At 36.6% G+C, this 72089-nt stretch overlaps 1 protein-coding gene and 2 pseudogenes across 1 annotated transcript; all 3 read right to left on the reverse strand.

The window, feature by feature from the left end:
- Nucleotides 1-10029: 10029 nt before the first annotated feature.
- LOC111763909 (U6 spliceosomal RNA) lies at nt 10030-10126 on the reverse strand (annotated as a pseudogene).
- A 1429-nt stretch (nt 10127-11555) lies between these two features.
- On the reverse strand, nt 11556-22085 carry LOC131280198 (olfactory receptor 4C13-like; annotated as a pseudogene).
- A 10684-nt stretch (nt 22086-32769) lies between these two features.
- On the reverse strand, nt 32770-33699 carry LOC101424952 (olfactory receptor 4C12). The gene has a single exon (XM_004447409.1). It carries the CDS (start codon nt 33697-33699, stop codon nt 32770-32772), a length of 930 nt encoding a protein of 309 aa, XP_004447466.1.
- Nucleotides 33700-72089: the final 38390 nt, after the last annotated feature.

Below are 72089 nucleotides of genomic sequence, written 5' to 3' on the forward strand. Positions count from 1 at the left end.
ATTTTGTTTTAACAGTTTATAATAATTAAAAAAGATTTAACATACTGCTGCATAGTAACTAAATATATAATAGTGTAAATTGCCATATCAAAAGATTAAAGATATAAAATGATATGTTCATCTTAAATGATACAAAAAATTATTTGACAAAATTCAAACTTATACCTATGATAATAGCTCTTGGTATATTAATAATATAAGAAAAATTCCTCAATATGATCAAAGGCATCTCCAAAAATTTACAGCTAATATCAAAGGAAAATATACTGTTTAATTCAATTTTCACAACATTCAAGAAAATGCAAGTATATAGGGACAAAAACAGATCAGGTTTAGCAAGGGCCTCGGAGCAGGAAGAGGGTTGAATTCAAAAGGACATAGGAGACTATTTTCAGGTAATGAAATATTCTATATCTAGATTATGGTTTTGTGTTTGTGAACATTACACCTTATTGACATTTTAAAAATCATATATATTACATATGTTCAAACAACAGACCCTATGATAATTAATAGAAAGCAAAATACCATTCACAATAGCAACGGAAACAACAAAATCCATAAAACTAAATTTGTCAAGAAACGTGCTAGATCTGTATGAAAAAAAGTAAAGCATTATTGAAGAGTATAAAAGAAGCCTCAAATAAAATCTGTTATATTCATGATAGAAATTCTCAATTCTCTAAATATATGAATTCTTTGTAAATTGATCTTCCTAAATCAAATCTGATTGAAAACACTAACTGAACTTTGTTTAGTGACTAAATTCAGTATGAAACAAATATGCAAGAGTTGGCATAATTAAGAAAAAAAAAGTAACGAGGTTGTACTTTTTATCAAATACCAAACCATTATAATCTTAATGCAATTATATATAACATGTATTAAGTTGCCATGAGTAAAGTGGTCAATGAAACAGAATAGAATACTGAAATCAATCCAAACACATGAGAAATTTTAAAATGCAATGTGGTTGTGATTTAAAAAATGGTGAAAAGATAATAATAATAAGCATCTATATGAACAATCATCTAGGAAACAGCTAAAATTCATTATCTATTAAACATGTTAATTTCAAAATAAATTCCAAATAGATGAAAAAAATTTAAATGTGAAATATAAAAAAATACTAAAGATTAATTGTTAAAAATGTGGAAGAATATTTTGGTGAAAGTAAAGCCAGGAAATACTGTCTAAGCAAAAAATACAAACCAGAGAATTTTGCTTGTGCTGACTAGGTAAATATATTTTAAAAAAAAACAAAAAAAACTTCTACTAGTTAAAAACAAAAACATCAAAAGCAAATCACAAGGTGCCAAAATTACAATGATATATATATATATATGTATGTATAACAGGCATATTATCTTAGTATATAATTAGCTCATAAAAATCAGTATGAAAAAACAATAATAAAATAGGTAAAAGTGATTTTAGACAATTCACAAAGAAATACAAAAATAACAAAATGTAATGCTCAAAACTCAATTACATTTAAAGAATTTAAATTAAAGTATACAAATAAAATACATCTCTAATTATATTGTCAAATACCAAAAAAGGTTATCAAACACTTATTGTTTAGAATGTACAAGCAGGTGTTCTCACAGTATGCTCCCTCCTTGGGCAGGAGTATAGTTCGTACAACCACTTGGATGGCCTTTTGGTCATAACTAAGAATATCATCCTTTTAAATACATACACATTTTGACCTGGGAATAAATACTTGCACATACACAAAAAGACCTATAAGTACTAAAGAATTATTTGTCATAGAAAAGATTGGAAACCGTGAGAAAAGAACGGGCTATATTAATATTTGGACATTTTTATGAAGGATTTTTATGAAGATTTATATAGACTAGTATGAAGAGATCATTGATATCAAGTAATAAAATGTAAACTTTTATTAACAAGGAAAGAAACATGTATGAATATACACTATATAAATATACTTGTGTTTACAAAGATTATTACTTGAAGAATCTTAAGAAACAAAGTGTTGTGAGCACATCTAGTCACAAGAAATTGAGTACTCTGGTGAGCAATAGATTTATAGATCACAATATCATTTTGCCTAAGTGATTTATTATTTCTTTTATTTTAAAAGCTAAAAAAAATCACATGTAAATCTAAAGAAATTGAAAAGGAGGACATTCTATATTGCATTTAATATTTTACTATTTAATAAAAAAATAAACATAAATGATGGAATTATAATCAAAACTAAGGCTAAAAGGAAAATTAATAAAGATAATGAAGAAATTAATTTAAAACAGTATAACCTATAAAAATCCTTCATTAATTTATTACATAAGCTGTATTGGCATCATAATATATATTTGATACAACTCTCTAGAAGCAGTGACACACGTGACATTATAAAGCTTTCATTTTGTTCAGAGAAAATGTTATTAATTTCCAGCCATATTGATAATTCTTTAATTACAATTATGATAAATGCTTTGTAGAACAGGGAAGGGTGCTAAGAATATAACTTGTCTTCTGAGTTATTAGGAGTTGTGTCCTAAAGGCAAATGATTCTGTGTATAGTGAATGATGTGCTTATATACTACCTGATGTAAGCTATCTGATATGATTTTTCTTCTCCAGAGCTTCAAAATCTTAGCACTTGCCATCTCAGAATTTCTCAGAATGTATATTAAGTGGTTTCACATGGGAAGACTGAAAAACAGGACGAATGATTTGTCATTGGGATGGTCTCAGGAGTTTTTGAACACCAGAAAACTTAGGGAATGAAGAAGCAGACAACTACAGTGATGTAGGAACCATAGGAGGAGAGGCCTTCCCATATTTCTTCCTGATTAAGGATCTTTAGGGAGTCAAGATAACTCAAAAAAAGGTTAATATGAGCAAAAATGCAATACCGCAGCTCAGTCTTCCATTAGCCATCACTAAGAGGCCAATAACATAGGTGTCAGTAGAGACAAGTTTCAATATGGGGTATATATCACAGATAAAGTAGTCATGGACTTTAGGGCCACAGAAAGGGAGACCATAAAGAGAGTTAGGTTTTCTTGCTGAAGGCAGAAAACCACCAATCCAGGACTCTATTACCAGCATGACACAAACCCATTACCTCAAGATAATCAGAAAATGCAAAGGATTACAGATAGTCACGTAGGGAGGTCCAGGAGGACAAAGAAAGTCACATTGTCTCTTAATTCCATCTTTCCTTACATAAGCGCTAATTTCAGATTTTAGAAATGGTTTATAAAACCGTGAAACTATACTTAAATGTATTAGAATCTTAATCTTTTATTTATACATTATACAAAATGAAAAATATTTCTATGAAATCTGTCATACAAATTTGAATATATAGTTTTCTGTCATACATAATTTTATATGTAATAACACCGTCATATAAACAGAAAAAAAAAGCAATAAATGGTACTATAAATTCATTTGATTTTAGGTGAGTATAAGAGCATTTAAATCAAATCGGGATCAGAGAAAGCTTCACAAAGAAAGTAATGTTTTATTTGAGTTTTAAAGAAGTGAGAAAGGATTAGAACAAAAGAGGATGGGAAGGGATTTCCATGAAAAAGCTCAAAATGTTAAAATGTCACAGAAGTATAAACACAGAGACCCATTTAAGGTAGCCTAAATATTCAATGTTGGCAGAACTAATAATGAGTGGAAGTCCATAGACCACAAGTCACCATCCTGGATTTCATCCCAACTCACTGAAACCACCTTTTTGGCAGCTTTGTGTGAATCTTCCTCCTTTTCCTTTACCAATAAATGCTGAAGCAGATCAAATTTTTATTTATATGCCTTACCTCTCCACTAAAGGGGAAGCTCATCTATTGCAACTACCTAATGGATATGACTAACTGGATATCAAATTAGTATTTGTAAAACTGTTTTTTTTTTTATTTTTTATTTTCCATACAAAACCTATTCTTCCCTAATTGTTGCCCATTCCATTGCATTAAATGATACCATCTTCCATGTTACTGTTCACACAAATATTGCATAGTGTCCTTCACTCCTTAAATGTTCTTACATGCCTTATTCTTCCATTCACAAATCCTGTTGAATCTACCTTCAATATCATGTATTGAATTATCTTCATTAGCTTCCTGGTACCTCCTTAACCCACTGCAATAGTCTCTTGCCAGTCTCTGCTTTCATTCTTGCCTTCAGCAATATGTTCTCCTTTTGAAATCTGATTCAGATCATGTCATTATCCTGCCCTAAACTCCTACAGACTATCCCTTATTCCCTATCAGTAAAATACAGTCTTTCGATCTTGAACTATCTTGGACTAAAACAACCTAGATGACCATGTTTAAGATTACTTCCCCAAATCATTACTCACTATTCTCTTTCTGCTCCAGACATAATGTTATACCTCAGATATACAAATACCTTTTCATTTCTTTAGTTATATGCATTTTTTATAGATGTTAATTTTAGAGATCAGGAGCAGTTTTCTTATAAAATAATGATAAATATTTGAATAAGTTGTTTTGTAAACAATCTTTTATATATTCATTCATTTGACACACTTTTATAGAACAGCTATATTGCATCAAGACTTTCAAACATGTTATACTCCCAGGAGTCACTGAAATACCACTCACTCATGCAGACTCAGGTCTACTCCATGTCTATTTTTCTAATAATAATTTCTCAGTGCTACTGAACGTCCCTTGATGAAATCACTGATCAGCTACTTGACAATTACATATGCTTAAATGTCTCCCTCCTCACTCAATAACCTTATTTTATATTCTATGGTATCCCAGAAGCCTTATTTTACTAGAGTGTTCATAAACCATACCATTAGTATGCATGAAGAATCCATTTTACCTTACTGAATGTTTCTATAGTATTCATGTTATAGAAGATAAAAGTATATAGAGAAAGATCATATCTTATGCTAAAGGATATTTCTAAAACAATAGAATTATATTTTTCTAAAACTAGAATGGTACCTTAAATAAGTGATATTCAAAAAGTCTGAATCTTACTTCATACATTTTTAGCATTGAATAATAATATCTACTCATTGAGCTTTTATGACTCTAATTTATCTATGGTATATGATAACATAAGTGACAAAGGCTTAGGCCAACATGGATAATAAACTTTTTTTAAATAAAATATCTGAAGTTCAAATTACTACATATAAACATTCTTGATAAATTAGAAAGAAAACTCATTTTTTCATTTAACTGATTCCATTAAAAAAGAGAAAAAATTTAGTGAAAGAAAATAATAACTTTACAAGAATATACATTACATTCTATATACATATAATTTTCATGTATCACATATAACCCTTACAAGAACAAGTATTGTTGTCCCCATTTTACACCCGAAGAAAATGAGAGTAGAATATTTATAGTATTTGCCCAAGGATACACATTTTAAATAACTATAATGGACATGGAATCTAATCGTAGTTAATGTCAAAAATGTATACATGATGTTTTTTCCAAGTGTTTTTATGGCACAACCTAGTTGTGCTTTAGATTTTGTAGTTATTATTGTGCTCTTCTTGTATCATTCTTTAAGTGTAGTGAATCGTCTTCTGAGAAAGTTATAGTGATTTTTGAAAAGAACATATTCTCCCCAGTAGGGACAAAGAGTGTTGGCCATTTTAAACCTTCTAACTACAACATTTAATACTGAACCCTAGAACTGTAGTGTATCCAAGACTGCTTCTTGCTTCATTAAATTCACTGGGATTTTCCACAAAATTTTGAAAAGATATGGCTTCAGAACCATTTGAGATCTTTCTTTGTCTTTAGCTAAGAAAAATAGCTGATGCCAAAATAATGTTTCAATATGTGTCCATCAATTGTAACAAATGTACAAAACTAATGAAAGATGTTAATGTGGGAGGGGCAGGGAGAGGGGCATATGGGAACCTCCTTTATTTTTTTATGTGACATTTATATAATCTAAGTATCTTTTTAAAAATTAAAACAACAACAAATAAACAAACAAAAAGAAACAAACTGATTTCTATGGTCCAGGCACTGGACTAAGCACTTAACACATATTAACCCATAATATTGGCCCAACAGTTTCATGAGGTTAGCATCTTTAATACCATTTTGCAGATGAAGAAAATGTTGGGCAGAAAAGTTTAAAAACGTGTCCTCTTCACATTCAAATCCAGTATATTAGACTCCAGTTTGCTCTTAAACAATGCATACTACCTCCTCTGAATGAACATCTTTGATTTTAAGTCTATTCATAACCTATTTACATGCTGTGTTGACTTTACATGCATAACAGATAATATTGAACCTTCAAACAAGGATTGTCTAGAGGAAAAAAAAAAAGACTTGTTTCTAAATATTTATCCAGCCTTGTATATCCAGATAAACTTTAATTGGTCATGATATATAATTTTGATCAAAAGGATTAGTTCTGAGACTTGGATGAATGGGACTAATGGCAATTGAAAAATCAGAAAAGAGAGTTTTAGGAAAAGATGAGTCTGGGGCTGATTCAAGCTCCCTAGAACACCTATAAGATCAGTGAGATCTCAGAATATTTTTTTTTCATAGCAGGGGCAGAGAAGTTATATATCATCTCTTCTAAAGCTCATAAAGATATGAGTTTGGCACTCAAGGTCACTAAGAGTTCTTTTTATACCTAACAGGACTCTAGTAATAAAGTACATTTAATGTAACTAACATTTACTTAGCATTTAGAGGTTCTAAGAGCTTTACAAAGATTATTCTATTTGATCCTGATAATACCTCTATCACTTCCCTTTAACTGAACTTAAGGACATCATGTTTTGCCAAAGTTTTACAATATAAAAAGCAAAACTAAGCTTTGAACTTGGGGCTCTTTTACTGAGACACTATGCTAAATCCTATAACACATTCTTCTAAAATGTGCACACAAGATACATAAAACCTTCACACAGCAAAAATGTGAAGACATGCTCTTAATGGATATAACAAATTAAGATAATGATAAAAATGAATTTTAGTTCAAATAATGCAGCAAGAATAAAAGGTAGATCTTTCCTTGGAGTCAGAGAGAGAGAGATAAGAGAGAATCCTACCATATGTAACTGAAAATTACAAAGACTAGAAACACAATGAAAGTCCAAAACATTAATACTTGCACAGAATAAATTTCTTTTTTCTTATTTTTCACTTGCACGTATAGTAAACTTGCACTACATAACTTATGAGGATTTGAGAGTTTCATAGTACTCACAGCTTCCGCTGTGAAGGTTATTATCAAGAAGGTCAATTAAAAGGTGGCGCAATTAAGATGCAAAGGATGGTACAGAATTTCCACTTTGTTGGTGGGAAAGTTTTGGTTATGGATGATTTTACATTGTGAATAAAATGAACAAAACTGAATTATGTATATGTATGTGACTAAAAGGGGAAATTTCAGGTTATGTATGTTACCTGAATAAAAATTTTAAAAGCCCATAGGACTTTACAAAGCAAAAATGCAACCTCAGGTAAACTAGACTATATTTGAGAGCATAATTAATTATAAAACTAATTTTTAAAGGTGTTAATCATCTTGCATTAATTTTATTGAGTTTACTTTGAGAATTATGTAAGTTCCTCATGGTCACTTATTTTAATATCTACATACAATAGAATGATAAATATATTTCACATGGCTTACAAAAGGTAGAAAGGGGACACAAATGAAAAAGTGAGGGTGGAAATAAAGACACTGAAATGTATACTTGCATAGTGTCTGACACTGCCTTGGAGGATTTGTACTCATTACCTCATGAAATGCTTAAAATACCCTAGAATATAATAATAACTACCATTCTTTTTACATAAGACTTACCACTAAAATTTGACTTTCACAGATGGTCAAATGTTATATAAACTGGTGATTGGAATTCAGTCCTAGTTCTTTTGACCTCAGAACTTCAATGCCTTCCATATCATCTGAAACTCTCCTGCCAGTGGGACTTCTGAAGGTTAAATAATTTCCTCAGACATTACTATATCACTGCCTGAATTCAAAGAAAAGTGCTATTCAGTAGAATTGGTCATAAATGAAAGTGCCTTTTACACCTAAGGGGATGGTCCACAGAGGCCCTGATCCAAGCAAAAAGAGGCCCCTGATGGTTCTAGAAGTGATATAAGCCCAAATCTGACCAGTCCATATTTACTTTTCTTTTTTAAAGCACAGAGATGTTAACTATGGGCCAGGCAATATTGCAAGCACTTAACATATATTAACCAATAACATTATCCCAACAATTTCCTAAGTTTGGAACCATGAATACTATTTCAAGATGAAGAAAATGTGGGGCAGGAAGGTTAAAAATATTGCCCAGTTCATGTTCAAATCCAGGAATTGGATTCCAGAAGATGCTCTTAAATAATGCACACTACCTCCTAAGTCTGTTCATAATCTGGTTACCTGCATGATGGCTTCAGGCACATGGGAGATGATCATTTGAACGTTCAAACAGAGCTTTTCTGGATGAAATAAGAACCACAAATGGATCCGCTGCAAGGACATGGAAGAAAAGGACAAAAGGAGATTAAAAAATCAGGAGAAAGTTTCAGGATAAATGATGAATTTAGGGTCTATTAAATCCCCCAAGAACATCTAGAAGACCAGTCAGCTCTCAGAGTATTTTTGTTCACAGCAGGGGCAGAGAAGTTATGTGTCTTCTTTTCTAAAAATATTAGGTTAGCACACAGGGCCACTTGGGTAGTTCTTTTATATTTACTGGGACTCTAGTAACAAAGTGTATTTAATATAACCAACATTTGGTTAGCATTTAGAAGTTCTAAGCACTTTAAAGAGATGATGCTATTTGTCCCTGATAATACATCTATCATTTCCCCTTAACTGAAACTGTGTTTTGCTACAATTTACACCATAGGTAAGCTTTGAACTCAGGGCTCTCTTCCTCAGACACTATGCTAAATCCTATAATCTACTCCTCAAAATATGTGCACAAGACATGATACATAAAATCTTCATACTTTAATAAATCTATGAAAATAATGCTGTCAATGGGAATGACCAATTAGGATAATAATAAAAGTAAGTTTTAGTTCAAATAATACAGTAAAACAAATGGTAGGCCTTTCCATTAGAGTCAGAAAAAGGAAAAGTGAGACTGCTAACAGATATGATTGATGCTTAGGAAGTATAAAAAGAGAAGAAGCACAATAAAGTTCAAAACATTAATATTTGCTCAGAATATTTTATTTTTGTTTTGCCATTACAAAGATAGTAAGCTTTCACTCTATGGTTTATGAAGATGTGAGAGTTTCATATAATGTGACTTTATTAACAGGCAAAGATGTAAACATAATTAGTAACTTTATTTCTCAAAGTTGTTTAAATATCAATCACTTCAAATATATATGAATGATTTGATAAAGATGTAAATCCAGCAATAGTAGTACTAATTAGATCCTAAAATTGTTTTCTAAGAATCTGTATTTTTTTTTTTAAGATTTATTTATTTATTTAATTCCCCCCCTCCCCTGGTTGTCTGTTCTTGGTGTCTATTTGCTGCGTCTTGTTTCTTTGTCCACTTCTGTTGTCGTCAGCGGCACGGGAAGTGTGGGCGGCGCCATTCCTGGGCAGGCTGCACTTTCTTTTCACGCTGGGCGGCTTTCCTCACGGGCGCACTCCTTGCGCGTGGGGCTTCCCCACGCGGGGGACACTCTTGCGTGGCACGGCACTCCTTGCGCACATCAGCGCTGCGCATGGCCAGCGCCACACGGGTCAAGGAGGCCCGGGGTTTGAACCGCGGACCTCCCATATGGTAGACGGACGCCCTAACCACTGGGCCAAAGTCCGTTTCCCTTGTATTTTAACAAGAACTCTAATTCTGAATGCACATCAAAGATTGACAACCAAATAGGCAATGTATAAATCTAAGTGGCGTATTTCAATAATGATAAATAATTTTAAATCTGAGCCTTTCTTCAGAGACCTGTAGATAACATCATGCTGCTTTTTTTAATATTTTTTTTTATTTTGGCTTTTAAAAGGGTATTGATTTGGGGTAAAAGCAAAAATATGGAATAATTCATGAATTTGTGTGTCATCCTTGCACAGGGGCCATGCTAATCTCTGTATCATTCTTTTTTTTTTTTTCGCCTTTCCCAATTATTGTTTGTGATGAACCTTTATTATAAAACCCCTTAAATTCTTGAAACACTGCACAGCTTAGAAATTTTCCAGCTGTAGACACAGAAATGGTGGGGATTTGGGAATAATAACTTAAAATTCATGTTCAGAATGGCATCCATGAATTAGCTAGATAAGATAAAGTGAAATTTCCAAAGCATATTACAGATATGATGATGTCTTTTCTTTTTTAACTTTTTTTTTTAAAGCAGGTACTGGGGATTAAACCCAGGATCTCATACATGGAAAGCAAATGCTCAACCACTGAGGTATATCTACTCCCCTTATATCTTTTTTGTTTCCTTCTCTGTTTTCTTTTAAATGTTACATTAAAAAAATAAGGTCCCCATATACCCCCAAACCCCCCTACCCCACTCCTCCCACATCAACAACTTCTTCTATCATCTTGGCACATTCACTGCACCTAATGAATACATTTTGAGGTGCTGCTGTACCACATGGACAGTGGTCTACATTGTTATCTACACTCTCCCTCAGAGTTTATATGGTTATAAGTCTCCAAAAGAGTCAGGAGGTCATCAGAGGGGTGATGCTTATGCACACCTCAGCAGGGTACCAGAGACAGCCAAGGTATATGGAAATGCAGGTCTGGTTCTGAGGGCTGCAGAGACCCACAGGTTCTTTGGTTATGGTAGATGGCTCTGGAGTTCAGGGCCATATCCTTTGGCTCTACTTTGGAGTTTGTGTTCCTGAGTATGATGGAGTTGGACTCAGATGTGTCATTTCTACACATACCTCTTCTGTCATTTTTACTGGACCTGTGGTTGGCACTGTGGTTGGTGTATACTCAGGAGATCTGAATCTCTGGACTGTCCATGTGACAGCTAGATCCTGAGCTTCAGCAGACTTGCAGCTCCTACCCGATGGTTTATTGGACTTACTCTGGCCAGCTAACAGGGAGGTGAAGAAGGTCAACCACCACACCAGGGAGTCAAGAGTGCCTACAACAGCAGGCAGGAGAATTGCATCCATCATCCATGTGGAATCTAAGCCCCCTCTTGATGTAGAAGGGGTCTGGACATAACCAACCCAGGGTCTACAGGATGGAGAAATAGAGAATGGATTAGAGAGGACTTACTGGTGTTCTGCTGGGAAACTATTGTGATTAGTAAGGGTAAAAATTGTTGTATTGATGTGGAGAAAGTGGCCACGGTAACTGCTAATGGTAGAGAGAGGGAAGAAGAGATATGATGTGGGGGCATTTTCAGGATTTAGAGTTGTCCTGGGGTGGTGCTGCAGGGACAGATGCTGGACATTGTGTATCATTTTAATTTTAATATATGTGCTGCTGAAATGAGCTCTCAACCTAATTTTGACATTTAGTTTCCACTTGCCTTGAAGCCTAGAAATGATATTTTCTCTTCACCATTTAAAGGATAATGTTATTTTTATTTTGTCATGATTATTTCACAGTTGGAGTCAACTATTGACCCCAGAGATTCCTGATTAGCATTTTTCACCACTGCATTCCCTAGTGTAATGCAGAAAGTGTAGATCAAGTGATTCAACATGGAAGTTATTGTATAAAACACACTACAGCTTTATCAATAGGGAAGGTGGTTGTTGGACGTAGATTCACAAACATGCAGGGTGCAAAAAATAAGATGATCATGAAGATGAAAGAGATACAGGTGGACAGGACTTTGCTCCTCCCCTCCAAGCTGTGAGATTTCAAAGTGTACAGGAAGACCACACAGGAAACCATTAAAAAGAGGAGGCTTAACAGACAGATGAACCCACTGTTGGATGCAACAGAGACCAAGGATATGGGTGTCCATGCAGATAAATTTCAACAAAAGTTTCAAGTCACGCATGAAGTGGTCTATGACATTTGGGTCACAGATGGGCAGCCAGACAATGAAAAGGATCCGAATGAAGGTGTGGACAAAGTCTCTGGCCCAGGTCATTCCCACAAGTAGGCCACATACTTTTCAGCTCATGATGGTTGTGTAGTGCAAGGATTTGCAAATGGACATGTAATGGTCATAGATCATCACTACAAGTGGGATGATCTCTGCTGCACCATAAAAATGTTCAGCAAAGATCTGAGTCATGCATCCCCTGAAAGAGATGGTTTTCCTCACAGCCAGAGAGCTAGCTAGCATCTTAGGGGTTATGGAGGAAGAATAGCAGACATCTATAAGAGATTAAAAAAAAAAAAAAAAAGTACATGGGGGATCCCAGAGCTTTGCTGGTGCTGACAGTGATCTTGATGAGCAAGTTGTCTTCCAGGGTGACCAAGTAAACAATTTAAAACACAGCAAATGAAAATTTCTGAAGCTGCACATTCTGGGTCAAGCCCAGTAGAATAAATTCTGTCACATTGTTCATCTTCTCCATCAATTAATAGCAGGTGTGAAGCAATTTAAATGAAAAATAAAAATTCAACTTATCCTCAGTAAATATATTTCTATGCCCTAAATAAAGATACCCATGGAGTGTATTATTTTCCATAATGCAAAACAAAACTATTTCAAGTCTTTCATTTTCATTCTACAGGTATCACCAGAGGTAACATTTATTTTGTTATTTAAAATTTTCTGACTTTATTTTAATTTTCTAAAAAAAAAAAAAAAAAGAAGAAGTTTTATTGAATTAGCTAGTAAGATAGGGAATCAATAGATGGATCTGGAACCTGGCAAGAAGTCCATGTGGACATCAATAACCCCCAAAGTTCCCCCACTTGTATTGATGTGGGCTATGGGTGGCAGGCTCTTTGTCTCTTCAGAGATAACCTAAACTCTCTGTGACTTGTGGGTGTGGGATGATGAAAGGTTGCAGTCCTGCCCTTGGTGAGCAGGAAACAGTTTAACAATGCAAGGTCTATAAACTTTAAGTATTCAGGGGAAATGCAAACCAAATATGCTAAAAGCTTATCGAATGCCTGAGGTCCATGCTAAAAGCTTACTAAGATGTGGAAATATATGCTAATTCAAGCCTATTGAGAACTGAAACAAAAGGACCATTTGGCCTTTCCTCTCTGTATAAAAGGGACTAAAAAATCTTGTTCGGGGCTCGGGATTCAAACAGAAAGTTCCCGAGTCCGGCCGTCCATCAGTAAACCATTTTTCCTTCTCAAAACCATTCCTGATTCCTGGCCTCTCTACACTTAAGTAATTGAACTTCTCTCAAATTCTACAACATTTTTGGCGACCGCGGCAGGACAACAAATGAAGGCCAGAGACGGTAGCATTTTGCTGCCCCTTCCAAATCCCCAAGGAAGCTGGGAGGACTCAGGTGAACCCCAAATCTGGGCACCCCTGGATTAAGTTTAATCCAGAAAAGATGTGCGCTCCACCAGAATCTTCCTGACAAAAATCGAGGGCAATGGAAGGTCTGAAGAGAAAGATTCTGGGAACGAAAAAGAACTCCGAACATGGAAGAAGGTAAGACTCCCCGGGTGAGCACGGTCTGGAAAGCCCTAGCTTTAATTGCTAGGAAGGGGAGGCTGATCACCTCCCAAGAGAACCCTAGTAGCCCCAGAAAATTGGGGGGAAGCCATTCTCTCTAGGCTTGGGAAAAGGAGAAAACCCGGGGAAAAGCCCTGGTGTTTTGGGTTTGTCTAACTGCATGTTAGAATCTGGTACTAGTCTTATATCCACTAAAGGAGTGGAGTCTTGATTTTAATAGGAAGGGCTATTTATAGGTTCAAGTCCTAATGTCCTGGAGAAAAACTGGGAAAATGCCCTGGTGTTTTGGATTTGTCTAACTGCATGTTAGAATCTGGTACTAGTCTTATATCCACTAAAGGAGTGGAGTCTTGATTTTAGTAAAAAGGGCTATTTATAGGTTCAAGTCCTAATGTCCTGGAAATTGGTCTAGATGAAAAAAAACAAAACTTGGTTACAGGAAAATGGATCAGCTTTTCTGGTGGAGCTTGGTCTGGGTGTAAAGTTTAAACAGTGGAAAAAGTCTAGCTGAAATCTTTTGTTATGGTGCTAAATTGTGAATGAATTCACTTTATACCAATGTTAAGTGTTCTGAGGTTTGTGATGGCTGTGGGGGCAGCCATGGTGAAAATATATATAAACTTGTGGGTCAGATTAGTGACCTTTGTGCTTCTGTCTGTGTCAGCCCAATGCTAGTGTTGGAGTTGTGTCCTTATGTAAAGTAGAATTACAGCTGAACTGGACCCCTCCCTTGCCATTGGCAAGGGGGTGAAATGATTATGGGGCAAAACTGAGGAGTCTGGATGCTTGTGGAGTCTAGATGTTTGTGCATGCTCTGCTGTCTTGTCTCTGGTCTGGCCCTTTGCTGGGGTTTGGAGGCCATTTGTGTCCGTGCCATGCACCCAAGTTTGTTGGGGCTACCCCAGTCAGGGTGGCTGGGTCCCCTGGAGAGTTGCTGAATTTGAGTAGGTTCTGTCTGCCCATTTTGGCCTGAAAGCTGGAAAGGGGGGAGCGGCTTGCCCCTTTCCAGTGAGTCCACACCTTCTATTCGTAAGCTGCATTCCTGTTTGATTGTTGTGCACCCGACTGCCATGAAGGGGGTAAAAAGCAGAATCAGAATAAATGCGGTAAAGTTCCCTCCCTAGGGTGTCAAAGCCAAAATACCTTTGCCTTCTGCCCAGGTTCTTAGAAGGTATTGTAGTAACTTTAAGTAAGAGAATGTGTTCTGTGAAGGTAAAATTTGTCTTAAGGGTATAAATAATTATAAAAGTTTTACAAAGCATTGTTTAAATTAAGGTATTTAAATGGCTAATTGCAGAAAGTCATTATTTAACAAAAACTGAATTGATAATAATAATAATAATAAAAGGTAATTATAACAAACTTTTTCGGCAGCCAGTCTCCCCTGCCAACTTGTTTCCAAAAAAATTGTTTCTGATATTACACACTACTAAGTATTTAAAGTGAAGAAAGGTTCATTGTTTTAACAAGCTTGTTTAGTATTAATGGCAATTATATGTTGTAAGAAGTTTGCCTGGTAACTTAGTATGTGGGATATATGGAGTGTGTTTTTATTTTTAAGGAAACAGAAGATGATTTTGTCCTAAGATAAAATGATTGATTATTGGAAAGAGTAGAGTGTAGGACAAAACCTGAAAACCTGAATGAATACTGAAAGTGTAGAAGGTTTGTGGATGGAAAATTTTTATGATTAAAATTGAGTAAGATCAATATACAAAGAAAATCTTTTATCAAAATACCTTCTTGTGCTTTAACTTCATCATTTCCTCAGTGTTTGGAGAAGAGTCTTTCCTCTTTTAAAAGAAAATATATGTTCTAGAAATCAAATCCTGAAAAGTAGCTTTTTATTTCACACTAACTGCAAGAGATTTATTCTTTTACTTTAAAGGAAAAATTAAAGTAATGGTTAAGTTCATTTAATATGTTATAAGTTGAATGAAAGGTATTTAAAGGTGTTATAAAATTAATAGGTTTTTAAAAAATAATAATAAAAATTGTAACTAAGATTTAAAATCATTTATAAATGCATTTATATTATAAAACAGTGGAAAGACAATAACTGAAATTATAGCTGGGTGAATTTAGCCTGAAACTATTATTGAAGTGTAAATTCTAAACTAACCTTTCCTTTGTTTATGGTTACTTCAAGCCTAACCTCACCCTTTGCCTTTGCCTATGGTTATTTCATAATTGAGAAGAGCTGGGACATCATTGTCTCCTTTCCTGTATTAGTAACCCTTTCTCTCATGAATTCAAGTGTAAACTAAATAAATTGCTGCCTGATGGAATAAGGTTAAATGACCACTGGAGTTTTATTATCTCCAAAATCAAAAAGGGGGGTGGAGGGGGAGAAGTCTCCTGCCTTGACGGTCAGTGTTCCTAAGAGTGGCAATTCATGAGAGAAACCAGTCTGTCTCCCTGAGGCTTCAAATAGCCTCAGTAAATATATATAAAAGTAATCTTGTTGCTTATCCAAAATTCTGCTAAATTCAAAGTAAAATATAAAATTCTGAAACAAAAAAAATAGTGCTAAAGCATTGAGAACATTTTGGTTACAATCCATTAAGAAAGATAATTCTTGTGTAAAACTGCATAGTCATAGTATAAAACTGCACAATCATAGTGCAAATTAAGAAGAGTTTCAAGAGTCTTTGAAATGTTTTGCAGTCACACTTGTTTTGTAAGAATTAGAAGTTTAAAGTAACTAAAGTTATGCTGTTGTGTCAAACTATTCATGTCTGCCTATTTGCTCAAATTGTTGAGGCTAAATATGCAGTTATAAGTAATATATATTTTGGGACCCCAAATTAAGCTAAACAGTATATAAAATAATGCAAATTATAAATAATATCAATGAGTTTTGTTTCATTGTCTAACTTTTTGTGTCTGCCCATTTGCTCAGTGTATGTCTTCATACATCAGGATAATATCAAATTAACAAATCAAAATTCTTAAAAGAGCTCTACTCAAATTGTTAATTAAATATGCAGTTATATATGTAAATAAATATTCTTAAAGCCCAAATTAAACTAAGCAGGATGAAAAAGTCATAGAAATCTGATTATAGAAACAATTGGGAAAGGGCCTCCTCTTTGCAAGAGCTTTAAAGGCAAGACTAGGTGTAGCAGATTAAACCTGTCTACTAGGCTAGGGAATTAGGAATCAGTTTGCCTGGTAATTTCCCAGTTTAAACCTTTTGTCAGCCATAAAATGTAAAAAAAGCAAAGATTAGGTTAATTTTCACATAAGAAAAATGTTGATGTAACCTGGCGGCCTGCTGCCTCAGTCTCCTACTCCCGGGTTGGACAGCAGTGGAGGAAACCAGTTTAGGCCAGTCCTGTGGGCAGTGGGAGGATGCCCAAGAAGGAGCTAAGTCAGTGCCATTTCAGCACTAAGTTCTATTCCTTATTTGACAAAGGGGAGCAGGTAAAAACTAAAATGGTTGGAATGTGATAGAGGAAGCAGTTAAATCACAAACTTTTGCGTGGGAAAGTTATATCTCAGATAAGATGTAACTTCTGAAGTATCCAGTCTATGGAAAAACAGAGGAAAAGCTTACATGCTAGGCTTAGGGGTATAAATTGTGTCATTTTTCTTTGTTTGGGGCACCAGCCACATCTGGCTCTGCGCCCCTTCTTGCAAGATTGAGAATAAATTCTTTTCTTCTCCACAATCTGGTGAGCCTTATTTTCTTCCAGAAGATTTCTTTCCAACAAAATAAAGGTAATTAGTGGCTCTATTAACAAATTTCAGTAAGTAAAAGAAAGTCCATAAAAACTATGGAGAGATCTTTCCTGGGTTATGATTTTAAAAATTAAGTAATTGTGTAATGTGTTTTAAAACCTGGTAGTCAGTATGCTTTTAAATTATTAATTTTCATAACTTAAAGAAAAGAAGTTTTTAGCTTCCTGTAAGGGAAAAAGAGAACATTCCTTGCATAAACTATTATGGTTTCAATTTTATTTAACTTGAGTGTAATCTCCCATAGTTAATTTATAAACTAAATTAACATTATATATACAAAATCTTTAGAGTAATGAAAATTGTAAGTTCACATTGGTGAAATTAGGCTAAAGGAAAAAGATTGTAGATATGCTCTCTTAAATAAATAGAGTAAATTTCTTTGGTAATTGTAATTTAATAAGTTTATTTAAACATGAGGTGTCTAGTCAATGTGGTTATGGTCAATTAAAAGGAGGTTGTAAAACATCTGCCAAACTGAAAATGTTTAAATAGTTCTAGTTCTAGAAGTCATTGTTAACTAAAACTTAGATTAGTATTGGTAGCAGATATAACTTAATCATAATAAAACCTGTCTGAAGGCCACCGCAAAGTACATATTTAAGTAAATGGTAATAAAAGGTTATCTTGATTCTATTGGAAATATTCTGTTTTCATTTTAACAATGAAAAATATTTTCTTCTATTACTAGAGTACCTACTGTTATCTTCATAGTAAAATTGTGTAAGTGAACAGTCATTTGAAATATGTGTTGCATTAAGTTGTTTAAAATATATATAAAAACAAGGAATAACCTTTAACATTGTCGAACTCTTGTGCATTCAAACCAGGCCTTGAATACATTACAGGTGACCTCTCCATGTGAGTTATTGGCTAGGCTGGTCACTGACCCCTCAATTAAAAATATTTGCTATATCAGCCTCTGGTTCTGCTCCTGAAGTTGATGGAAACTACGTTGCAGTTTCAAGCTCCTGCAGCAGGCAATAATGACTCGGTACAACCAAGTGTACAATGGATATCGCCTCCAGACTGGCACTGTTCCATAGTGCCAGAGAGCACTATGCACCAGGCTAGTAGAATACTGGAAATTCTCTCTAAGATCAAGGATGCTGCGACTTGCTCACTGCTTTGAAGAACATGCTAAGTGGAGCCATGATACCAGGATACAGTAAGTGAAAGTTAAACACAATTGGCATTATGGCCTGCTCTCATGTAGAAATAACATGTAAAGTATTACAAACCTGAAACTCAAAACTAATAATTGCAACTCTGAATCCTTATGCATTAAGTAATACATTAGTTAATATTAAGTGCTGTACTTTTATCCTGTACTAAATATATGCCTAATAATTATAACGTTATCTTTTCTATTTTGGACCAAGTGCAGAAGTATATTAGACATGTTAAATTCCTGGTAAAATCATTTTCTAAACAGTTAAAAACTTGTCTATAGAATAAGGTGGCAGTCTCAGCCAGTCTCAGTCAACTTCTATATTCTATTGTATTCTGCTGGAGGCTTGCTTGCTGATGGTGAGTCACCTATTGAACAAGTCAAAATTGCTAGAAATTGTACAATTAAAACAAAGGTGTGAAAAAACCTTCATTCTGTAGTTCTGACCACTCCCACGGGTGAAAATGAAGAGAATTTCCAACTTAGTGTTCTAATCCTGAGTGAAGCCAGTTGCCCAAGGAGTGCCAGTTGACCAGGAGCATCTGACAGAGCAAATGAGTGCCAATCATTGAACAGCTTGGAATGTGTCTTCAGACAAAGCTAAGTGTCTGTTGCAATTTCTCTCTAAAGATGAATAACTTAAAATATATATATATATGCTGTTCCCACCAGCTTTTAAGGAGTGCCATCTTTATAGACACCTAACCTTGTCTACCTCTGTAATCCAATGTGTCCTCTTTTAAAAATGGGTATTCCAAATTTTTAATTAAGTTTGTTTCTTTCAGAGTGAACATCTTATTAACCATATGAAAACTTCATCCAACTTCATACAGAATGCCAGATCCATCTTCCTCCAATTAGAATAAAATAAGAGTTTTACACCTTATTAAGCAATGACTACAGCCCATGGCCATCAGGATGCAGTTACAGAAAAGAGATCCATCTCCCTTCAGCACCCCTTTTAAATTAAAGATGTAAACTCTTCAAGGGTAAAATAAAATTAATAGATGGATCTGGAACCTGACTGAAAATCCATGTGAGTGCCGGTGGCTGCAGGATGACTGCAGGAGACCCCCACCCCAGGATTCTGCTGTCCAGAATGAAAACTTCTAAACTCTTAAAAACAGTCCTGGATGCTACACTAAAGATTGATAAATAATCAATCAAAACAACAAACAGCCACCCACCTCATAGCTCCAACAATAATTATGCCAAAACTTAGCAAGTTAAACTTTGGCAAAGGGGGGAAATGATGTGGGCTATGGGTGGCAGGCTCTTTGTCTCTTCAGAGATAACCTAAACTATCTGTGACTTGTGGGTGTGAGATGATGAAAGGTTGCAGTCCTGCCCTTGGTGAGCAGGAGACAGTTTAACAATGCAAGGTCTATAAACTTTAAGTATTCAGTGGAAATGCAAAGCAAATATGCTAAAAGCTTATCGAATGCCTGAGGTCCATGCTAAAAGCTTACTAAGATATGGAAATATATGCTAATTCAAGCCTATTGAGAACTGAAACAAAAGACCATTTGGTCTTTCCTCTCTGTATAAAAGGGACTAAAAAATCTTGTTCGGGGCTCAGGATTCAAACAGAAAGTTCCTGAGTCCAGCTGGCCATCAATAAACCATTTTTCCTTCTCCAAATCATTCCTGAGTCCTGGCCTCTCTATACTCAAGTAATTGAACTTCTCTCAAATTCTACAACAATAGTTTATGCAAGGAATGTTCTTTTTTTCTTTTCAGGAAGCTAAACACTTTTCTTTGTTTAAGTTATGAAAATGAAAAATTTTTTAAAAGCACATTGGCTTCAAAACACATTACACAATTCCTTAATTTGTTTAATCATAATCCCGGAAAGATCTCTCCATAGTGTTTATGGACTTTTCCTTACTTACTGAAATTTATCAACAGACCCACTAACTACCTTTATTTTATGGCTGACAAAAGGTTTAAACTGGGAAATTACAAGGAAAACTGGTTCTTAATTCCCCAGCATATTAGATACGTTTAATCTGCCATACCTAGTCTTGCCTTCAAAGTTGTTACAAAGAGAAGGCCCTTTCCCAATAGTTCCTATAATCAAATTTTTATATGACTTTTCCATCCTGCTTAGTCTAATTTGGGCTCCAAGAATATTTATTCACATATATAATTGTGTATTTAATTTTTAACAATTTGAATAGAGCTCTTTTAGGAATTTTCACTTGTTAATTTGATATTATCATCTTGATGTAGAAGACATACGCTGAGCAAATGGGCAGACACAAAAAGAGTTAGACACAGAAACGCAACTCATTGATGTTACTTATAATTTACATTATTTTATATACTGTTTAGCTTAATTTGGGGTCCAGAAATATATATTTCTTATATAACTGCAAATTTAACCTCAACAATTTGAGTAAATAGGCAGACATGAATAGTTTGACACAAAAACATAACTGTAGTTACTTAAAACTTCCATTTTTCACAAAGTAAGTGTGACTGCAAAACATTTCAAAGACTTCTAAAAGTTTTCTTAATTTGCACTATGGCTGTGCAGTTTTACACTATGACCATGCAGTTTTACAAAAGAATTTTGTTTCTTAACTAATGGCTTGTAACCAAAATGTTCCCAATGTTTTAATGCAATTCTCTTTGTTTCAGAACTTTATATTTTACCTTGAATTTAGCAGAATTTTGATAAGCAACAAGATTAATTCTATGTATATTTACTGAGGCTATTTGAAGCCTCAGGGAGATTGGTTTCTCTCATGAATTGCTACTTTTGGGAACACTTACAGCCAAGACAGGAGACTTCCTTTTTCCCCCCAGTCCTTGGGAGATAATAAAACTCCAGTGGTCGTTTAACCCAAAGGGCTAAGAATTCCACCAGGCAGCAATTTAGTTTACACTTGGATTCATGAGAGAAAGCAGGGTTACTAATACCAGTAGGACAGGAGCTGTTATGAAATAACCATAGGCAAAGGCAAGGGGTGAGGCTATGCTTGAAGTAACCATAAATGAAGATAAAGTTAATTTAGAATTTACACCTACAATAATAGTTTCAGGCTAAATTCACCCAGTTATAATTTCAGTTATTACCTTTCTGCTGTTTTATAATATAAATGTATCTATAAATGATCTTAACTCTTAGTTACAGTTTTTATTTTTTAACCTTAAGGTGAATTGGATACCTTTATTAATTAAGCTACAAGAATTTTATTAGTAACAATTCTGTAAAGTCCTGCCTTTTCTTAGTAATGGAACAAATTCTCACCTGCAAGTTATGCATTTAATTCACCAGCAAGAGAGTATTGGCATTTAAAGATTCATTTTAAACTATGTTTTTACCTTTTTACCATGAATTTTCAGGTGCCAAGCCTCCATTCCTTCAGTGGATATAAGACCAGTACTAGATTCTAACATGTAGTTAGACAAACCCAAAACACCAGGCTTTTTCCCAGTTTTCCTCCTTTTTCCAGACCTAGGGAGAACAGCTTCCCCCTAGTTTTCTGGGGTTACTAGGATTCTTTCAGGAGATGATCAGCCTTCCTTCTTAGCAATTAAAGCTAGGTTCTCCAGACTGTGCTCACCTAGGGAGTCTTACCTTCTTCCATGTTTGGAGATCTTTTTTGTTCCCAGAATCTTTCTCTTCAGACCTTCCATTTCCCTCAATTTTTGTTGGGAAGACTCTGGTGGAGCCCACATCTTTTCTGGATTAAACTTAATCCAGGGGCACTGAGATTTGGGGTTCACCCGAGTCCTCCCGGCTTCCTCAGGGACTTGGAAGGGGCAGCAAAATGCTACTATCTCTGGCCTTCATTTGCAACCTGGATGAGCCTCCAATAATGTTGTAGAATTTAACAGAGGTTCAATTATTTGCATATAGAAAGGCCAGGACTCAGGAATGATTTTGAGAAGGAAAAATGGTTTATTGATGGCCGGCCAGACTCGGGAGTTTTGTTTTCCAATCCCGAGCCCCAAACAAGATTTTTAAGTCCCTTTTATACAGAGAGGAAAGACCAAATGGTCTTTTGTTTCAGTTCTCAATAGGCCTGAATTAGCATATATCTTCCACATCCTAGGTAAGCTTTTAGCATGGGTTTCATACATTCTAGATAAGCTTTTAGCACATTTGGTTTGCATTTTCCCTGAATATTTAAAGTTTATAGACTTTGCATTGTTAAACTGTTTCCTGGGACTGGAGTCATTGCCATGGTCACCAAGGGCAGGACTGCAGCCTCTTACTGTTCCACACCCACAAGTCAGGACAGACAGTTTAGGTTAAGGTCATCTTTGAAGAGACAAAGAGCCTCCCACCCATAGCCCACATCAATACTAGTGTGACCATACAATAGTTGTCCTTTTGTGCCTGGCTTATTTCACTCAACATAATTTAAACAAGGTCATCCATGTTGTCATATGAATCCCCAGTTCATTTATCTTTATAGCTGAATAGTATTCCATCCTATGTATATAATACATTTTGTTTATCCATTCATAGCAACTGTGAATAATGCTGCCTATGAACATTGATGAGTAAATGTTGGTCCATGTCCTTGCTTTCATTACTTCTGAATATATTCCTAGTAATGTGACTGTGGGATCATATGGCAGTTCTATATTTAGCTTCCTGAGGAATCACCAAACCATCTCCACAGAGACTGCACCATTTTACATTCCACCAATTGTAAAGGAGTTTATCTATTTCTCAGGACCCTCTTAAGTACTGTAATTTCCTGTTCCTTTTTAAAATAATAGCCATTCTGTAAGGTGTGAAATATCTCATTGTAGTTATGATTTGTATTTCCCTAATAGCTAGTGATTGACCATTTTTCATGTGCTTTTTGACCATTTGAATTTCTACTTTGGAAAAATTTCTGCTCAAGACTTTTGTCCATTTATAAATTGGGTTGCATTTCTTGTTTTTAACTTTATTTTAAAGAAATTTTAGGTTACAGAAAAGTTATATTGAAAATATAGGGGATACCTCTATACCCCACTCTTCCTCCTCTCACATTTTCCACAATTAATAATACCTTACATGAGTATAGTATATTTATTATAATTGGTGAACAAATATCTAAGTGCTTCTACTAACCATGGTCAATAGTTTGCATTATAGTTTACACTTTGAACCACACAATTTTATAAGTTTTGACAAAATATATAATGTACTGTATCTGTGATTTAAAAATCATGAATAACAAATCTGGTGCCCTAAAGATGCCCTATATTCCATCTATTCTTCCCTCTTCCTCCCCTCAGAATCTCTGGTAACCATTATTTTATATTAATGTTTCAAGGTCTTCTGTTACTACAATAATAATATGTCTAATTTGGTCCATAGTTGCATTCTCCCCTTAAGTTTTTTCTTTCCTCAATCATAAGGATTTTAAGATGAAGTTGCCTGTCCTGCTTCAGATTGAGAAGGGACTTAGAGCTTAGGGGCAGATGGAAAGAACTGTTGGCTTGCAGTTTGTAGATATTCTTTGATTTTGGGGATGGGTGTTGCCCACCATCATGATTTTGTTACTTGTCCTGGGTGAGTCTGATGAAGTGAAGAGTATGTGCTGGCTACAACTTGGTTGAGATTCATGGCTCTACCAGCATATGAACAGACAAAAGAATTAAGTCTCTGAGACATATATTAATGTGCATAGTGCTAATTACAGATTCATATAAAAGAGGTAGAAGAATCTTGTGTAGGTAAATTATAAATGAGCTTAACTAACACATTACAGTGAGAAAATAGCTTACCATATATTTCAAGGTAAGGCCCACCAACAGAGTCCTGATTTTATGCAGGTTGTGTGCATTCCCTATAGTGTCCGTGTGTCTCTAGAACCTTCAGATCACCCCTGTTTGAGGCTTTATTTACTGTGGCAGTTAGTGAGATCCTCCTGAAACATGCATAATTATAACCTCTGGAATGACCTCCCAAATCATTTGAAATCTCTTAACTGTAAAAACTGTTTTCTATTTAATTTCACCCACATTCAGTCAAGGTCTTTTTCCAAATGCATCACTGGTTGGTGTTTGGTAATAATCCCTTGGTGACAGGGAAGCTCATTCCCAGGAGTCATGTCCCATACCAGAGTTTATTTGCTGAGTTTGGCTTAGAAGGAGGCCACATTGAATAACAAGGAGGATTTCAGGAGTTAACTCTTAAGCAATAGATATTATTAGGATAGTTTCAGTTTTACAAGAATAAAGTTCATAAATTCATGAGCATAACATTAATATTGAGGTCTTTGCATATTGAACTATTTTCTTTTATTAGGCACTGCTTATGTAATTTAGAGATTCTTGTCACTCTGTTAGAGAACAGAGCAGGACTCCTTAGGAGGAATTTAATATTTGTTAGTTATTGTGTGGGTCTCTATCCGCTGAGATAACACCCTATGGCCAAGGCCTCCGGAAGACATTCATATTCCATAGTGGCATATCTCAGGTGCTTCCTTGCCCAAACATTCCAACACCCTGCAATACTGACTATCCCCTACCATAGTTGCCAAAAAGCATTACTAAAATTGTATTCTCAACCAGAGTCCTCTACCTTCCCAGAGTTCACCTATTCCTTCTTCCAAACCACCCCCAGCTCTATGGATAACCTAACCCACCTCCCCAACTGATGTCACACTCACACTCCTGCATCATCAACCTCATTCATATTGCTCGACCACTATCTCCCTCATTCACTGCCAAACCCACCCCATCCACCTTACATAGATTCTACCCAGATTGAACATCAGCTCACCCTCTCTACTCAATCTTTACCCCATGTTAACCTATTTTCCACACTCTACCTTTATGAATCTGTTCAATATCTTTAGTGAGATTATGAAATATTCATCTCATATAACTGCCTTCTTCACTGAACGTAATGTCTTCAAGATCCATCCAAGTTATTGCATGTGTCCATACTTCATTCTTTCTTACAACTGAGTCATATTCCATCATATGTATATACCATATTTTGTTTACCCTTTCATCCATTGATGGGCACTTGGGTTGCCTATAGCTTATGGCAACTATGAATAATGTCATGAGAAACTTTGGTGTACATATATATATGTACATTGGTGTACACATATATATATATTTTTTTTTCACATCTCTGCTTTCAGTTCTTGTGGGTATATTCATAGTAGTGGGATTGCCAGATCATATGGCAATTCTATACTTAGCTTCTTGGGGAACCACAAAACCATCCTCCACAGTGGCTGCACCTTTCTACATTCCCAACAGCAGTGGATGATTGTTCCTACTCCTCCATATCCTTCCAATGATTGTAGCTTTCTTTTTTCTTTTTTTATCAGTCAGTCTATTAGGCATAAGATATTGTATCATAGTTTTGATTTGCATTTCTCTAATAGCTATTGATGATGAACATCTTTCCATGTGCTTTTTAGCCATTTGTATTTCATCTTTGGAAAGTTTCTATTAAATCTCTTGCCCATTTAAAAAAAAAGGGGGTTGTTATTCTTTTTATTTTCAAGATCTAAAATTTCTTTATATTTGCTGGATATTAGGTCCTTATCAGATAGATGGTTCTCAAATATTGTCTCCCATTGTGTGAGCTGCTTTTTCACTTTCTTTTTTTTTCTTTAAGATTTATTTTATTTATGTCTACCCTCCCTCCCCCAAGTTGTCTGTTCTCTGTGTCCATTTGCTGCGTGTTCTTATTTGTCTGCTTCTGCTGTTGTCAGCGGCATGGGAATCTGTGTTTCTTTTTGTTGCATCATCTTGTTGTGTCAGCTCTCTGTGTGTGCGTTGCCATTCCTGGGCAGGCTGCACTTTCTTTCATGCTGGGCAGCTCTTCTTACAGGGCACACTCCTTGTGTGCGGGGTTTGCCTATGCGGGGGACACCCCTGCATGGCAGGGCACTCCTTGCGAGCATCAGCACTGCACAGGCCAGCTCCACACGGGTCAAGGAGTCCCGGGGTTTAAACTGCAGACCTCCCATGTGGTATTCGGATGCCCTAACCACTGGGCCAAGTCCGCTTCCTGCTTTTTCACTTTCTTAACAAACTCCTTTGAAATCCAAAAGATTTTAATTTTGAGGGTGGCCCATTTTCCTATTTTTTTTTTCATTGCTCATGCTTTTGGATATGGATATGCAGTTCTCCAAGCCCCATTTATTGAAAAGACTGCTCTGTCCTAAGTGAGTGGGCTTGGTGGACTTGTCAAATATCAGTTAGCTAACTATGGACTTGTCTATATCTGAATTCTCACTTCAGTTCTGTTTGTCACTATGTCTTTCCTTGTGCTAATCTCATGCATTTTGACAACTGTTGCTTTAATGCTTTAAAGTTTGGTAGTGTGATTCCTCTTATTTTATTTTCCCTTTCAGTATGTTTTTGGCTATTTGGAGCTCCTTACTATTCCAAGTAAATTAGGTAGGATATACATTTTAATATCTATTCTTTCAATCCATGAACATGGAATATTCTTCCATTTACTTAGGTCTTCTTTGATTTCCTTTAACAATATTGTATGATTTTCTGTGTACAAGTCCCTTACATCCTTAGTTAAATTCATTCTTAGATATTTGATTCTTTTAGTTGCTATTGTAAATATTTTTTCTTGATTTCTTCCTCAGATTGTTCATTATTAGTGTACAGAAATGCTACTGATTTCTGCATATTAAACATCTATCCCACCACATGGAACTTGTTTCTCAGCTCTAGAAGTTTAGTTGTAGATTTTTCAGGACTTTCTATGTATAGGATCATGCCATATGCAAATAGTGAAAGTTTCACTTCTTTTTTTTTTTTTGAGATTTATTTATTTATTTAATCCCCCTCTCCCCCGGTTGTCTGTTCTCTGTGTCTATTTGCTGCGTCTTGTTTCTTTTTCCGCTTCTGTTGTCGTCAGTGGCATGGGAAGTGTGGGTGGTGCCATTCCTGGGCAGGCTGCACTTTCTTACGTGCTGGGTGGCTTTCCTTACAGGGTGCACTCCTTGCGCATGGGGCTCCCCTATGTGGGGGACACCCCTGTGTGGCAGGGCACTCCTTGCGCGCATCAGCACTGCGCATGGGCCAGCTCCACACAGGTCAAGGAGGCCCGGGGTTTGAACTGCAGACCTCCCATGTGGTAGACGGACGCCCTAACCACTGGGCCAAGTCCGTTTCCCTCACTTCTTCCTTTCTATTCTGAATGCCTTTTATTTCTTTTTCTAAGTGCTTTTCTAAGTGCTTGAGCAAGTACTTTTTAATACAGTGTTATATAAGAGTGGTGATGATAGGCATCCTTGTCTTGGTCCAGATCTTATTTTTCACCATTGAGTATGGTGTTAGCTGTTGGTTATTCATATATTTGCCCTTTACCATGTTAAGGAAGTTTCCTTTTAATTTTATACATTTTGATAGAATATATAATGGTCTATATCTTTCATTCCAATGTCATGGAGGATATTTCCAATGTCTCAAAAATTCCCCATGTTACATCAATTCTTCACTCTTCCTCCCCTCAGAATTTCTGGTGGCCACTTCCTTTAGATCAGTTACAAGTTCTTCCATTGCTAGAATAATAATAGGTCTACTTTAGTCCATAACTGCATTCCCCCTTATATTTGTTCATTCTTCAGCCTTGAGGATACTGGGACGATGATGCCCACTCTGTTTCTGATTGAGGTGGGCTTAGATACCATGGGGCAGATGTATGGAACTGTCTTGTTTGCAGTTGTAGATACTCTCTGTTTTTTAGGATGAGTGTTGCCCATCATCATACTTTTGTTAGTTGTCCTGGGTGAGTCCAATGAACTGGAGAATAGGTGCTAGAGCTGTTCAGAGAATCTGGGCTCAACTGCCATGTGAACAGACTGAAGATTTAAGTCTCTAGACATTTATTTAATGAGTATAGTGCTAAATAGAGGTTCAAAAGGGGGGGCAGAAGAGCTATAAGTAGGGAAATTATAAATGAGTCTAACTCTGTTACATTAGGAAGCATATATTCCAAAGTAAGGCCCGCTAACACAGCGTGCCAAATTCCTGAGATAGTCTGTCCTGCCTAGAGTGTCTAGATATCCCTAGAACCCTTTGGACCCCCTTTGTTTAAGGATTGTTTACTGTGGTAGTCAAGAGATCCTCCTGAGATGTGCATAAACAAAACTTCTGGAATGATCTCCCAACTCACTTTGAAATTGCTTAACTATAAAAACTCATTTGTATGTGATATTTCACCTTTTGGTCAAGGTTTTTTTCCAAATGCATCAGGAGTTGATACTTGGTAATAATCCCTCCATGCTAGGGAGACTTATCCCTGGGAGTTATGTCCCATGCCAGGGTGAAGGTAGTGTATTATATGCTGAGTTTGTATTAAAAAGAGACCACATTGGTGCAACAAGGAAGCTTTCAGGTGGTAACTCTTAGGCAATATATAATAATAGGCTAAAATTCAATTTCACCAGAACAAGGTTCATAAGTATAACCATCAGCAACAAACACCTGGCATATTAGTCTGTCTTCTTTTGCTAGGGCTCTGCCCATGTACTCAGGGGATTCTTGCCTCTGTATTAATAATATAGCAGGATTTCCAAGGATGGGAATACAATATTCTTTCAGTTATTATGTGGGTCTCCACCCATCAAGACACCATCCTATGCTTACTCGAACACACTCATATGCCATAGAGGCATGTCCTAGGTGATTGGTTTGTTGAGATGTTCTATTTCTCTAGGGTCAGTGTAGGTTTTTCGTGAGTTTCCAGATATTTTTCTATTTTGTTTACCATGTCTGGTTTGTTAGTGTACAGTTGCTCATAATATCCTCTTATGAGCTGTTATTTCTTCAAGGTCAATAGTAAATTTTCCCCTCTCATTTCTGACATTATTTATTTACATCTTCTTTGCATTTTCTTTCTTTTCCTTAGTCAGTCTAGCTAAGGGTTTGTCAATTTTGTTGATCTTCTCAAAGAACCAATTTTTGTTTTGTTTATTCTCTCTTTTTTTCTCATTTTCACTTATTTCTTCTCTAATCTTTGTTAATTCTTTCCTTCTGCTTGCTTTGGAATTAGTTTGCTATTCTTTTTCTCATTCCTCCAGTTGTGCAATTAGGTCTCCAATTTTAGCTCTTCTCTTTTAATGTAAACATTTGGGGCTATAAATTTCCCTCTGAGCATTGTCTTCACTGTATTCCATGTTTTGATGTGTTTTGTTCTCATTTTCATTTGTCTTGAGATATTTACTAATTTGTCTTCTAACTTCTTTTACCCACTGATTAAGAATGTCTTGTTTAACCTCCATATATTTGTGAATTTTCCCTTTTTCCACCTGTTATTATTTCCAACTTCATTCCATTATGATTATACAATGTGCCTTGTATAATTTCATTTTTTTAAGAATTTTTTGAGACCTGTCTTGTGACCCAACATGTGATCTTTCCTGAGCCTTCTCAGGAGCACATGAGAAAAATGCATATCCTGCTATTTTGGGATATAATGCGTTCTAAATATCTATTAGGTCTAGTTCATTTATATTATTCAAGCTCTCTGTTTCCTTATTTGTGCTTTGTATAGATGTTCTAGGTAATACTGAGAGTAGTATATTTAAGTCTCCAGCTAATATTGCAGACATCTATTTCTCCCTTCAGTTTTGCATAGGATAATAAGAAACTCAAACTCAAGGACCAAGAAATAAGTCAAGCAATTTAAGCATATTGATATTATGGTATGCTTGTCCTTTTCAAATACAAAATAGGAATTATGATCATATATAGAAATGTGTGTCCAAACAACATTCAATGTAAAAATATGCTAAAATGCTATGCAGGTAATTTCACATATTAAAAATCTAGTTTCATTTTATAATATTAGAATAAATATTGTATGATAGCATTATATTTAATATGCATTTGTTTTTATAATTTAAATGTACCAATATTTGTGATTATTATCTTCATATCTTCAACTTTTTATGAAAGCATAAACATGAACATAGTTTGGCATATCTATGACAGTTGATGGCAATGATTAGTCCCTAGGTAAAGCATGAAAACTTGCAGCCAGGTATGAAAAGTAGAAGCAGAGTGATCTGAGGAACATGAATGCAGGGATGCAAATGGCAGTTGGAAGTGAGAGACCTTTGGTGACTTACCATTTTCAAATATTTTTTTAAAATGAGAATTGCAATTGTCCTGTGATAAATGGAAATGAAATCACATTAAAAAGGTGAAAATAACAAACAATGAAATGTGATATGATTAGAGATAATCATTTATTAAGCTGTTCCCCTAGTCATCATCTCTGAGATCATTTGGACATGTTCTTTGGGAAATTTTATGAAGGTTTGTGGCTAACATCACCAACATCATGGTTGTCCTTTCTGTTCAAACTGACTAGGCACCACTAGTAATTTCCTCCCAAAGGTAGAATAAGTCCAAGGGTACTCTACAGCTGTGCCTTGGAATTTCTTGAGGCTCCACTTTCCACCCACCACTGTAAAATATCTTGGCTATCTTGATGTCAAGCATCTGTCCTGTTGCCATATGTATGGATTTTACCTTTCTGTCAATTTCGGGCTTCATTTATTTCAGGATTTCAATTCTAGATTTGTCCCTGGATGCTATCCACTTTCATATTTTTCACTTCTATAGTCATTTCTCTCCCCAATCTATTGTCAAACTCTAAAATTCCAGAGCTCCAACCTACATACAAACACCATAAAACCTTTTTGATAGAGGAAGGGAGACTAGACCCTTTTCACTTTGAAGAGTGCTACACTTACTGAACCATTAGAATTCAGTGGATTAATAAGCTACCAGAGTGTATCCTAAAAGTTGGTAAAATTATATGACTTATCACAGAAGAGATTATATAGAATCATTCAATAATTTAGACTCATTTCATTACATTTTAGTATTGACCAAGAAAATGATTACAGCTACTCGCTACCAACAAAGAAATCAAATTCTTACTTGAGAAGGTGCAGTAGCAGAAAGTATGTAGTCATATAACATTTCTGTCACTAATTTGGGGTTTGGTAAAATGATTTCATATGTTTGAGTCTCAATGGCCTGCAAAATAGGTTGTAAGAATTAAGGATAAGTTATTGTGCCAGTTATCAGTTTATTGACTCTCAGTGCTAAAGATGCCCTTCATTTTCTACTTATGGTAATGAAGTCAGACTCTGAATTTATCTCTTTTTCACCTGGCACAATGTTAAGCTTTATTTGATAAGGCTGAGAAGGACATCATTTCTTCTTTTAATATGCTTGTGTTTTCATCTTGTTCCAACTGTGTAGCTGCAGGCAGCAGGTTTGGAATATCCAGTGATAACTCTCATCAACTTTCAGTTGTACTTTCATGGATGGTTTCCCACTGAGTTTCAGTGGCACCTCTGCAGGCAGATTCCAGTGACTCTCACAAATATATCAGCTATCGGTTTTCTAACTCACCCTATTAGCAATCTGGTGCTGTGTCTTCTGCAAGCCTTGTCTCACCTGGACCCCAAAGGAGTGTTTCCTGCCTGCCAGTCCAACCTGATATTTCTTATTTTCCAGCCTTAGCCTACCAGCATTCCATTTGGAAGCTCCTAGATTGCCAGCCGCAGATAAATTTCCCAGTCTTCCAGCCTTGATCTGGCTAGGGTGGACTAGTTTGTCCCAGTGAAACCCAGTGAACTTCACCACACAGTGAACTACAACCACACCTCAGAATCTCAGCCTTTGAGAAAGGTACTCACTTAAGTTTTTCTTCCTTGGATAATTCTTTCAGCACCAGGACTTTCCTTAGAATTCTCTCTATTCCTTTATGGTCAATCCCCTCATATATTTAGTAATTGTATGTAAACTTTCCATATTTAAATTACTGTGCAGTCTGTCTTCTGATTATACCCTGACTGACATAATATAGAAGCCATCTATATTATCAGCCTTGTTATACAACCAATACTAAATGAACAAGAAAATTCAAAAAATAATTTACATTGAGGCCAGAACCTAAACAAAGGAATACCATAAACATGCTATTCTAAAATAATCAGTAGTAAACAACATCTCAATGTTACAGCAAAATACTATTATCAATCCAACATTATAAGTTCATACCTTTTTACTTCTAGAGACACTTCAGGTTTCCAGAAAATCAATAAATATTTATTCATTGATAAAAAGTAAAGAACAAGATTGTAGGTTGGAAGATAGTAAGTCTAGATTCCAGCCCAAACTATAGTCCTGTGCTTGACTGGTTAAGTACCAGTATTATCTCAACCCTTGTTGAAGTCCAGCTCTTCATCTAAAGATGAAGAACATTGGACTAGACTACTTACATTACCTATCTGAATAATGCTCAGCAACATTTTAATCATCATATGAAGTCACTTTTTTGCTCCAGAGCTTCCTCATGGCAGTTTTAACCTCAGTATTTCTGAGGGTGTAGATTAAGGGATTTAGCATAGGGGCCACCATAGTATAAAAGATAGCCACAGCTTTATCTATGGGCAGAGTGGTCACTGGACGCAAATATACAAATATGCAGGGCACAAAGAATAAGACAACTACTGTGATGTGTGAGACACAAGTGGAGAGGGCTTTGTACCTCCCCTCCAAGCTATAGGTCCTTAGAGAACACAAGATGACCACATAGGATACCATCAGGAGGAAGAAGCTTAACAGACAGATGAACCCACTGTTAACAGCAACAAAGAGACCAAGGATATGAGTGTCCATGCAGACAAGTTTTAACAAAGGGTACAGGTCACACATGAAGTGGTCTATGACATTGGGTCCACAAAAGGGCAGCCAGACTGTGAATAGAATCTGAATTGTTGCATGAAAAACTCCTCCAGTCCAGGCTACACCCACCAGAAGAATGCACAGTTTGTGGCTCATGATGGTCGTGTAGTGCAGGGGTTTGCATATGGCAATATAGCGGTCATAGGCCATCACTATGAGCAGGATGATCTCAGTAGCACCAAAGATGTGTTCTGCATAGGCCTGGGCCATACACCCATTGAAGGAGATAATTTTCTTCTCATGAAGGGAATCTAAAATCAGTTTAGGAGCAGAAGAAGAAGAATAAATTGTGTCTATCAAAGAAAGATGGGTCAGGAAGAAGTACATGGGGGAGTTCAGAGCTGGACTAGTGGCAATGGTAACAACAATAAGCAGATTGCCTGAGAGTGTTATCAGGTATAGAACCAAAAATACTACGAACACTACTTTCTGCATCTTTGAATTCTGTGTAAGACCTAATAAAATGAATTCAGTCACATTCCTTTCAGTCCCCATCTGTGTAATTTGGATGATAAAAACTCCAGGAAAGAATGTTTTACCTGAAAAAATAGAACCATAGAAGAATGAAATAATCAGAACCAGCCTTTCCATAGTACTCTGCCAATCTCACAGGTGATTCTGTACCCACACTTTCTAGTAAAGAGTTCCTCAAAATATCTCTTAGTTTTCTTTCTTATTCTGTTATTATCCTGTCTCCCAAAAAAAGCCCTTAAAATACTTAAGATACACAGAAGAAGGGCACCACATTTCCATAGGGTCAGTGTAATCTTTGCAAAACTTCCCTTGAATATCAGTAGGATGGAGTAATGTACTCATTAGAAATAGTAATTTTGGAGACTAACAAATATTAAAAATGTAACATGAAATGACATGAATAAAAAAAGCACCAAATAGTGTTTATAAATTAATTATAATCATGTAGATATACCATAGGTAAAAAAGAAAGTTATTGAATAAGAGTTGTGGAATTAGTATTTGAAGATTATAGATTTTATACATTTTCAAGAATAAAATTCAAATTCAAAACACCACTTATAAAACTTTATATAGTTGTTTATTCATCTATGTTAAACTATACAGTTGTGTAAAAGTGTATAAGGAAATAAATTCATGTATTTAGGGCATTAACTCCTGGATGTGATATTATGGGTGATCTTTAATTTTACTATAGATATTTTGTATTTTCCAAATCTCTACATTATTAAGTTTATGAGCAGAAAAGAACTAAAATTTCCAGTTTTTTTCATGCAAGTCTAAAGTCTAATCTAGAAATATTTATACTGAATGGGATATATAAGGGAAAAATAAGAAATGGTTCATCGATATGTGATAGGAATCTAGGAAATAGTATCTGAATAAAATTAAAGTATTGCTGTAAGGTACTCATGAAATTGCTATTATCAGTTCACCCAATGGAAATAGGATGAGGACTTAAGTGGGCACTAACTGCCTTGAAAAGGCCAGTAGAGTAGGGTGAGATTGCTATAATTGCCCTGTGGTCTACTTATCATCATTCTAAATATCATCTCTAGACAACCAATCAAAGATTGTTTACCTCCAGTTTCAACTTATATCATTAATACTAATAATCAATAAGGCAAGTCTGCTTAATCAAGCAAAAGCAGTTAATTCAAATCCCATTTCCACTTAATAAGGAATCACATTTTTGATTAATCTTCAAATTACGATCAATATAAACTTTTTCCACTATTAATTATCACTTTTTCCTTGACCTGAAATTCCTATTGCTATATATTTTCATGTTTTCTTAGAGTGCAAAGGCAGTGAGAGGCAAGATGAACTGTCTCTGACATAAGTGGGCATGGTACATAATGAAGTATGTGGAAAGGAATCTTTTTCCACATGGTCCTACAAATGCCTTGTCTAGAAGCTGACTTTAAATTCCAAGTGTTCCAAGCCCCAGGATAAGCGGTCTCCCTATGGATAGCCCAAAGCATCAGAGAATCCTTCTAGTGACAAGAACCCTTGAGGAGAAAATCGAGTGCATTTCTAATTGCCAACTCCTCTCCAGAGGAGCTGACTCTTGGGAGAACCAACAACTGGCTGGTATGTTTTTCTAACCTTCCAAAGGTCTGTGCTCAAGACAGAAAACCCTAAACTCTATGCAATCATCTTCATTATTTCCCTTGCCATTCAGTTTCTTGAAAATCTTGAAGAAATCAGAAAATATTTTTTAAAAACAATCTTTTTTAGGATTCTTAAATATCTCTTCTTTTTTTCATACCACACTGACAAATTCACACAAACAAAACAACCCAGACATATTAAAATTGACATATTAGATATTCACTGTTAATTGGCAAACGCCAGCACAAGGTCAATTTACTTTTCTTTTCTAATCCAAAAGCAAATCATGTGTCTTTTTCTACTTGAAACCTCTAATATCCATATTTTTGGAGAAATGATTTGTGTTGATCCAGCAAGGAAACCCTGAGCTTCCATAACAGAGCCCTTAGGTCACAGTAGACAGTCAAGGACCTGGGCATAAAATCTTCTTTCAAAACCAAGAAAATTTTCTTACTGAAGTAAATTCTACATGATCAAATATTTTGAAATGACAGTTCTTATTATAACTCTGTTTGCCCCCATTCGAAATAGTATGACAACGTTCATTTTATACCATGTAGTGCTTATAACAACTCATTTTTATTAAGTGCTGGCTGTGTTCTAGGCACTATACTAAATACTTTCCATACATTTGATCTTCACAACAAAGGTATAAAGTAGGTATTGTTATTATCCCTATTTCACATAAAAGGAAACTGAGGCTTAGAAAGTGTAACAACCTTGCTCAAAGTAACAAGATAAAAAGTAGAGGAGGCTGGATTCCAGCTCTGGATGTCTGTGTCCAGCTCTTAACCATTTATCCAACATTACTGCTGGTATGGAATGATTTTCATTCTGGGAAATAGCACTGCTAGAGAGTTTGCAATAGTAGTCTGGTCCCTAAGACCCACCACCTATGACAAAATTCATTTTATACCATGAAATCCATGGCAATCCTCTTGTTAGATTCTGAAATGTTGAGTCAAGTGTCAATAAATCTATGGTTCTATTGGTAATACTGTAGAAAATTTGTACATTGGAGATCCTTAGGTAAACAGCATTTTACAAATCTGGTACCTTCTTTAAAGATTAGGAAATTAAATATCATAGAGATTAGTGATTTGTCCAGGAAGACACCCCTAATTGGTTAGTGGCAATCCAGAACAAGAATACAGGTCTTCTAATGACCAAGACAGTGTTTTGTTTGTTTTGACCACCACCACATTCCTTTTAGATGATTTTGCACAAGTAAATACCACCCTAAGGTGACAAAACAAATGAATTTTGGGGGAGCAAATATGGCACAAGTGATTGAACCCCTGCTTCACGTGTATGAGGTCCTGGGTTCAATCCCTGGTTCCCCCTTAAAAAAATTTAAAAAAAGAATTAACTCTCATCTCTCTTCTTGAACAGTACCAATCTTGACTCTCTGAGAAATAAAGTTATATGTCAGTTCAGGGATTCAGCAGTTCAGTGGTATCACTATTAGCACATCTGTTGTAGCAGAAACAAGGTTTCAGCTGGTTAGATTTAGATCTTTCAAAGTTGCAAAATAAAGTGTCCCTGAGTCTTTAGTTTAATTTAGATTGACAACCATGGCAGTGGACCTAGTATTTCCTTGCAGATCCTGTATTTTAATGCAGTGTGCCTATGGATCTCAGTTTCAGAGGTAAAGAAATCTAAATGTCATTTTTCTCCTCCCTCCCATGCTGACATGTCTATACTGCAATAAAGGTCAGAAGCTCCAACTCCAATTACTTTTCTTATTCTCAGTTCTCTTCAACATTTCCTCCTGTCAGTCAAAAGTGAACTTCCCACTTCATCCCTGGAAATTATCAAAGTCAGATTTCATTTCAGGACAAACAAATGATTGTACACAAGACAATTTTAATATTATTCAAATCCTCACACCATGTGACTTACCCCTCTAGGAACTTCAGTGATTCCATCATCATTACCTCACTCTTCTCACAATCAAAAACTTAGAAATTGGCATAGAAATGTAAAATGTTTCCTGATAAAGTTTAGTATGTTAATGTACAGTGAAGAAAACAAATATTTCTGCAAAATATCCCCGAACATCTCAAAGTGATCCTAAATCAAATATCAGAAAGTAATGGTTTAACAATTTAAATTATAAATCCCTTAAGAGAAAATGTAAATGTAAGAACAGGATTGAAAATGAACAAACCTAGAAAACTTATTGTGGTTGTCACCATAGTTGAGAAGATGATCCTATATATTCAGAAAGAAGTAACTGCTATATGTAGCTGTTCAAGCATTATGTCATATAATATATATTTCTCGAGTCCACACTGAATAGACAAAACTCAAGCAGAGAGCACCAAGATGGCATAGATTTCTTCAAATGGATTCAGCAAGCATTTCTAAAGACTGAATGCTGCAGAAATTCAAGTCAAAAGAAAAATATTGTCTGAAATATGAAAGCTAAAGTCCTCAGGTACTAAGGAGAACCTTGTTATCTTCTCCAGTACCTAGATCTATGGTTACAATACAAAAGAAAAATATTTCCATCTCATTCTATCTCTTAATACTCTCTTCTCATTCTGTTCCCAAAATGAGAAAATGACTTCTTGAATCAGTCTTCAGAGAAGATCTGAGAATACTAGAGGGCCTATCAGGCTATCTTAGACTTTGTCCTCCTCTGGGGAATTAATTATCTCTCTTTAAGGGAGAAAAAAAAAAGAAGATTTGGCCTTTGTAAAATGTATTTGGAGAATTTGTCTATGAATAATAAATCTTCTGCTGATTGGTTATTTTCTCTGTTCTGTAAGCTAATCTATTAACCCTCTTTCTATCCTATTTATTCTTGGTCCAGAAAATTATGGAGTAAAGGACTTCTATAAACCCTTGAGTATCATGAACTGGGAGATTAAGGATTCACAATGCTGTATGAATAACAACAAGGGGTTTCATTAAGGTTGAATATCCCAGAAGAAATTTTTCCATTTTCTGAGGTCACCAGAGGAGTTTGAAATAACAAGTACATTTTTCAAAAGCACTTTAAACAAATCAGGGCCACACTCTTCATAGGAAACTTGGGATTTGATATATTACTGATGTGGGCTATGGGTAGGAGGCTCTTTGTCTCTTCAGAGATAACCTAAACTATCTGTGACTTGTGGGTGTGGGATGATAAAAAGCTGCAGTCCTGCCCTTGGTGAGCAGGAAACAGTTTAACAATGCAAGGTCTATAAACTTTAAGTATTCAGGGGAAATGCAAACAAAATATGCTAAAAGCTTATCAAATGCCTGCGGTCCATGCTAAAAGCTTACCTAAGATGTGGAAATATAGGCTAATTCAAGCCTATTGAGAACTGAAACAAAAGGACCATTTGGCCTTTCCTCTCTGTATAAAAGGGACTAAAAAATCTTGTTTGGGGCTCGGGATTCAAACAGAAAGTTTCCGAGTTCGGCAGTCAATAAACCATTTTTCCTTCTCAAAATCATTCCTGAGTCCTGACCTCTCTATACTCAAATAATTGAACTTCTCTCAAATTCTACAACATTATCAGTTTGAGTGATAGCTACATTGGATGTAAATGGAGGTTAAAATCCAAGTTTCAACTTGTCCAGCATTGAATATTTATGCTTTCCTCTTGACATTGTTTAAACGTCTGGGAATTCCACTGGCTATTCAATGAAGGAAATCCCACTGAGGGCAAGAGATTTCTTTAAATCTTTTTCACACATAATATCCAAAGAATGACAGATTTGGTACAGTCAAATATGCCCTGCCATCTTGAAAAAACACACAGCGGCCAGTACTCCACAGCCTGGAAGAGAGAGTATTGTTTAAGTAACATCTAATATAAAATTAGAAGCAACTACTAGATTAATATTAAGAGTCGTAATTAAACAGCAGATTAAAAGTTAAAGAAATAATGATAATAACAGCTATCATCGCTGAACACTATGTCCTTTATTCTATTAATGTGGGATTTTTATTTGTTTTCATATGTTGAACAAATCTTAAATTTTGGAATGAATCCCAGTTGGTATATGACTATTTTTTATATACTACTGGATAATTTTGTGTTTTTTTTCTGAGAATTTTTGTGTTTATATTTACAAGGAATATTGGTCTACAGTTTTCTTTTTTTGTGATGACTTTTTCTGATTTTGCTACCAAAGCAATATTTTCTTCATAGAATGAATTGGAAATATTCTCTTAAAAGGGGAGAGCTTGTGAAGGATTTTGGCTTTGTTGATTTTATGCATTGCCTTTGTGTTCTCTAATTAATTTGATTTTGCACTAATTTTTATTCTTTCTGTTTACTTTGAGTTTAGCTTTCCCCTTTTCTAGTTTATTAAGGGGAAGTTTTGGCTATTGATTTGAGATCATTCAGCTTTTTTAATATCAGCATCAACAACATAAATTTCCATCTAACCACTGCTTTAGATCCTTCACACAAGATTTGTACAACATGTTTTGATTTTCATTTATTTTATGGGATTTTCTAATTTTCCTTGTGATATTTTCTTTGTGCCGTTCCTTATTTAGGAGTATATTGCTTAATATCCACGTAATTTCCTAAATTGCTTCTGTTAGGTATTTTAAATTTAATTTCATTGTGTTTAGAAAACATAATGTTTTATTTTAATACTTTTAAATTTATTGTGTCTTGCTTTATGGCCAAATTTATTGTCCAATCTGGAGTCTCTGTTCCATGTGCACATGAGAAGAATGTTAGTAAGTGCTCCACAGGTATCTCTTACATCTAGTTAATTTGTAAAGTTCTTTGACTTTTATTTCTTTATTAATTTTATTTGTTTCCTATGACTGTCATAATAAATTATCAGAAAATATTCTTAGAACAACAGATATTAATGTTTTCACAGTTTGGTGGTTGTTTGTTTAATGACTTTTCTGAACTATTAATAATTCTGTCAATATTATATTTTTTATCAAGTTTGGTCATCAAAGTCTCTTCTCATTGCGTTACTGGTCTGCTAATAGTTGAACAGAGATTTCCTAAAATTCCTGTAACCAAGTCTTTCAGTCTTTGCCAAAGGGCTTTGTATGTGTATTGGGGTAAACTTTTAGCACTTAGCCAAGTAGTTTACAATTTCACTTTAGCCTTCATTTCCTGTTTGCACAGAGATGGAACTTAAACTAGAGGTGATAACATAGGGTCTTCTCAGGTCTTTCTTAAACATGTGTAATATCTTGGGCATGTAGACATCTCTATTCATGCACATGGCCTTCTAAATTCCAAGAAATGTGTCTACTTTTAAAAGTCCCACATAAATATCTCATAAAGATTTGATTGGCTATTATCCACCCTTTAAGGCAGCTATGATGTTCAAAAATTGACTCTGATTATTTTTGACAAATGTCTCAAGGGAAAAGATTCCAAGTTATATTAAATAAAGACTTATTTATGAATGTCATCCAGGGACTCTCCAGGCAGATCAAATAATGACAATTGTCTGGGAAAAGGATTTTGAAGGAGCCCCTTTGAAGGGCTGCCAGGTTTTTGGTTTTCACTCTAATTGCAGGTTGTTGATTTTCATGGCTACAGCAGATTTGGGAGGAATTACAGGAATAAAGCAAATTGAAATGCCATAAACCATGCTTCAGTGCTTTGGGTTTGGTCATGTGACTCACTTTGACCAACAGAATATGGGCGGAGGTTATAGCTCTCTAACTCTAAGTTTTGTATTAGTCAGTCAAAGGGGCACTGATACAAAATACTAGAAATCTATTGGATTTCATAAAGAGTATTTATTTGAGGTAGAAGCTTACGGTTACCAGGCCATAAAGCACAAATTACTTCCCTCACCAAAGTATGTTGTCACATATTGGAGCAGATGGCTGCCAATGTTCAGCCTTCCTCTTCATCTTAAGTCTCTCTGATCCCAGCTTCTTCCAATATCAGATGTAGGCTGAGATCCTGGGGCTCATTTCTCTTCAGTTCGGCTGCACTGCTCTCTCCCACGTGTTTACTTTCCAGGCTTCAACTCAAAACTCCAACCGCCCTTTTCTGCAGTGCAGTTTCTCTGTGAGTCCCTACCCACAAGGGGGCAGGGATTCATTGTCCTACTTACATGGCCCAATCAAAGCCTTAATTATTATTTAATCAAGTAAAAATGAAACTTCTAAATCCAATACAATCTGATATACCCAGAGGGACAAACCGGTTTACAAACATAATCCAACATCTGTTTTTGGAATTCATAAACTATATCAAATAGCTACACCCATATTTTGACTTTGGGTTTGATCATGTGACTTACTTTGACCAACAGAATATGGGCAGAGGTGATAGCTGTCTAACTCTTAGCTTAAACTTGAGGGTCATCTCTTATTCCCATTTGCCTTCACGGACTCTTCTTTGCCATAAGTAGGAAATTCCCTGACTCAACCACTGGCCTAATGATGTTTAAGTTATGTGAAGCAGAGTTACCCAATGTCACACTCAGCAGTGAGAAGCAGGACCTCCCAGCCACCTTAGCCAAAAAATCCCATCCAGCCAAGTCTGCTTATGGCAGCCAAACTATAAATGCATGAACAATGCATTTTGAGGTAGTTTATTTTGCAGCAATAAATAACACAGAACCCTAGACATATTCCATGGACAGTTGGCATGAAGTTACACTGAGGTCCCTGTGATCTACAACACTGATGATAAACCTTAACCCCTCTGCCTTAGTTTGATAGGGCTACCATATCAAAGCACCACAAACTGAGTGGTTTAAAACAGTATAAATGTGTTGTCTCTTGGTTTCAAAAACTAGAAGTCTGAAATCAAGGTGTTAGCAGGGCCCTATGTCAACTAAAGCCCATAGAGAAGAATCTCTTTCATGGGTTGTATTAGTCAGGATTCTGTAGGGAATCAGAACTGACAAGAAATATATGTAAATATTAGGATATTTTATAAAGTCATCTCACACAACTGTGGGCTCACAAACCCAAATTCTGTAGGAAAAGCTACAAGTTGGGAATTCTGAAGAGAGTCCTTGATGAAGGAGAAGCTGGCTGGTAGAATTAGAGATAAAAATTCTCTCTTCTGACTACTGAAATAATCACTTCTTCCTTAAGGAACTAAATGAATGAGACATTTCATTGCTGAAGGTACTCTCCTCAGTTGATTGTAGATGTAACCATCCATAGATGCAATCAACTTCCCAATGATTTAGGTCTACAAAATTTCCTTACAGTAACAATTAGGCCAGTGCTTACATGAACAAACTACCAAGACTATTACCTGGATAAGCTGATATATGGATTTAACCATAACAGTCTACTCTTTGTCAACTTGGCAGACATACCCCATCAGTATAAACTATACTTAATTTCTAAATAAAACAATAACATATGTTTTTCAGCTAAAAATATTCCTTTGTCCTGCATAAAACCAGAAACATGAAAAGTTTCTCCAGAATAGAGAATAGGGTACACATCCTTTGGTAATATTCATTCATAAACTTGATATCCTATAACTTAAATACTATGATATGAAACGAATGCAACTTTTGTCAAATGATATGGGGATAAGGTAGGGAAACAAACACGTTTTCTTTCTGTCCACATACAAGCATACTCATACCAAAATAAAGAAGAAATATTCATAACCATTATAGTTTCTCTGTAACTGGTCACATGGACATGGTTTATCACTTCATTCTCCCACTACCCATTCCATGTTCCCTTTATCCTCAGCAAGCACTTCATCTGGCCGTAGTCCTTTGCCTAGAGAGATGACCCATACCTTAATTTCTGAAGTTTCTGAGCCATTGATAATACCAAGAGACATCTTAGGAAATGCCTGTATTCTGGGCAAACTCTTCTTTACCTCCTTTGAGTAGCTGCAGTGCTATTTACTCTTGATATTCAGGATCAATCACCCCAGGCAGTTCAGTAATTCCCTTCTTTGCCTGCTGATTCAGAGGCATGAGGACCACCAAAGTGGCCAGTGGTAGTCTCAACTTCCAGTTCAAGGGGATCATTGTTGTGTTTCCTATTGGAAATACTCCTATTCTTGGATCTAAGACCTGTAGGCCAGCAGAACTTAAGGTTGCAGAGCCAGGAAGCAAATTTTTTTTCTAGTGGTTCACTAGGGGTAATAGTAAGTGGTGACACTCCCATCTCCACCCTTTGTTTCCTGGACCCATCAATCCTGGCTATAGGAGATACAGAACCATAGAGTAAACTCTTCTATAGAACATACACACACTTCTGGTGAACAGTGTCCTTGCCCTGTAAAGTATTGCCACCAGTTTGGCACCATAGCTGAATCTTCCCAAGGCCATTCCACCATTCTATCATTCCAGTGTCTTCAAGATGATAGGGAAAATGGTAAGACCAGTGAATTCCATGAACATGTGAATATTCCTACATATCATTTGCTGTGAAATGGGTATCTTGACCAGAAGCAATGCTGTGTGGAATATCATGGTGGATAAGGCACTCTGTAAGTCTGTGGATGGTAGTTTTGGCAAAATAATTACATGTAAGGAAAATAGAGCCATATCTGTAGTATATGTCTATTCCAGATAGAACAAATTACTGCCCTTCCATGATGTAAGTTTTCCAACATAATAAACATGATATCAGTTAGCAAGCTGATCACCTTGAGGAATGGTGTCATATCAGGGACTGAGAGTGTGGCTCTGCTGCTGTCAGACTGGACACTCATCAGTGACTGTAGCCAGGTCAACCTTGGTAAGGGAAAGCCCATATTGCTAAGCCCATTTGTAACCCTCATCCCTACCACCATGGGCATTTTGTTCATGAGCTCACTGGGCAATGAAAGGAGTGGCTGAGGAAAGAGGCTGAAAGGTATCACATGCAGGGCATCTTACTCACTTGATTATTAAAATCTTCCTCTACTGAGGTCATCCTCTGGTAAGTACTCACATGGGACACAAATATTTTATATCATATTATATCCAGGAAATTAGATGCATCAAATTATCAGTATCTGATAAAGTACAATAACGTGATTAGGACCTGGATTAGAAATCAAATCAGTCTAGATTTAATTATGAATATTACAATTATAAGCTCTATTTACCTAAATCAAATGATGCATAAAGTGAGAAGCAATTTCCTATACATAAAATAGAAATATCAATAACTCCCTTATGAGGATTATGTGAGAATCAGACTAGATAGATATCACAATTGGCAGAGGGATTATTACAAAGAAAGTTCTCATCATTGTTTTACTTGCATTATCTTTATCTCATATGATCTTTTCAGGGAATTTTCATTTTACTGTCAGTATAGCAAGAGATCAAACATTCACTGAAAGTTTTCATAATTATTATATAATGACATGTGACTCAGTTTCACTTGTGGGAAACTTGGCCTATCTAATTTCTGTATTTGCTCAAAGTCTTATCAAACACAAGAGAAAACAAGACAAGCTATATGTGTGAGATATGATCATTCTTTCCAGAAACTGACTTCATCACACACGAATTCTGCTTTCCTGTACTGAAAATGGTAACACACAACAATGAGTTTATTCTATGCCAGGCACCATTCTAAGTATCACACTTCCATTTTCACTGATAATTCTACAAAAGTACCATGAACTATGCGTTGTTTTCATCCCTATTATACATATGTAGAAAGTGAGATCTAAAAAGGTTGCAGCACTTACCCACGTTCATGTAAGTTCTTAGTAGTTTGTAGTAACTACTAAGAAGAGTGGAACTACTGTGTGTAGTTTATTGCACTCCAAAGGTCTTGCTCCAAGTAATGACTCAGATTTTTAATGTTAAACAGTAGTATTGCTAGTCTTCATATGTCTATTCTCAGGGCAGAATACCATTTTGTATTGGTGTAGATGTTTTCACTTGCTTAGTCATCTCAATATTTGATTGGCACATGTATTATTGAGATTGTTTTATAGACCCTGATTACTTTATGCACCCATACTCCCATGACTAGAACATTTCTTTTTGCCTGTAGAGCCCCACCCCTCACATAGTGGCCTATGTTGCCAATAGGGAAAGCATCATATCCTCATTCCACAGAATAGTATGGTAGTTGTCAGGAATATATACACAACATTGAACATTAATGAGGGCATAGGCCCCACCTGTGGTATAGTAAGAGTATCTAAAGTCATCCTATTGTGTAAAACTACCTTTCTTAGTTGGGTAGTTTCTTGTTTAGTAAGGAAATTGTATCTTTGGAGTTATTAAGGGCTTGAGCAGTGTAATTGGTAAAACTATTACGTGTTTTTCAGTGACAATTGAAGTTCCACCTAGCACAAAAGATGTGCTTTTCTTTATATCTAGCCTTGAGAGTAAAATGACACAACTCAGGAGGTAACCACTCTACTTCCTGATTCCCTTTTGTCATTCCATGCAGACAGGGGAGAGGCAATGTAGGGTGACAGATTCTGCCATTAACCATCCTAAACCATGATATACAGCATATCCTACTAAAGGCCTAGGCTTACAATGGAGAAAATATAATTATGAGTCTCATTGAAAGATGGCAGCCGAGTCTCAATCTTAAATGAGATGGTCTTCTTCCAAATTTGTCAATGGGTTATATTCTTCCATGCCTGCAAGGTGTTCCATGCTGTCCAATTTGAAAGTGTTATGGTCCAAAGGCCAGTAGCACCCAAGGATGGTAATACTGTGCACACCCAACATTGGGTTTGATTGTAAGTATGGTTATTGCGGAAGCCCACTATAGAAAAGTATTGGCTAGGGTGCTATGGGCAAAAATATAGATGTTTATGGGGAACAATAAGGAGTCTAATAGTATACAAGAAACATTTCCATTAACATATAACAAAGTAGCAGGTGGGGGAATCCTATGAGGAGATTTCCAATATCATACGTTTCCCCTTCTAAATTCTCTGAGTTTTACACTGTGACATCAAAAACTAGTTTAGGGATAAGGAGAGTCCACATAGACATACAGAGAGCCCCAGTTATTTGCTGTCCTGATTGGTTGCCATTCTACCTTCACTTGTCAGTTTTCAGGAACCAATAGGGAGATCTTTCTGTTTGGATTTATTCAGGACTTTTTTTGAGTCAAAGACTTTCAATTTGGGCCTCATGACTAAGGTCTTTGGTGGGCTTTATTCTGACCAGTCACCTTCCTTCTTTGCTATATTAACCTACTTCAACTCCTCCTTCAGATAATTTACACCCTTATTCTTAAGGGGGAGCTGAAGGGTGATGGTCATTCTTCTATAGTTCTTTGCTGCTGGTTAGAGGCAGAAGACCCTGCCTGATGAGGTACAAAACTCTCTGGCTATTCTAATGAGGTTTAGGGAAGGCAAATCTAGCACCATGGTTGGAACTGGATGAAATCCCCACATGAGTAATACTTTGTTCTGGAAGGCATGATTCTGGAAGAAATAAACTTAGTTAGAATTTTGAAGATACATTGTCCTACTAATAGGATAAAGAAAATGGTGGTAAGTGGCCCCCAAAATGGGGCCAACTATGACATACTGGACAATGGGAATGGGAAAGGCCAGTTACCTGCCAGAGTTTTAGTGCATCCCCTTCTCTCTTAGTGGTCCATTCTCATCTAAAAGGGCAACCACCCCTGCCCAGATGGATGTTATAGGCCAACTCAGTATTTCCCCTGTGGATTCCCCCTTCCCAGAGCTCATGCTCACCATGGTCCATGGTCCCTTGATCTCCTAGCTGGCTTACCAATTGCTACAACCCAACTCCTGAAAGGAACAAGTTGGTGTGGCTGCAAGACCAAAGAAAACACCTGGCATTTAGTAGCATAAATTTTATTGGGACTTATGGACAAGAGAGACTCTTTGATGGAGGTGATTCAGAGAATGAAGACAGCACTGCGCAAAGGGCCAGGAAATTGAGGGGAGATATGAGGGGTAACAAGGACATTCCATAGGATATAAGAACAGAGTTCCTGCTTGGGTCCCAAGATGGTGCATATGGGGCCTGGTGATGTTTCCACTATGCTTGTAGGAAGGATGTTCACCAAGAACATTTACTGCTTTGGGAAGATTAAAATTTATGATACCAACTATACATTCTTTCCCATCTTGGGAGGGTTGTTAACCTTTAACTTATGTCTAGGTAATGCAGGAAACTATGTGTTGAGGACTTGGTGGGGAGGGGCCTGGGTCCCCACACACCCACAACTCCATTATCACTTCAAAATCACATCCATAGAGAGGCAATTAATGAAGGCTTTCTTGTTATCCCACCTATCTTGGTCAAAGATGTGAAACATATTAGAGAGTACAGGATTAACTTGTTCTGCTGACATCTTGCCTAATGTTGTTAACTATAATAATCTAGGACCTGAAAGCTCAGAACGGCCTTAAATTGGTGTTTAAATAATATTCATTGAATATTTCCCTGAAATCATACTTGAAAATATTGACAAGCACAGACTACAAGGATACCTGAGCCTAGAGCACAATGTAAACATAACAAGCCACAAATAATAGATGTTGCGTTTCTTTGTTTCCAACCCCATCTGTATCCAGAATCCCAAGGGACAAAGGAACTATCTCCAAGCTGAATATGAACGTCGTAGGAAAAGGCTTAAAAGATTGAATTCACGACCCGCTAAGCTAGGGGAAATTTTATTTGCTGCTGATTTTAAGATGCTGGCAATCCTTAATTTTTCTGATTTAAACTAAATTTCTGTTTTCAGGGCTTTAAATCAGGTTAGAACTCCCCTCAAATTGCTTTTATAGCTCCACAAGGACTTGAGTAATAACCTACTGAAGAGATAGTTTTCTTTTCAATGAATAAGTTCAGTATCAATTTGGAAGCCATGGTAAAAGAGATAGAACCATTTAGAAAGGAAAAGAAAGACAGGGAAAAGAGGTAGAGAAAAATTAAACATCTCTCAACTTCCTTTCCTATCTTTGGCACCTATCCTGTAACCTGCTTAAGCACAATCTACACATCTCTGAATCTGGCATTTTTCACTTCTATATTTCTGGGGAGTAGATGAAAGGGGTTAACATGGATGTTACTATAGTATAAAATATTGCCACAGATTTATCAATGGGAAAGGTCATCACAGGTCAAAGCTACACAAATAAGAAAGGCACAAAGAATAAGATGACTGTGATAGTTTGAATTTTGCAAATCCCTTAAAAGGTGACATTTTTGAACTCATATATTTCTGTGGGTGTGAATCTTTTTGTTTACATTAAATTCAGTTAAGCCTCATCTTGATAAGATCACTAGATTAGAAAAATTTGATTGGACAAACTCAGTGAGGCATAACCCAGGTTAGATCTCTCCCCTCTCAATGGAGCCTTATGTAAATGAAGACCCAGAGAGAGACACACAAAGAAAGGAAGCTACCTTTTTAATTCTGGTGTGACTGAAAGGAGAAAGTAAAGAGAGGTTCATGTATAGTTGCAGAAAGACAGAGGAGACCCAAGAGGCTCAAGGAGAGAAGCCCAGGGAGAGATGCCTAATCACTCACGCCTAAACTCAAAGAGAAAGTAGAAAGAAATCAGCAAACCTTCCATCTTGCTCTGCCATGTGTCAGGACACTAGGATCCTGCTAGGATTGCTGGCGAGCAACTGACTTTTATGAGAAAACAACTCAGATAGTGCCTTTACGTAGGCTGACATTTCACAGCCTACAACTGTAGTCATTTACCTCAAATACATCCCCATTATAAAAGCCAACCCATTTCTGGTATTTTGCATCAATAGCCTGTGGCAAACTATGACAATGACCATGGTAATATGGTCGGCACAGGTGGACTGAGTTCTCTGCAGTCCTCAGAGCTGTGAGTTCTACAAAATCAAAGATGTGGAAGTAGAAGATGAAAAGTCTAGAAAAACTGATAATACACAGCAGCTCAATGTTGGCAACAACTGAGTCCAAAGATGTGAGTGTCATTGCAGAAGAGTTTCAGTAGAGGGTAAAATCATACATGAAATGGTCAATGAGTTTTGGGGCACAGAGTATATAATAGGATTTGAATCAGATCATGAAGAAATCCCTCAACACAGGACAAGACCACTAGGAAACCACACACCTGCCTGCTCATCATAATCCTGTAGTGTAGGGATGTGCAGATGGCCACGTATTGCTCATAGGATGCGACCGTAAGCAAGATGATTTCAGCTTTCCCAAGAAAATATTCTACAAATAATGGCTGGGCAAAAATTAATGTGGATATAAAATATTTTTAAAAGCCCATTCATAATTTGAGTATGGCTAATGAAAAGGATATTGGTCTTATAGCAGAATACATAGAATAAATATAATTTCACCACTTGCTATCTGGACTCTTTGTTACCTCATTATGAAATATCAATGTTTGAATAAATGATGACTAAAGTCCCTTACATTTAAAAAAATTGTATGCATTCACAAATTATTGATCACCGGCACATTGTAAATTGATGTAAATTGTCACAATGCTTGAAAGTTCTGTGGGTTTTTAAAAGTCAGTAGAACAATTCTTTGCAAAGCTCTAGGTATAGAGTCCATAAACTAATGCATTATGGATGAATATTTTCTTGGAAATTTATTGTTTCAATCACAACTATTGAAATCAAAATAGACTTATTATTGTGAAATATAGTCATCAACCAAAAAAGCATAGATTTGAAAAAATGAGTTATTGAGACAAGACTCATTGCAAAATTAATTCTGCTCCATTTCATAAATTAAGGGATCATCATTTACACTGTAATCTGGACAACACCCAGAATAAATGATTTTCTCTGCCTAAAGCCAAGGATGGATATTAATGTCTTCCAGGTACAGCCATTGGCAAGTTTATTCTTGATATGTATGGAATACATTTGCAGAGCACTTTTTCTGTCAAAAACACTGTAAAAAGAACTTCATCTCCAAAGTAGATTTTATTAAATGGATATAGCTTCACTTATAGGAACAAAGAAGCACGTACAAAACACAGTTGATATCTGAGTAAACAAGAAAGAGAATCACATTTGAATGGAAAACTGCAAACCAGTCACAGAACAAAGAAATGGAGAATCATTTGAAATGTTGACATTTATACTACAATTCTAAGAGAATTACTCTAGATAAAATAAGAGTATCTAGAAGTCCTGAAAATATAGTGACTTTACTTCTATCATCATAAGAATGGAATTAATACAAATTATACCACAGCAATGACTAAATATTATTATTAATATATTTATTACATGAGAATTAATATTCAGTTTGTAAACAGTTCATTTCAGATGGGAAAGCAACTTTTTCAGTGATAACTAGTCTGTTTTCTGATCATCAAATATCCATGTGCTCATATTTTCAGACCCATTATATTTAAGTGGGATCACGTTAATAGTGTGCACAAGTGATGTGATCCACACTCAGGAAGAAACATTTAGGAACCAGTGTTTTGTTCTCTGTCTTTATTTTCCCTGTTGCAGCAAGACTGAAAAAATGAATGAAGATGTCATGTCTATGCAGAGGAAGCAACCTGAATTTCTGTGTGATTTCACGGAGGATACCCACCCTACAGGTTCATCGAATCCTTAGTGTATTATGCATGAACAGGAAATAAAATTGCATATAGTAAGCCACTGAAATTTCAGAATACATGTATTAGTCAGCCAAAGGGGTGCTGATGCAAAGTACCAGAAATCTGTTGGCTTTTATAAAGGGTATTTATTTGGAGTAAAAACCTACAGTTACAAGGCTCTAAAGAATTCAACTCAAGACTGATTTCTCACCAAAGTCAGTTGCCAAGTTGTGATGTGTTGAAGCAAGATGGCAGGCGATCTCTGCCAGGTTTCTCAGAGCTTCCTATATTCATGTCTGGCATAGGGCTTGTTTCTTTTTGGATGTTCTCAGCCTCTCAGCTGCTTTGTTCTCTTCAGCTGCAAGGTATCTGGTGAATGCCTCATTTCTGCCTGGGCTTTAGCTAAGTGGTCTCCTTTCTGTCACATGGCAAAGTTCTTCCCTCTTGCATCTACAGAGCTCTCTTATTTCCCACGTCTTCTCCTATGAGTGTTCATTTATATCAGCCAACCAAGGGGCAGAGACTTAAACCTGAGTCATGCCCCTGTGGTGTGGTTGAATCAAAGCCCCAAACTTATTTTATTAAGTAAATTTAAAACCTTTGAATTTAAAACAATCAAAGGATAGCACACCCCAGAAGAGCAGACCAATTTACAAATAAAATCTTTTTCCTTTATTTGGGATTCACAAAGAAAATCTCAAACTGCTGCACTGTGTTAGTCCAGCATATAGAAGCTTATCTTGATAAATGTATTAATTAATTTTATTTTTACAAAGATGTATTAATAAGAGAACCATACTTAATTTTCAATTATTATGATTCTAAATACTGTGAAATGGATAAATAACCATTATACAAAATCAAGTCAAATTATAGTTTCTTTCTGCTACAATGTAACACTATATCAACTAAGGTATTTAAACCATAAGTTTATACATGACCTTTTTTTTCTCCTTTACCTGATGTGTAAGGCAACGTCAAAGAAAACTATGTAATCATATATGGGGGAGTACCAACAGCAATTATGAACTCCAATATGAGCTAGGTCTTCAGTGCTTATTGAGCAAATTTTCTGGCTGTTCTAGATAGTTGTCACTTCTAAACATTCCGGTTAGCATAAATTCCAATTTTTTACCAAATTCCTGTAATCATTATCTCACAAATTCTCTCATCTCAGAATGCTTCATAATTGTTAGGAAAAAAAGGGACCATCAAATAATCATTATTTCAATCTCAATTGTCTTCATTAATCATTTTATCTATAAACACTCTTCACTTTTATGCCTCTTTCTCAATGAGTAAATCATTTAAAAAGGCCATGATTTAATTTTAATATTTCATCATATGTTTGCCATACAGCTTCTTACCATATGCACAGAAATTTTATTTCTAGCTGCCATGACCAAAGCACCCATCAAAATGTTTACGGGTCTTGTTAAGCCCTAACAAGGGTTTTCACAACAATTAAAAATAAGGAGAGAAGTACAAAATCAAAAACCCTTCTTTTCTGACAAAGAGTTCATTTTAGAGATAGAGTTGTTAGGGTTTTTTTTTGTTTTTGTTTTTTACTGCCATTGACAGCAAATTCTAACTAGGATTTAAGATTATCCTGTCTCTTCTGACTGTTCTTTTATGAATGAATTCACAGCCTAGCTACCAGGTTAGGCTTTCCTTCCACACAACAGCCATCAGGTAATTTCAACATCAAACATGCCTAGATGATGCTTAGACAAGTTACCAGGATTGGTACCAAAGACAAGAAAGAAAGTTAGGAGATGTTCACTTTTACTACCTCTCTTTCCTGTTAAGTTTCTGATCATGAGTTCTGTCTAAGGAGTAAAGGACCCAACAGTCCTAATCAACCCAGAGCTGCACTGAGTCAGCACATCTTCTCCCATCACATTAAGGGTGTAGGCATATCTTAGTACCAGCATCTGTTGAGGTACCATAAAATAGTGATTAGAGCTCAGGATTAGAAATCAGATGGCTCTGGACCTATTGAGTACCTATAATTATTAGCTTTTTGGCCTTGGTCAAATTTCTTTTTATATACAATGGAAATAATAGCATACTAGTTGAGAATATATTTGCCAGAACTTGGGTGCAATCACTCCATGATCTCTCATTTCCTATGCAGTAGATGACAATAGACAACAAATGGTTTACTCTAAGCCAGACATCATTCTAAGGATTATATGTATTAGCTCATAGAACCCCAGAACTGTCTTATAAGATAGGTTCCTCCTCATCCTCTGGTCAGAGTGGAAATAAAACATAAGAAGAGAAACTTACTTACATGATTAGTAGTTAGAAGATTCAGACCTAGGAGGTGCAGTTTACTATATTTCAAAGATCTTGCTCTTAAGCATGAGATTTTTAATATTCAGAGCAGGTTCTCTAGGCTGCATGTGTTTATCCTTAGGATATCAACTGTAGAATAGCAGTTTTTAATGTCCTAGATGCTTTCACATTGACCTTGTTCAATCCTTCCTATAGCTGTGTGAAACAATTATTAGTGGAGCTGTTCTATATGATCTGGTAAGCTCTTTTTTGTTTACTTTTAATTTTAATTTTTAAAAAAGTTTTAGATTACAGAGATATTACATACAAAATGTAGGGGATTCCCATATGCCTCACCCCCTCCCACACCCTCCAAAGCTTTTTAAGGGATTTCTGACTGCATTCTCCAAGTGTCTTTTTTTTTTCAAATTCTACTCAATTTATTGATTTTTTAAAAAATAATACATTCAAAAAATATGAGGTCCCCATTCACCCCCACCTCTCCCACCCACCACTCCCCCCACAGTAACACTCTCCCCCATCATCTTGACACATCATTGCATCTGGTGAGTACATCTCTAGGCATTGCTGCACCCCATGGCCTGTGGTCCACACCATAGCCCACACTCTCCCACGTTCCATCCAGTGGGCCGTGGGAGGACATACAATGTCTGACAATTGTCCCTGCAGCACCACCCCGGACAACTCCAAGTCCTGAAAATGCCTCGACATCTCATCTCTTCCTCCCATTCCCCACACACAGCAGCCACCATGGTCACTTTTTCCACACCAATGCCACATTTTCTCAATTATTAACCACAATAGTTCACGAATAGAATATCATTAGGTCCACTCTAATTCTTACTGTATTCCTCCTTCCTGTGGACCTTGGCTTGGTTGTGTCCCTTCCACATCTATGTCAAGAGAGGGGGCTTAGATTCCACATGGATACTGGATGCAATCCTCCCGCTTTCAGTTGTAGGCACTCTAGGCTCCATGGTGTGGTGGTTGACATTCTTCAACTCCATGTTAGCTGAGTGGGGTAAGTCCAATAAATCAGAGTGTAGGAGCTGAAGTCTGTTGAGGTCAGGGCCTGGCTATCATATTGTCAGTCCAGAGATTCAAATCCCCTAGATGTATCTTAAACCCCAGTACCAACTACAATTCCAGTAAAGTAGTCTGAAAGGCTTGTGAAAAGAGATCACATCTGAGTCCAGCTCCATCATGCAGAAACACCAGCTCCAAAGAAGGGCCAACTGACATGGCAGTGAACTCCATCTGCCATGACTATAGAACCTGTGGGTCTCTTTAGCCCTCAAAAGAACCAATACCTGGGGTTGTATCTACTTTATCTGTCTCTGAGACTGTGCTCAGGTGTGCATAAGGGCAATCCTTCTGACAACCTCCGGACTCTTTTTTAGAGACTCATAGCCATATAAACTCATTTGTCCTTTCCATTTCCCCTTTACTTTAGGTCAAACAACATTTTTAACTCCTGTTATTATATGTAGACAGAAATATTCTGCTGGTCCACTTTGAACCTTTAATTCAAGGTCATTTTCTAGTTACGTCATCAGCTGGTACTTGCTAGTGATCCCTCGGTGCCAGGGAGGCTCATCCCCAGGTGTCATGTCCCATGCTGGGGGGAAGGTAGTACATTTACATGCTGAGTTTGGCTTCAAGACTGGCCACATTTGAGTAACACAGAGGCTGTCAGGAGGGAACTCTTAGGTACAGTGCTGCTCTAGGCCTTATCCTTATTTCAGGTATATAGGCTCACAAGCATAGTCATTAGTATCAGGGGCTCACTGTTGGGCCCTCATTCCTTCCTGGTCCTTGCTGTTGCTCCTGGGGGACTGCCGCTGCTCCCCTAGGGACCATAATAGAGCCCCCACCAGCCAGGAACCCAGTACCCCCCCAGCTGTTGTTTTTTATTGTTTCTACTATGAGTATATCCAAACATTTCCATGCGCCCTGGACACATGACCTGTCTAACTCTCTGTCAACCATATGTCCCCTGTCAATAACATTACATACCAATATTCCTCTGCTGCAATTGTTGAACCACTCTGTGATCCAAAACTTCCTGAAAAGTGAAGCCCAGTATAATGTCAGGTTCCCTTACTAGTAAAATGGAATATAGCTATGAGTTTAAAGGTTAAATATAGAATACATATTGATCTGGAAAAATCCTACATCCTATCTTTTTCTTTTCTTTTTTCCTAATTATTGAGCTTCTCTTCACAAGAACCATAGATCACAGCAATTCATATATACAATATACAGTACTCCCACATATCCATTATGAAACCTTTTCCCTTCCACAGCGATAATCTTTTAACTTATTCATATCGTATTTACTGAAACTAATGTACAGATATTGAGACAATAGCTTTCAAACAAGGTAACATTTGTGTTTACATTGTAGTTTATACTTTAGGCTATACAGTTTTCTAAATTTTTTAGTTATCCTATGTTTTACATTATGGTTTACACTATTAGTCTGTAGTCCCCTATATGTTTTTGGTGTAATATTACATGTTTTATATCCATCCTTGTGTACTCTTGTGAAACACTTCATTTGCCCTCACATTTACTTTGGTTCCATCTATTCATTATCTATTTCCCACTCCCCTTGGGGCCCACAGTGACAGTCAATCTTCATTTCTTGAGGAGCCATGTTCAGAGATACTTACAACAGTGTTGAGGGCTTGACATGCTCAACTGCCCGAATGCCCTGGGAGCCACCCTTTCTCTTGAGAGATACAGTTCCTTCTATTCGATGGCATTAGTCCTCCCCAGGATGTGGGTCTACCTTCACTATCATTATATGGGTCTCCATCCAATGGTATAACCCACTCTGGCAGAATGAGAATTCAGATATTCCATAGGAGTCTGTCCTGCATCAGATTATCCCCTTTGAGTATCTTAAACAGGTAACTTTCTTAATTATATTTTGAAAAGGTTGTCTCAGCATTATAATTTCAACCAACACCTGACACTCTCCTATGTTCGTATGTTGCCCCACCCTCCCCCCAATTTCTTGGGCAATATTACCCATCTGCCCATCCCTAGGCTCCCTCAAACCCACAAAGCCCCAACCAAAGGTAACCCTATGCCCCCATTTTATCTCTTCCTTGTGCACATACTTACCTCCAGCTTATCATAGATTTCACCCATGTAGATGTCAGCTTACATCCTTCCTGTACCCCCCAATTTCCTGTAAACCTATCTTCCAGTCTCTACCTCTCTGAGGCAGCTTGCTTATTTCATATCATTGAGGTCATGTAGTATTTGTCCTTCAATGCCTGGGTTGCTTCACTCAACATAAGGTTCTCAAGATTCATCCATGTTATCATGTGTGTTTGTAGTGTATTTGTTCTTAAAGCCAAGTAGTATTCCATTGTATGTATATACCTCATTTTATTGATCCACTCATCTGTTGATGGGCATTTGGGTTGATTCCAACTTTTGGCGATAGTGAACAATGCTGCTGTGAACATTGGTGTGCATATATTGGTTTGTGTCCTTGTTTTCAGTTCTGCTGGGTATATACCCAGCAGTGGCATTGCTGGGTCATATGACAAAACTACAGTTAGATTTTTGAGAAACCGCCAAATGTCCTCCAGAATGGTTGGATCCTTCTGCATTCCCACCAGCAGTGGATGAGTGTTCCCATTTCTTCACATCCTCTCCAGCATTTGTATTCTTCTGTGTTTTTCATAGCTGCCAATCTTATGGGAGTAAGATGGAATCTCATTGTAGTTTTCATTTGCACTTCCCTGATAGCTAAAGATTTGGGGCATTTTTTCATGTGCTTTTTAGTCATTTGTATTTCTTCTTTGGAGAAGTGTCTGTTTAAAACATTTTCCCATTTTTTAAATGGGTTGTTTATCTTTTTATTTTCAAGAAATAGGAGTTCTTTATATATGCACATTATAATTCCCTTATCGGATATATGGTTGCCAAATATTTTCTCCCATTGTGTAGGTTCCCTTTTTATTTTCTTGACAAACTCCTTTAAGGTGCAGAAGGCTTTAATTTTGAGGAAGTCCCATTTATCTATTTGTTCTTTTGCTGCTTGTGCTTTTGGTGTGATGTTCCTGAAGTCATTTCCTATTACAAGGTCTTGTCGATGTTTCGCTACACTGCTTTCCAAGGTCTTTATGGTCTTGGCTCTTATATTTAGGTCTTTGATCCATTTTGAGTTGATCTTTGTATAAGGTGTGAGATGGTAATCCTCTTTCATTCTTCTACATATGGATATCCAGTTTTCCAGGCACGATTTGTTGAATAGGCCATTCTCTCCCAGTTGAGAGGGTTTGGTGGCTATATCAAATATTATATTGCTATATATATGAGGTTCTATATCAGAACTTTCAATTCGATTCCATTGGTCTGTGTGTCTCTCCTTACGCCAATACCATGCTTTTTTCACTACTGTAGCTTTGTAGTATGTTTTGAAGCCAGGTAGTGTGATTCCTCCAATTTCATTTTTCTTTTTCAATATGTCTTTGGCTATTCAGGGCCTTTTTCTTTTCCAAATAAATTTCATAGTTAGTTTTTCTAGTTCCTTAAAGAAGGCTGTGTTGATTTTTATTGGGATTGCATTGAATTTGTAGATCAGTTTTGGTAGGATAGACATCTTAATAATATTTAGTCTTCCTATCCATGAACAGGGAATATTCTTCCATTTATTTAGGTCTTCTTTGATTTCCTTGAACAGTCTTGTATAGTGCTCATTGAATAAGTTTTTTACATCTTTAGTTAAATTTATTCCTAAATATTTGATTTTTTAATTTACTATTGTGAATGGTATTTGTTTCTTGATTTCCTTCTGATCTTGCTCATTATAGGTGTACAGAAATGCTACTGATTTTTGCGCATTGATCTTATAACCTGCGACTTTACTAAACTCATTTATGAGTTCTAGAAGGTTTGTTGTAGACCTCTCAGGGTTTTCTATGTATAGGATCATGTCATCTGCAAATAATGAAATTTTGACTTCTTCCTTTCCAATTTCAATGCCTTTTATATCTGGTTCTTGCCTCAGTGCTTGAGCAAGTACCTCTAAGACAATGTTAAATAGGAGGGGAGAGAGTGGGCATCCTTGTCTTGTTCCTGACTTCAGAGGGAAGGATTTTAGGATTTCTCCATTGTAAACGATGTTGTCTGTAAGTTTTTCATATATACTCTTTATCATGTTCAAAAAATTTCCTTGTATTCCGATCTTTTGGAGTGTTTTTATCAAGAAAGTGTGCTGTATTTTGTCAAATGCTTTTTCTGCATCTATAGATATAATCATGTGATTTTTTTCCCTTCAATCTGTTTATACGGTGTATTACATTGATTAATTTTCTTATGTTGAACCATCCTTGCATAGCTGGAATGAATCCCACTTGGTCGTGGTGTATAATTCATTTAATGTGTAGTTGAATACGATTAGCAAGTATTTTGTTAAGTATTTTTGTGTCTAGGTTCATTAGAGAAATTGGTCTGTAATTTTCCTTTCTTGTGGTGTCTTTGTTTGGCTTTGGTACTAGGATAATGTTGGCATCATAGAAGGAGTTAGGCAATGTTCCTTCTGTTTCAATTTTTTTGAATAGTTTCAACAGGATTGGTGCTAATTCTTTCCGGAATGTTTTGTAGAATTCACCTGTGAAGCCATCTGGCCCTGAGCTCTTCTTAGTTGGGCGGTTTTTAATGACTGATTCTATCTCTTTACTTGTGATTGGTTTGTTGAGACCATCAATTTCTACTTTCATCAATATAGGCTGCTTATGTGTATCTAGGAATTTGTCCATTTCCTCTGAATTGTCATTTTTGTTGGAATATATTTTTTTTAAATATCCTCTTGTGATAGTCTTTATTTCTGTGGGGTCAGTGGTGATATCTCCTTTCTCATTTCTTATTTTGTGTATTTGCTTCTTCTCTCTTTTTTTCTTTGTTAGTCTCACTAAAGGTTTGTCAATTTTATTGATCTTCTCAAAAAACCAGCTCATTGTCTTATTTATCTTTTCAAGTGCTTTCTTATTTTCTATTTCATTTAGTTCTGCTCTTATCTTTGTTATTTCTGTCCTTCTTCTTCCTGTGGGATTACTCAGTTGTTTTTTTTCTAATTCCTCCAAATGTGAAGTTAGTTCTTCAATTTTTGCTCTTTCTTCTTTTTTGATGTATGAATTTATGGCTCTAAATTTCCCTCTCAGTACTGCTTTTGCTGCATCCCATAAATTTTGGTATGTTGTGTTATCATTATCATTTGTTTCAAGGTAGTCATTGATTTCTTTTGAGGTTTCCTCTTTGACCCTGTTTTTCTAAGAGTGTGCTGTTTAATTTCCATTTCTTGGTGTGAAATCTGGGCCTCTGGCCCTTGCAGATTTCCAGCTTCACTCCACTGTGGTCAGAGATATTATTTTGTATGATTTTGATCTTTCTGAATTCATTAAGCCTTTCTTTGTGGCCTAGCATATGGTCTATCTTGGAGAATGATCCCTGTGCACTTGAGAAAAATATATATTCTGCTGTATTCTGATGTAATGATCTGTATTTGTCTATTAGATCCAGCTCCTCTAATATACTGTTCAAATATTTCATTTCTTTAGTGATTCTCTTTTGAAATGTTCTGTCCAGAGTTGATAGTGGTGTATTAAAATCCCCCTCTATAATTGTAGATGCATCTATTCTTTCACTTAGTTTTTCCAGTATTTGCCTCATGTATTTAGAGACACCCTTGTTAGGAGCATAAATATTTATGATTGTTTTTTCTTCTTGAGCGATTGTCCCTTTCACTAATATGTAGAATCCTTCTTTGTCTCTCACAGTTGTTTCGCATTTAAAGTCTATTTTGTCTGATATTAATATAGCTACTCCTGTCTTTTTTTGGTTATTGTATGCTTGTAAGATTGTTTTCCAGCCATTCACTTTCAGCCTCCATGAATCTCTGGGTCTAAGATGTTTCTCTTGTAGACAGCATATAGATGGGTCATATTTCCTTATCCAATGTCCCAGTCTGAATCTTTTGATAGGTGAGTTTAATCTGATGACATTCAGTGTTATTACTTTCAAGGAATTATTTGTGTTAGCCATATTTTGATTGGACTTGTGTTTGTCATATTTTGTTTGTTTGTTTGTTTTTTTCCTTCTCTTTTTGTCTTTTTTGTTGCCCTTACACTGTCCTCCAACTCTGCCTGTCTTGTTTTTTTTCCTTTCTTCCTGCAGAACTCCCTTTAGTATTTCTTGAAGGGCAGGGTTCTTGTTGGCATACTCTATCAATTTCTGTTTATCTGTGAATATTTTGAACTCTCCATCATTTTTGAATGCTAGTTTAGCTGGTTAGAGTACTCTTGGTTGGAAATTTTTTCTTTTAGTACCTTGACTATATCATACCACTGCCTTCTTGCCTCCATGGTTTCAGATAAGAAATCAGCACTGAATCTTATAGAGCTTCCCTTGTATGTGATGGTTTTCTTTTCTCTTGCTGCTTTTAGAATTTTCTCTTTGCCTTGAGCGTTGGATAATTTGACAAGTATATGTCTTGGGGTGGGCCTGTTGGGGTTTATGATGTTTGGGGTGTGCTGTGCTTCTTAGATATGTACATCTGTCTCTTTCAGTAGATTTGGGAAGTTTTCAGCCATTATTTCCTGCAACACTCCTTCTGACCCCTTTCCCTTCTCTTCTCCTTCTGGGATGCCTATAATATGTATGTTTGAGCATTTTGCATTATCATTCAGGTCCCTAAGTCCTAGCTGGATTTTTTCTATCTTTTTATTGACCAATTCTACTATCTGTTTGGTTTCCTATGTACTGTTTTTCACATCACTAATTCTCTGCTCTGCCTCTTCGGGTCTGCTGATATTTGCCACAAGTGTATTTTTGATTTCTTGAACTGTGGTGTTCATTCCCATCATATCTGTTATCTTTTTGTGTATGTCTTCAATTTCCCCTCCAAGTGTTGTCTTCATGTTGTTAACCTCTTCCTTTACTTCATTAAATTTGTCGTTAATAAATGTTCTGAGATCTTTCATTACTTGTGCGAAGTTCTGCTCCCCTTCCTGATTTTTAATTTGTTCATTGGATTCAGCCATGTTTTCCTGATTACTGGTTTGGTTTGTAGATTTTTGTTGCTGTCTGGTCATCATTTTATCTTGACGGGTTTAATCAGTTCCTTTGCTTCTTTGTCTAGTCTTGAGAATCAATTATCTGTTGTTTCTGTGTAAGTGTTATATCTTCTCTTTGTCACTTTGTTCTTCTTATTCTAATTTCTTGTTGCTGGCTGAGTTCACTTTAAAGGAAAGTATTAGGGCCAGGGAAAGGCAATTGTGTAAGAAAGGAAAATGTGTGAAGTAGTGTTGGTAATAAATGTTAACAGAGCAACAATATGAGATCTGGGAGAATGAATATTAGATTTATGTAAGTTGTGTAGAGTTATAGCAGTAAGTAGAGTACCTATAATGAGGTAGTCCACTGAATAGGAGAGGAATATGGTATGAATTAAAAAGCTAGTATTTTCATGATAGAGGGAAAGAGAAAAGAAAGGCAATAGTTTTGAGAGTGAATTAAAGACAGAAAACAAAACAAAGGTATTAAAAATTAAGAGTAAGACAATTTGGGGATCAAAGAAAGGGAGGTGGAATATAGGAGAGACAGTAAATGATGGAGGATATCAAGATGCAGGGGAAAGGGGATAGTGTAGGTAACCAAAATCAATTCACACAGATGAGGCAATGGAGGATGAGGAAACCCAGCAAATGTGAGGTGTTCTCTTCAGCACCTATTGTATAATTAAGATAAAATAAAATAAGAAGAAAATGATGGACAAGAGAGAAAGGAAAAAAAAAAAAAGACCTTGGGGGATACAATGGGAGAAAAGACTAGGAGATAATGCAATGTTAGCAATCAGGACAATAAAAAATAAAAATAAAAATAAATTAAAAATACTAAACAAACAAAACAAAACAAAAACAAAAATGAAAAAGAGAAAATGCAAACATTGAGGGCTGGGACATTCAGTGACCTCAGGTGGACCTCAGGGTGTGGTGGATTCAGGGATGGAAAGTCTGTGATACTGCAGACTCAAGAGGTGTGAGTCTTTAGGGTGTGGGCCACCAGGGTTTAGGGGACACAGTCCTGGCAACCTCAAATCTGGTTAACAGGGAGCCTGGGAGCACTGCAGTGCAACACAGCCTTCAGGGATCCCCGCAGCTTAGTGCCAGCCCTATGGGGGAGGTCACATTCACAAACTCTGACCTATGTGTCAGAACCCCGCAGTTCACCCTCTCACTAGGGTCTCCTCTGGCTGTATCACCAATTCGACAGCTCCCACCCTGCAATCACCTGAAACAGCCACCTGGGGACGCCTCTACACTGCAGCCAATTTAATGACGCTGCAGATCAGCAGCCAGGCTCAGGGGGCGGGGCTCTGGCCAGAAGCGCTGATATCAGTGTCCAAACCCGAAATTCCCACGCCTCGCAAAAGATTCCCCTAATTGGCTTCCAGACATCTCCCACCCTGCAGGCCCCTGAACCAGCCTCCTGGTGATGTCTCTTTATTGTGAGTGATTTAAGGCTGCTGCAGATCGGCAGCTGGCCTTGGGGGCGGGGCTTTAGCTGGAAGCACTATTATTTGTGTCAGAAATCAAAAATTTCCCTGCCTCGCACAAAACTCCCGTCTGTCTCCTCAAATTAGGCTGCAAAGGCCTCCTGCCCTGTTAGCCCCCCAATAGCCCACTCAGGGCCTATGAATTCCCCAGTACTGCAGAGTCTCCAGGAATCACCACTGTGGTGCCAGTGCCATGGCTCCACCCACCACAGGAGGGAGCATCCGGCGCAGTCTCCACCTCCGTGTAAGAGAGCCTCAATTTTATCTTATACACAAATTTTCTCCGTTACCTTCCCACCAAATCAATGCCCTGCAAAATCCCAAAACAGCCTGGTCCCGAAGAATTTCCAACGCTTCCCAGCTGCTTCATTGCAGGAGAGTCACTCAGGTGCACTCACTCAACCACCATCTTGCCCCACCACTCCTCTCCTGGTAAGCTCTTGAACCCATTCTCAAGTGAATAGAATATACTTTTCCCTGTTCATTTTAAGATCACTTGCAAACCATAGTGGTAGGGAGACTAACCCAGCAAATTGGCTCCCTTTCCACCACCTCCCATGGTCAGAGATGTACAACCACAAGAGACAACAGGATGAAATGGTTTGGTTTTCATCATGGCTGAAAACTAATTCAAATCTTCTGGGCACTGAAGGATCAGAGCATCCCAAACTCCTCATTTTGTTTGAGCAATCTACATTTAAATATTTACCTATTATCATACTAAATGTCAATGACAGAGTCTGGGAATCTGGAGCCTGGAACACTATATATAAAGATAACCAGGAATAAATAACAAATACTGTTTGTCTCTAAATTAACAACCCACTTCATTCCAGATACTAACTAAAGAAGGTATCTCTAGCTGAGTACAGACTTTCTAAGGAAAAAAACTTAAAAGAGCTTAATTCAGAAAACTGGTATGCCCCTGCAACTTTCATTTGTTGCTGAGTTCAAGGTTCTTGAAATCCTTTATTTTTTCTGCTTTAACATAGTTTAATATTTTCAAGTCTTTAAAAAAAGTTTACAGCAAAGATGGAGAGACTTTTATAATATGCTTTATCTAGTCACCAAGAAATCAAGCCTGGAAAATGTGTAGCAGGCTGGCATGGGAAAAGATGCCTTTCAAAGGTTAAGTTTTCCTCCATCTAGCTCTATCAAAGCTTAATGTTTTAGAATTTCTGAAAAAAAATTTTATCTGAGCTAGGGTGCCTGTAGCCCACATTCTCAGGTTGATATAGACTTACCTAGAGAGCAAAGATAAATTTGCCCCACAAACTATGATTTACTTAGGAAGTCCGCTTTAGCAATCATTTTCAAGTCCCTATTAGAAGTAAAGAAATACAAGTAAAGATGGATGCACTTTCATAGCAGCAGTAAGTGATGGATCAGTGTTTGTTAAATCCATAGAAAGTGTTCTCTACAAACAAGATGCCTTTTCATGGAATGAACTTATTTCTTCCACAAATGCATTCTGAGAGTTAGGTAGAACCATTGATTTATTTTATTAGTATTTCTTCTCTCAAGGTGACACTAAGATTCAATTTACAGATAAATTATATTTATACATGTTTTCCACTATCACAGATGTTTTTGTATAATGACAAGTTGACTCAGAATAGCAATAACTTAAGATGTTATGGGTCTAGACCTGACATAAGAAAATAAAACTTACTTAAATTATTTCAATGATTAAAAAGGCAATATATTCAGTAGTCCATCTCAGTTCTTCTCTTATCTCCTTTAATTATTTACCACCTACCACCAGGTCTAGAAAGTATTTTCCTACATTTTCTTCTAGAAGTTTCATGGTTCTTGCTTTTATATTTAGGTTTTTTATACATTTTGAGTCAATTTTTGCATAAGGTGTGAGGTAGGGGTCTTCCTTACTTCCTTTAGCTATGGATATCCAGTTCTCTCACACTGTATTTGAATGGACTGTTCTGCCTCAAGTGAGTGAGTTTGACAGACCTGTAAAAAAAATCACTTGACTATAGGTGTGAGGGTCTGTTTCTGAAATATCAGTTCCATTGTTCTATGTGTCTGTCTTTTGGCCAGTACTATGCTGTTTTTACCATTGTAGCTAGATAATAAGACTTAAAGTCCAGAAATGAGAGTCTTCCAATTTCAGTTTTCCTTTTTATGATGTTTCTGGCTATTAAGTACCCTTTACCCTTCCAAATAAATTTGATAAGCATGTTTTCAATTTATTTATGAAATCCTGGTGGAATTTTTATTGGGACTGCATTGAGTCTGTATATCAATTTGAGTAGAATTGACATCTTAATGATGTTTAGTCTTCCAATCCATGAGCATGGACTATTCCTCCAATTATTTAGGTCTTTTAAATTTCTTTTAACAATGAGTTACAGTTTTCTGAATACAACTGCTTTACATTGTTGGTTAAGTTTATTCCAATATATTTGAGTTTTATCTGTCATATTTTATTTTCACCACTCTTTTGACACTTTTAGTTACTTTTATTGATATAATCTTCATTTCTAGACTCTTCCAAGCATCTCTCTCCAGTCTTTCCTTTTCAGACTATAGCACACCTTTTTGTATTTCCTGCAAAGCTGGTCTCTTGGTTACAAATTCTCTCAGTTTCTGTTTATCTGTGCATATTCTAAATTCACCCTCATTTTTGAAAGACAGTTTTGCTGGATATAAGACTCTTGACTGGAAGTTTTTCTTCTGCAAAATCTTATATATATCATACCACTCTCTTCTTGCCTCCATGGTTTCTGATGAGAAAAAGGCACTTAATATTATTGGTTAATCCTTTTATGTTATGCGTTGATTTTCTCTTGCTGCTTTCAAAATTCTCTGTCTTTGGCATTTGACATTCTGATTAGGATATATCTCAGAAGTGTTCTATTTGTGTTTATTCAGTTAGGAGTAGTTGTGCTTCTTGGAAATGGATATCTATGTTCTTCAATAGGGTTGGGAAATTTTCTACCATTCTTTCTTCAAATATTCCTTCTGCCCTTTTTGTCTTCTTTTCTCCTTCTGGGACACATATGACATGTGTTTGCACATCCCTTGCTATCATTTAGTTCCCTGAGACCTTGTTCAATTTTTTCCATTCTTTTCTTCATCGGTTCTTTTGAATGTTTGCTTTCAGAGGCCATTTCTTCAAACTCACCAGTCCTTTCTTTTGCCTTGTCAAATATGCTATTAAGTAATCCCAGTGTATTTTAAATTTCATTTCTTGTGATTTTCTTTCCCATAAGAACTGCTATTTTTCTACGTATGCTTTCAGGTTCTTCTTTGTGCTCATCCAGTGTCTTCTTAATATCCTTACTGCCTTACACATCTCATTGAATTTATTAAGGACATTTTTTTTTTTTTTTCTCTTTAATAAAATGCCCACATTTTATTATTTGCAGCAGATCTTCAGATTTACAGTATGGAATTTGGTCATTGTCTTGTTTCAATAAGTTACTTCAATATATTGGGCTATTTTTTTTTTTTTAATTTTTTTATTTTTTATTGACTTTGTAATAATATTACATTAAAAATATATATGTGAGGTCCCATTCAACCCCACCCCCCCCACCCCCCCCTCTCCCCCCCCCCCAACAACACTCGTTCCCATCATCATGACACATCCATTGGATTTGGTAAGTACATCTTTGGGCACCTCTGCACCTCATATACATTGGTTCACATCATGGCCCATACTCTCCTCTATTCCATCATGTAGGCCCTGTGAGGATTTACAATGTCCGGTGATTACCTCTGAAGCACCATCCAGGGCAGCTCCATGTCCCGAAGACGCCTCCACCTCTCATCTCTTCCTGCCTTTCCCCATACCCTTTGTCCATTATGTCCACTTTTCCCAATCCAATGCCACCTCTTCTATGTGGACACTGGATTGGTTGTGTCCATTGCACCTTTATGTCAAGAGGAGGCTCAGATTCCACCTGGATGCTGGATGCAATCCTCCCATTATCAGTTGTAATCACTCTAGGCTCCATGGTGTGGTGGTTGTCCTTCACCTCCATCTTAGCTGAGTGTGGTAAGTCCAATAAATCAGATTGTAGGTGCTGGAGTCTGTTGAGGCTCAGGATCTGGCTATCACATTGTCAGTCCAGAGATTCAAATCCCCTAAATATATCTTAAACCCCAACATTAACTGCACCTCCAGCACATTAGCATGAAAGTCTTATGAAGGGAGATCCCATCTGAGTCCAGATTCATCACACATAAACTCCATTTCCAAAGAGGGGCCATCTGCCCTGGTAGTTAACCCCATCGGCCATGACCATAACTCCCATGGGTCTCTTTAGCCCTCAAAGGAACCAATATCTGGGGGTTGTATCTGCTTTATCTGTCTCTCTGACTCTGCTCAGTTGTGCATGAGGGCAAACCTTCTGCCAGCCTCCAGACTCTTTTTTAGAAACTCGTAGCCATATAAACTCATTTCTCCTTTCCATTTCCCCCTTACTTTAGGTCAAACAGCATTTTAAAGTCATGGTATTTTATGTAGACATGGATATTCTGCTGATCCGCATTGAACCTTCCGTATAAGGTCATTTTCCAGTTGCATCATCAGTTGGTAGTTGATAGTGGTCCCTCGTTGCCAGGGAGGCTCATCCCCGGGTGTCATGTCCCACGCTGGGGGGAAGGCATTGCATTTACATGCTGAGTTTGGCTTCGAGACTGGCCACATTTGAGTAACATGAAGGCTGACAGAAGGAAATTCCCAGGCACAAAGTTGCTCTAGGCCTTGTTATTATTTTGGGTTTATCAGCTCACAAGCATAGTCATTAGTATCAGGGGCTCACTGTTGAACCCTCACTCCCTCCCGGTCCCCACCACTGTACCTGGGAGACTGTCGCTGCTCCCCTAGGGACCACGACAGAGCACCACTGGCCGGGAACCCAGTACCCCCCCTACTGTGGTTTTTAATTGTTGCCACTATGAGTATATCCAAACATTACCATGCACCCTGGACATATGTTCTGTACAGCTCCCTGTCAGTCATATATCATCTGTCATTGGTATCCCATACCAGTATCCCTCCATTGCCATTGTTGAAACACTCTGTGATCCAGAACTCCCCGAAATTTGAAGCCCAATATAATGTCATGGTCCCTTACTAGGGAATGGCATATAGCGATGAGTTTAAAGGATAGATAAAGAACTTGGATAAAGTTAGATAAAGAACTTAGATAAAGAATGTTGACTTGAAAAAATTCCACATCCTATTTTCCCCCCCCCCCCTAATTATTCAGCTTTTCTTCACAGGAGTCCTAGACCACAGCAATGTATATATATAATATACAGCACTCCCACACATCCACCAGAAAACCTTTTCCCTTCCACAGTGATACTCTTACGCCCTATTCATATCATATTTACTTAAAGTGATGTACAGTGTCTGAGACATTAGCTTTCTAACAAGGTGACATCTGTATTTACATTATGGTGCATACTTTAGGATACACAGTTCTTTACATTTTTAGTTATCCTATGTTTTACATTATGGTTTACATTATCAGTCTGTCATCTCCTATATGTTATGGTGTAATATTACATGTTTTATATCCATCCTTGTGTACTCTCAAGAAACTCCTCTCTTACCCCCCATTTACTTTGGTTCCACACATTTAATGTCCATTTTCCCTTCCACCTTAGTGCCCTCAGTGATAGCCAACCTCCGTTTCCTGAGGAGCCACTTCCAGAGATAGATGGAATAGTGTTCAGGGCCTAACTTGCTCAACTGCCCCAATGCCCTGGGAGCCACCCTTTCTCTCAAGGGATACAGTTCCCTCTATTGGATGGCATTAGTCCTCCCCAGGATGTGGGTCCACCCCCACTCTCACTACTTGGGTTTCTACCCCATGGTGTCACCCACTCTGGCAGAATGAGCATTTAGACATTCCCCAGGAGCCCGTCCTGCATCAGACCCTCCCCTCCGAGCATTCTAAACAGGTAACCCTCTTTATTATATTTTGATATGATTTTCTCGGCATTTTACTCTCCACCAACACCTGACCCTCTCCTGGTTCGTATGCTACCCCTCCCTCCCCCCACTTTTGGGCAACGTTACCCACCCGTCCCTCCCCAGCCACCCTCAAACCCGCAAAGCCCCAAGCAAAGGCAACCCCTTGCCCCCCTTTTATCTCTTCTTTGTGTTCATACTTACCACCATCTCGTCTTAAATTCCACCCCTGCAGACATCGGCTCATATCCTTCCTCCACCCTCCGATTTCCTGCAAGCCTATCGTTCAGTCTCTTGCTATCTAGAGCAGCTTGTTTATTTCATATCATTGAGGTCATGTAGTATTTGTCCTTCAATGTCTGGGTTGCTTCACTCAACATAAGGTTCTCAAGATTCATCCATGTTATCACATGTGTTTGTAGTGTGTTTGTTCTTACAGCCGAGTAGTATTCCATTGTGTGTATATACCACATTTTATTGATCCACTCGTCTGTTGATGGGCATTTGGGTTGATTCCAACTTTTGGCAATAGTGAACAATGCTGCTATGAACATTGGTGTACATATATTGGTTTGTGTTCTTGTTTTCAGTTCTGCTGGGTATATTCCCAGCAGTGGTATTGCTGGGTCATATGGCAAATCTATGGCTAGTTTTTTGAGAAACCGCCATACTGTTCTCCAGAATGGTTGGATCCTTTTGCATTCCCACCAGCAGTGGATGAGTGTTCCCCTTCCTTCACATCCTCTCCAGCACTTGTATTCTTCTGTTTTTTTCATAGCTGCCAATCTTATGGGTGTAAGATGGTATCTCATTGTGGTTTTGATTTGCATTTCCCTGATAGCTAGAGATTTGGAACATTTTTTCATGTGCTTTCTTGCCATTTGTATTTCTTCTTCAGAGAAGTGTCTGTTTAAGTCTTTTTCCCATTTTTTAAATGGATTGTTTATCTTTTTATTTTCAAGATGTAGGAGTTCTTTATATATGCAAGTTATAAGTTTCTTATCAGATATATGATTGCCAAATATTTTCTCCCACTGTGTGGGATCCCTTTTTACTTTCTTGACAAACTCCTTTGAGGTGCAGAAGGCTTTAATTTTGAGGAAGTCCCATTTATCTATTAGTTCTTTTGCTGCTCGTGCTTTTGGTGAGATATTCATAAATCCATTACCTATTACAAGGTCCTGTAGATGTTTCCCTACACTGCTTTCTAAGGTTTTTATGGTCTTGGCTTTTATATTTAGGTCTTTGATCCATCTTGAGTTGATCTTTGTATAAGGTGTGAGATGGTAATCCTCTTTCATTCTTCTACATATGGCTATCCAGTTCTCCAGACACCATTTGTTGAATAGGCCACTCTCTCCCAGTTGAGAGGGTTTGGTGGCTTTATCGAATATTATGTGGTTGTATATGTGAGGTTCTATATCAGAGCTTTCAATTCGATTCCATTGGTCTATATGTCTCTCCTTATGCCAATACCATGCTGTTTTCACCACCGTAGCTTTATAGTATGTTTTGAAGTCAGGTAGTGTGATTCCTCCAATTTCGTTTTTCTTTTTCAGTATGTCTTTGGCTATTCGGGGTCTCTTTCCTTTCCAGATAAATTTCATAGTTAGTTTTTCTAATTCCTTAAAGAAGGCTGCATTGATTTTTATTGGGATTGCATTGAATGTGTAGATCAATTTTGGTAGGATAGACATCTTAATAATGTTCAGTCTTCCTATCCATGAACAAGGAATAGTCTTCCATTTATTTAGGTCTTCTTTGATTTCCTTGAACAATCTTGTATAGTTCTCAGTGTATAAGTTCTTTACCTCTTTAGTTAAATTTATTCCTAAGTATTTGATTTTTTTATTTACTATTGTGAATGGTATTTGTTTCTTGATTTCCTCCTGATCTTGCTCATTATTGGTGTACAGAAATGCTACTGATTTTTGCGCATTGATCTTATAACCTGCGACTTTACTAAACTCATTTATGAGTTCTAGAATCTTCGTTGTAGATCTCTCAGGGTTTTCTATGTATAGGATCATGTCATCTGCAAATAATGAAATTTTGACTTCTTCCTTTCCAATTTGAATGCCTTTTATTTCTGGTTCTTGCCTCAGTGCTCGAGCAAGTACTTCTAAGACAATGTTAAATAGGAGCGGCGACAGTGGGCATCCTTGTCTTGTTCCTGAGTTTAGAGGGAAGGAGTCTAGGATTTCTCCATTGTAAACAATATTGGCTTTAGGTTTTTCATATATACTCTTTATCATGTTCAAAAAATTTCCTTGTATTCCAATCATTTGGAGTGTTTTTATCAAGAAAGGGTGCTGTATTTTGTCAAATGCTTTTTCTGCATCAATAGATATAATCATGTGATTTTTTTCCTTCAATCTGTTTATATGGTGTATTACGTTGATTGATTTTCTTATGTTGAACCATCCTTGCATACCTGGGATGAATCCCACTTGGTCGTGGTGTATAATTCGTTTAATGTGTTGTTGAATACGATTAGCAAGTATTTTGTTAAGTATTTTTGCGTCTAGGTTCATTAGAGAAATTGGTCTGTAATTTTCCTTTCTTGTGATGTCTTTGTTTGGCTTTGGTACTAGGGTAATGTTGGCATCATAGAAGGAGTTGGGTAATGTTCTTTCTGTTTCGATGTTTTGGAATAGTTTCAGCAGGATTGGTGTCAGTTCTTTCCGGAATGTTTTATAGAATTCACCTGTGAAGCCATCTGGCCCTGGGCTCTTCTTAGTTGGGAGATTTTTAATAACTGATTCTATCTCTCTGCTTGTGATTGGTTTGTTAAGATCATCAATTTCTTCTTTTGTCAATATGGGCTGTTTATGTGTTTCTAGGAATTTGTCCATTTCCTCTAGATTGTCATTTTTGTTGGAATATAGTTTTTCAAAATATCCTCTTATGATAGTCTTTATTTCTGTGGGGTCAGTGGTGATATCGCCTTTCTCATTTCTTATTTTGTGTATTTGCATCTTCTCTCTTTTTTTCTTTGTTAGTGTTGCTAAAGGTTTGTCAATTTTGTTAATCTTCTCAAAAAACCAGCTCTTGGTCTTGTTTATCTGTTCAAGTGCTTTCTTATTTTCTATTTCATTTAGTTCTGCTCTTATCTTTGTTATTTCCTTCCTTCTTCTTCCTGTTGGGTTACTTTGTTGTTGTTTTTCTAATTCCTTCAAATGTGCAGTTAGTTCTTCAATTTTTGCTCTTTCTTCTTTTTTGATATATGAATTTATGGCTATAAACTTCCCTCTCAGTACTGCTTTTGCTGCATCCCATAAATTTTGGTATGTTGTGTTATCATTATCATTTGTTTTAAGGTAGTCATTGATTTCTTTTGAGATTTCCTCTTTGACCCACTGTTTTTCTAAGAGTGTGTTGTTTAATTTCCAAATCGTGGTGTGAAATCTGGGCTTCTTTCCCTTGCAAATCTCCAGCTTGACTCCACTGTGGTCAGAGATAATGTTTTGTATGATTTCAATCTTTCTGAATTCGTTCAGCCTTTCTTTGTGGCCTAGCATATGATCTA

The sequence above is a fragment of the Dasypus novemcinctus genome, chromosome 10, assembly GCF_030445035.2.
Source record: "Dasypus novemcinctus isolate mDasNov1 chromosome 10, mDasNov1.1.hap2, whole genome shotgun sequence".
In the NCBI taxonomy this organism is placed as follows: Eukaryota; Metazoa; Chordata; class Mammalia; order Cingulata; family Dasypodidae; genus Dasypus; species Dasypus novemcinctus.

Bases quoted from the DNA above. Each gene is read 5' to 3' on its own strand.
- LOC101424952 (XM_004447409.1), bottom strand. From the start codon at position 33,699: ATGGGGACTGAAAGGAATGTGACTGAATTCATTTTATTAGGTCTTACA.